Consider the following 53,211-nt stretch of genomic DNA (forward strand, 5'->3'; position numbering starts at 1 on the left):
AGGCAGATTCTTAACCACTGCACCACTAGGGAAATCCCAGGAGATAAATCTTGACAAATTGTTAAAATTAGTATAAGGAGAAGGAGAAAGCTTTTCTAGGCTAAGAAACAGCACTTGCAGTGAGCAACCCCAGAAGAAATGAAATTCAAGAAAGAGAGCAACAGAAGCATCAGAAGGAATACTTAGGTAGAAAAGGGCAACGACAGTCTTGTTGGAGCAGATTCAGGTTTCTACTGATAATTAATGGGACTTCTGTGGTATTAACTAATTCTTACTTTGTATTATGACTATATGCATGTCTCATTACCTACTATAAACCCTTGTCACTCAGCATGTGTTATAGTGACCAGAAGCATTGGCATCACCTGGGAGCTTGTTAGAAATGCTGAGTCTGAGGCCCCATCCTACAGAATCAGATTCTGCATTTTAACAAGATCCCCAAGGGAATGTGTATACACATTAAAGTGTAAGAACCACTGCATTGACAACTGGCAGAGAGCAAATCTAAGTTTGATTCTTCATGTTCTTGCATGCACCTTGTACAGAGTAAACTTTTAATAAACATTTGCAGAATGAAGGGTACATGAATACTGTTTACTACATTTATAACAGGATAATTGCACTTAGTCTTAAACACAGCCAGTAATGGGGAACCCCAAGTCACACAAGGCCACCCTTTCTGAATGAGCATCTCTATTTGTTGAAAAGTTTATATTAAGTTAAAAACCCGTCCACTTAAGTCCAACAAATCCACTGCTCCTCCTTTTGTTTTTGCTCTGCCCCTAATAAACTCCGTTGTCCTGTAGCTCTTAACCAAAGACAGTTTGCAGAAAAAAAGGTACATTTTTTTTACTGCAACCTTTTGCTCACCCCTCCAAAATCATTACTGTCTAGTTACCTCCTTCTTGGATAATCTTACGCCCCCTTATTCCCAGAATTCCTTTCAATCTTTCCACAGGACTCTGAAGCAAGGCCCTTGAAGGACTAATACAATAAACATTAACTTGTGTACTGTTCAGCTTTCTAGCCCCAGGGTGGTTTCTCCATGCCAAGTAATGTGTCCTTAGTATGTATTTCCTTACAAGCGTCAAATCAGCATAGGAGAAGCAAATCTGCTTTGGGGATTATTCATGATACTGTTCTGCTCTAATAACATTTATAAATCGGTCAGTAGTTAATAATAAAAGTCAACTTTGGGGCTTCCCTGGTGGCGCAGTGGTTGAGAGTCCGCCTGCCGATGCAGAGGACACGGGTTCATGCTCAGGTCCGGGAAGATCCCACATGCCGTGGAGCGGCTGGGCCCGTGAGCCATGGCCGCTGAGCCTGCGCGTCCGGAGCCTGTGCTCTGCAAAGGGAGAGGCCACAACAGTGAGAGGCCCACGTATAGCCAAAAAAAAAAAAAAAAAGTCAACTTTGCATATTGTGTATTTTAGACATAAGACAAAAGTAATTTGACACTGTAGGAAGGATTAATTGCTTCTCCCTAGTCCCATGTTTGTTTTTTCCTTATATTCAGGAAAGACTAGGTAAAGAAACATGATCTCTTAACCAACACCAGTATAATTTCTCTCTTCAGACTTATTGCTGTTGCCCCAGTGTCCTATCCTTCCTTCTAGAGGGAAGGAAAAGAAGAAGGTAATAGGCAAAATAATTGGTGGGGGTTCTCTTCATGTTACTGTATCTCAGATGTCATTGCCACTTGTCTCCTCAGATAAGCCATTCTGCCTGATAAACTGAGGAGAATAATGGAGAGCATGGGAGGCTTCACAACACAGTATACTTTTATGCATGTTGCTAAAGGTGTCCTACTTCCTCTGAGACGTGAGGATGGGGGAATGGGGGAAAAATATATCGATTTTACAGAACTGGATGACAGGTTAGATTCGGCATCTGGAGCTTTACTTTCCTGTCTCTGCTCCCCAGTTTGCATCCCGACTTGTGATCAGGAATGAGTGTGACACCTCATCTTGGTGATTTCCATTTCAAAAACAATCTGATCTTTTTTATAAAGTTAAACATACACCTAACATGCAGTTTAGTAATCCCACTCTTAGGTATTTATTCAAGTGAAATAAAGACAGGTTCACACAAAAACCTGTACATAAATATTTATTTGTACAAAACATATGTGTCTTCACTCATTTTCACCCCAAAAGGTAAACAACACAAGTGTCTTTTGCCTGGTAAATCTATAAACAAAATGTGGTATAGCCATAAATGGAATACTGCTCAGCAATGAAAAGGATTAAACTCTTGATACACACAACATGGATGAATATCAAATGCATTATGGGAGGTGAAAGAAGCCAGAGTCTATTTACATGACATTCTAGAAAAAGCAAGACTTAGAGTCAGAAAACAGATCAGTGCTTTCCAGGAGTTGAAGGTGGGAAGAGGCGTTGACTACAAAGGGGCCTTTAGGAAATTTGGGGGAGTTATAGAATACTTCTGTATCTTGATTGTAATGGTGTTATGCATCTGTCAAAATTTACAGAACTGTACACTAAAAAGTGTGATTTTATTGTATGAACATCATACCTCAATAAAAAATAAAAACAATTTAATACTATTTAAAATATCAGCTTTAGGAAGAGGAATGATACAAATTTATACACAAAAGAGACTACTCAACCATTGTGGAAAGTAATTATTTTAAAAAACAAATACCATTGATATTAATTTTTTCCAGCTTTATTGAGGTATAATGATAAAATTATATATATTTAAAGTATGCAGCATGATGACTTGATGTATGTGAACACTGTGAAATGATTCCCACAATCAAGGTAATTCACATCTATCACTTCACACCTCTGTGTTTGTGTGGGAAAATGCTTAAGATTTACTCTCTTAGCAAATTTCAGGTATATAGCACAGTATTATTAACTATAGTCATCATGCTGTGCTTATTCATCTTATAACTTAAAGTTTATACCCTTTGACCAACATCTTCCCATTTCCCCTAACTCCTGACCCCTGGCAACTATCATTCTACCCTCTCTTTCTCTGAGTTTAACTTTTTTTTTAGATTCTAGGTATAAGTGATACAATACAGTATTTGTCTTTATCTGACTTATTTCACTTAGCATAATGCCCTCAAGGCCCATCCATGATGTTGCACATGGCAGGATTTTCTTCTCATGGCTAAATAGTATTCCATTGTGTATGTATATGCTACATCTTCTTTATCCATTCATCTTTAGACAGATACTTAGGTTGTCTCCATATCTTGGCTACTGTGAATAATACTGCAGTGAACATGGGAGTGCAGATATATCTTCAAGATCCTGACTTCATTTCCTTTGGATATATGCCCATAAGTGGGATTACTGGATCATATGGTAGTTGTATTTTTTAATTTTTGAGGAATCTCCATACTGTTTTCTACAGTGGCTATACCAGTTTACATTCCCACAAGAGCATGCACGATTTCCCTTTTCTCCAAGTCCTTGCTGACTCTTATCTCTTGTCTTTTTGGTAATAACCATTCGAACAGATGAGGTGATGATATCTCATTGTAGTTCTGATTTACATTTCCCTGATGATTAGCAATGTTGAGTGCCTTTTCCTGTACCTGTTGGCCATTTGTATACCTTCTTTGGAGAAATACCTATTCAGGTCTGTGATATCATGGTTTATAATAGGAAACATGTATTTGGTCTTTGTCCCTCTTTCTGAAATCCCCAAACCCTTGGCATTTCCTAAGTGATGAGAGCATTAAAGGTGTTTCTTGTTAGATTAATGAAATGCCTTTTGGACTGAACCTAAGGATGGGAGCTGTTGTCAGGAAAACCAAACACGTGATTAGAGGGTTGGAACTTTCAGTCCCACACCCTGACCTCTGGGGAAGGGAGAGGAGCTGGAGGTTGAAACAATTGCCAATGGACAATGATTTAGTCAATCATGCCTGTGTACTGAAGCCTCCACAAACCCCCAAAAAGGACAGGAATTTGGAGAGCTTCCAGGTGGGTGAACACGTGGAGATTCATGGAGAGTGGCTCGCTTGGAGAGGGCATGGAAACTCTGAGCCCTTTCCCCATACTCTGCCCTCAAGGAGATGGATCATAACTGTCTACCCCTTAAGTATGGGCGGAGCATACTTCCAAAGAATACAATATAGAAAAGGGGAAAAAAGGATAACTTTACAGTGGAGAAACTTAATAAACACAACCTCAGCCAGCTTTAACATCATTAGTGGGAAGTCAGTAGCAGTACCTTTGATATAAGGTGATGAGAATAGCACTTTACCTCTGTGGTTTTCCTCCTGACAGCCCAAACCCCTAGACTTATCATGAGGAAAAAATATCAACCAATCACAAATTAGGGATAGTCTACAAAATACTTAACTAGTACTCCTCAAAACTGTCAAGATCATCAAAAACAAGAAAAGTGTAAGAAACTGTCACAGTCTAAAGCAGCCTAATGATAAGGAGTAATGTGATACCCTAAGTGGGAGCCTGTGATAGAAAAAACATTAGGTATAAAGTAAATAAATCAGAATAAAGTATGGAACTTAGTTCTTTTCAAATTGTCAAGTTCCTGAAAGAAACAAAACATTGAAGAACTGATGAAGATTAGAGGAGATTAATGATACATAACAACTAAATGCAATATAAGATCCTGGAACAAAAAAGCGAAATTAGTGGGAAAAGTGGTGAAAATTGAATAAGTGATTTAGTTAACAGTTTTATATCAATGTTAATTTTCTTGTTTTGATAATTGTTGTAATGTTATGTGAAGTCTTTAGGGAACCTGGGTAAAGCTTATACAAGAAGTCTTTGTATTTTTTTTTGCAACTTTTCTGAAAGAATTAACTCGGTTCAAAATAAAAAGTTTAAAAAATTACTAAAGTAATCCAAATAGTAAAACACATGAGGAAGCCCAGTGACATGATCTTGAGTCAGAAGACTTTTTTTTTTTTTTTTTTTTTTTTTTAATTTTTGGCTGCGCTGAGCAGCACGTAGGATCTTAGTTCCCCAACCAGGGATCAAACCCGCACCCCCTGCATTGGAAGCACAGATTCTTAATCTCTGGACTGCCAGGGAAGTCCCAGAAGTCTCTTCAAATGAGAGCATTTGCACCCAAAGAAATACTCTGAAGAGAGCTTTAAAATAAGTTTATTTAAAATCCTCAAGAAAGGGAAGATGCTAGTTTGAATACACCCCAGCTCCACACCACTCTCATCCCAACCCAATTTTCATAACTCAGCATCGGTTGGTTCTGGTAGATACTAGAGACCTCAGAATCTGTTCAAGTCCTGACAGAAAGAGCATTTACAGGTCTTCCTCGCCTTTTGGCTAAATCAGTGGTTCTCAAACTTTACCATGCATCAGGAGGGCTTACTAAAACACAGATGACTGGCGACTGGAACTTCTGATTCAGTAAGTCTGGGATGGGGTCTGAGAATTTCTGTCAAGTTCCAGATGATGCTGATGTTTCTGGATCAAGAACCAAATTCTGAGAAACACTAGGGCAGGCAACAGTCTGGAGACCAGTATTGGAGATCCCTAATAAAAGGCAGTGTAAGGAAAGAGTTAGCTGACTCTTGGAACCATAATAGTGCTTCCCATATCTCCAAAAATAAAGAATTAAAACCAACCAGAATATGGGGAACAAATCTCCTATACAGAAAAATTCCACATTTATGTATATATTGCCTTCTTGAGGAGGTGGAGCATAACTCCAGGCCTGAGATTGCTTATCCTTCGGAAGGCCACCTTGTGTCTTTGGCCGATGGCTGGTGTCTGGGAATTTGGATTTTGGGAGGGTTCTTACCACCCCAACTGATAAGAGTGGCTCGCTGTGCCTACACTGTGTTACTGTGTGGTTTATACTGAACACCTGCTCTCCTTCTGGGAGTCTGGAATTTTGATATGGGCTTGCAGAGGGTGCCTATGTGACTAGCCCTATTACAGACCTTGGGCACAGAGTGGAAAGATGTGAAAGTCTTCTGATTGCTTCTATTTTCTTAGAGAAAAAAGAAACAAGGTTTAGTGGTCATGAATTTAAGACGTCAAATGAGCACAGTGATATTTTTCTCTTGCCATATTTAAGTGTTTTAGTGCAGGCACATAACTAAAGGTAATGTTTAGCCAAGCAAGTATGGAGGAAAGGGCTAAGGAATTGAGAGTGCATGGTAGGATATGATTATAATGTTGGACCATGGCTTATAGACCAGGTAGGCTAGGAAGTAAAGATAGAGCAGGTTAATGGAGGGCATGAAGTGGAGTCAAAAAACTGTGGAGTTAGAGTACTGGAGTGAATGTGCTGAAAAGATAAGAGAAGGTTTTGGACAGTGGTATGCTTGAAATAGAGATTTTGGTGGTAATGACATAGGTAGATTATAAAATCACTGGAATGAGAAGGTCATTGAAGTGAGAGGCCAGGTGGTAAAGGTCTACCTCAACACTCATACTCATTCTCCCCTCCTCCTTAATAACAGAACCTTGATTTTACCTGGACACATTGCCTCTCTGTATGAAGACACATTTCCTAGCCTCCCTGGATATATGCTAGATATATGTGACTAAATACTTCCAATGAGATCTACGTGGAAATGTTATATGGAACTTCTAGTAATTTTCCTTAAAAGGGTCGTGGCCTTCTTCTATATTTCTTTTTCCTTCTGTGTAGAATGTCCATATAGTGGCTGGAGCTCCAGCAGCCATCTTGGACCATAAAGTAGAAGCCATATGCTGATAGTGGAGCAGAAAGAGATGCTGTGGAGCTGTTACACCATTTCAGGACTATCTTCCTCTATCTTTTCATATGAGAGGGAAATAAACTTGAACCTTGTTTAATCCATTGTTACTTTGGGTTTTTCTATTATATGCAGTTGAATCTAATCCTAACTAATACATTGGATTGGTGAAAGTATTACCTACATAGATGTGAACTACAGAATAATGCTGCACATCCATGTTCATGGCAGCATTATTCACAACAGCCAAAACATGGAAACAACCTAAGTGTCTATCAGTAGAGAAATAGAGAAAGAAAATTGTGGTGTATATACACAATGGTATATTATTCAGCAAAGAAATGAAGGAAATCCTGCCTTTGCAACAACATGGATGGACCTTGAAGGCATTATGCTAAGTGAAATATGTAAGAGAGAGAAAGAGAAGTATTGTATGATCTCACTTCTATGTGGAATCTAAAAAACAGAACAAAGCACCTGAACTCATAGTTGCACAGAACAGATTTGTGTTTGGCAGAGGCGGGGGGTGGGCAAAATGGGTGAAGGGGGTCAAAAGGTAAATACTTCCAGTTATAAGATAAACAAGTCCTGGGGATATAATGTACAGCATGGTGACTACAGTTAACAATACTGTACTGTATATTTGAAAGTTGCTAAGAGAGTAGATCTTTAAAGTTCTCATCATAAGAAAAAAATTTGTTAACTATTTGTGGCCATAGACGTAAACTAGATTTACTGTGGTGATCATTTCATAATATATATAGAAATAATTATATGATACACTTGAAACTAATATAATGTTATATGTCAATTATATATCAATAAAAAAATTGAGGTTAAAAAAACTGCTGCAAAAATTAACTACAGGAGTAGTTATATAGAGAGAGAGGGGGAAAGCTTGGTGCTAAAATCTTCACTGAATGAAGAGGAGTAAACGGGAGGTCCGTAAATAATTTCAAACAGGAGAGGTAGTGGGTGCTTTATAAAGAAGCTGGGGAATTTGAGAAAGCAGGGAGAAACAGCAGTGAGGACCAAGGCAGCAAGGAGGATCAAGGAAGACACGCACCCCACCTTCGTTCCCACGCTAAAATATTGCCTTTTAAAATCCTGTGTTTGATTGAGGAAATAAGATATGGATAGGACATGTCACTTGTGTTTCAAACCAAACAGAATATTAGAGATGACATACTGACTCAGATCAATGATCTATCCCAGAATATTTTCTGGAAGAACATGCTTGCCCCACAGACATTTCAAAGCACCCCATAATCTCCTCAGTAACTTTTTAATAAAATAGTGAAGTATTATTCACTATTTTATTTACTCCTTTAAAAATTCATCCATATTTTATCTCCCATGCTGAACTTAATTAATCATTTAATTAGTTATTGATTTACTGAGGTCTTACTGTGTTTCAGCTACTATATTAGGCACTAGGAACATACGGATTAATTACAAAGTATCTTCCTCAAAGGAATTTACTAGTTCAAGGAGGAACTAGGTGACAGAAACAATTGACATTATATAGTGTGACAAATGATAGTCACCACATATAATTGAGCAATATACCAGGTGTGGTGTCAAGCATAAAGATAGGTCACCTATTTCATCCGGGAGGTTTCTAGAACAGATAACAGATTACATGAATCTTGAAGGTGAAATAGGTTGGGCAAGGGGAAACATAAGAATGTATGTAGAAACATGGAAAAATACAGCACTTTGGGAAATTCCAAGTAGGCAGCTCGGAGGATGTTTGTATAGTATTATACATTATATTACTACTGACAAAAGTAACAATGCACAGATCCAGTACTGAATAAAAGTATCTCATTCATGAATGTACTTGTTATTAATATACCATACATTTTGCTAGTGGAGATTATTGGCTTAATGTGCTCAGCTATAAGAACTTACCTAAGTATTTTAGGAAAATGTGTCTTTTGACCTCGTATTACCATTTTCTCCTCTCTACAACTGTAGTCTATACTTATTCAACAAAGGAACAAAATTGCTATAGTAAGTAATAGTATGCTTTATTAGAAGAACTTAATTTGTAGAGTAATCAAGGGAAAAGATAGTAATTTAAATGAATGGTACTATCCAATATTCTTCCTCCTCTGAGAAAATTCCACTAGACTATGCCTCTGGGTCAAATCCTAAACCAAAAGAATACATTTCTTTTTTTTAAATAATAATTTTAAAATTTTAGAATAGCTTTAGATTTAAGAAAAACTTGGGAAGTTAGTACAGAGTTCCTGTATATCCCACACACAATTTATTTTATTGGTAACATCTTACATTACAATGCTACATTTGTCACAACCAATAAACCAATCAGTACATTGTTATTAACCAGAATCCATACTTTATTAATATTTCTTCCATTTTTACTCAATGTCTTTCTATGTTCCAAGATCCCATCCAAGATACATTACATTTAGACATCAGGTCTCCTTAGGCTCCTCTATACTATGACAATTTCTCAGACATTCCTTTTTCTTTGATGAGCTTCACAGTTTTGAGATGGTCAGGTATTTTGTAAGATATTCCTGATCTTGGGTTTGTCTGATGTTTTCCTCATGGTTAGACTGGGTTATGGTTTTAGGGAGGAAGACCACAGAGGCAAAGTACCCTTCTCATCACATCATATCAAGAGTACATACTATCCACATGACTTTACTGTTGATGTTAATCTTGATCACCCAGCTGAGGTAGTGTTTTTCAGATTTCTTCACTGTAAAGTTATTTTTCTCCCTTTACCGCTCTTTGGAAGGAAGTCACTCTATGCAGCCTACACTTAAGGAATGGGGAGTTATGCTCCAACTCCTGGAGGGCAGAGTATTTATATAAATTGTTTGAAATTCTTCCATATGGGAGTTTTCTGTATTCTACCCCACTTATTATTCAATCACTTATTTATACCATTATGGACTGATGTATATTTTTTATACTTTATATTATAAACCAATACTAGGTTATTTATATTGTTCAAATTGTTCCAGCTTTGGCCATTGGGACCACTTTCAGTTGGTTCCTGTGTCCCTGTGACATTCCCCCATCGATTTGCTTTTTGAGCACTTCCTTACTTTCTGGCACTACAAGAAAGCATTTTTCTGTATAATATAATTGGGAAAGTGATACGACCTTTTAATATAATTACAAAAGCAAGATGTGGTAAATTGATGAATATTAATACACATTCACCAGTAGCTAGGGCTTTGTATCTTGAGTTGTTTTGAGTTCACTTTCCTATTCACATCTTACTTTTAGCTTGGTTTAGAATTTTAACCAATGATTTTTTGGGGGGAGGGTAACCTTTCATATTATAAGGAAACTAAGAGAGTCAATGAGCTTAGAATTACATGCTTTTTATTTAAAGAGGAAACTGGGGTACTTATTGCTGATAACTAGGAATTACATTATCAAAGGACTTCAATTCAACAAACTTACATGCTGAAAGAGGCAAATTTATATGTTGAAAGAACAAAATGGAAAAGAAGCAGCTTTCAATTTAATTTTGAAGAAGAATAGTCTGCAGATTAAAAGATACTAGGTCCATTTTAATAGAGGATTAATCCCCAGTATCACATAGATTCTGGAAGAAAAAAGACCTTCCAATTCTCGAAAAGCATTCCACAGGCAAAATTAGGCGAAATAGCAGGGAACTGTACAAATAGTTATATGATTAGGAGGAAGTTGTAGTCTCACGTTTCTGGTTCTCTTATTTATTGTACATTGGGAAAGATAATGATTTCTAACATTGTTTTTCCAGTTGTTCAAATTTATTTTTTGGTTAAGCAATAGGTAGCAATCCCAAATGTATTACACGACAGCTTATTTATTAACACACTTGGCTGGTACCTCCAGTTCTTTTCTTCATGAAGTTAAGTGTGTCAGACATCTAACACTTAGTTAACTACTCTGACAGACAAGAACAGAGCAAAACTTCTGCAGATGAGAAAACAGAATCAACAGCAGCACTTGGACATAAACTGGAGTCCTTGGTTTCATTTCATTTGCTTTGTTTTTCATAACTACAATGTGTGACATAAGAACTGTTATAAGCAGAATACCCCTATATTTAGTTATTAATCCTAATTTAGTACATAACTGACCTATTCGAATACTTACTACTTAGACTCTCTGTGTGAGAGGGTGTGGAGGGGAGATAGTAGGAGTTGGGGGGAGAAAAATCCAATCACTTGTGTAGGCCACACCACAGCAGTTGATGGTTACTTATCATAGTTCCTAAGTTAAAGTCTTGTATCCTAATATGGGAACTAAGAGATCAAAAAAGACTGGACAGCTCATTTTAAATCCCAATTTTTCCAGCCAAGTTGAACCTGCTGGTAGCTGCTAGATTGTTAAAATGATCCATGAGCCTAGAAAGTTGGAGGTAGTTTCTTCATTGAGAAAATAGACATGTTGCTTAGAGGAAAAGAGTGAAAATGACCATGTATCAGACACACTAGTGAATGGCTAGTGAAACAAAATGTTTGAAACAAAGTGTTTAAGTATCTATATATCTTATCTTAGATATATACAACTGTTATAAGACCATTATTTTTCTTATCTCTGAGGAAAAATACATTTAGTTACAATATTGAAAACAAATAAAAGATTAAAAGTCTAGTAGAAAACCAAATCCTGTCAGAAGCACAGTTACATGGAATCTCCCATTTCTTATGTAGATATTGGCTTATGCTCCCCACCATAATATTTGATAAATGACAGCAAACATTTATTAAGCACCTACCACAAGGATGGAGTCAAGATGGCAGACTAGGAGGACGCGGAATTCGCGTCTCCGCATAACTAGGGCATACACTGCTGGGGGACCACAGGCAACTAAGGGGAATGGGAGGAACCCCCAGTGATGGGGTAGGATGTGGGGCTTGGGGTGGGGAGTGAGGGAGGAGGAGAAGTGGAGGTGGGACAGGACTGGTGCCCCTGAGGGGCGGCTGTGGGAAAGGAAGGGATCCCATGCCCGAAGGGGTAATTGGGGGACCATTGGGAGGGCAGAGGATCAAAAGGGAGCATGCCCAGGTTCCCCCTGCCCTCTTGGGCCCCTGGGAGCCTGCTGAAGTCCCGGACCTGATCCTCTGCCCACTGAGGCCCCCTCCAGCCACGTGGGTACTGAGGGGGTGGGAGGGATGTAAGGGGGAGCAAAAATAAAGGCTGGACATACAGGACTGGCAACCCTGAGGGGTGGCTGGGGGATGGGAGGAGTTCCTACACCCAGTGGGACCGACCCACATTTAGGGGGATGGCAGTTGGGGGGACACCCTAGAGGGTGGCACAGAGGAATGGAAGGGAATGTGGCCAGCGCTTTCCCTGTCCACTTAGGCACCAGGGAGCCTGTTGGGCTCCCAGGCCTAATCCTCTTACTTCACAGCCTCCTTCCTGCGGTGCAGAGCCCAAGCCCGGCCCCTACACCTCACCCAGGGCTCTACCTCTATACTCGGAGACCCCCTCTGAGAGCCCCTCCAACCGCACTGGGCCTAAACCCCACCCACACACCCTCACCCAGGACCTTACCTCCAAACTCCGGAACTCCACACTCTAGAGGCCCCCCTTTGGATGTGCTGCCTCTCCCCTTCTATGCAGACCCTAAGCAGAGTCCATGCCCCACGTTTGAATGGAGCCCACCTAGGCTCCGCCCCCAAGGCCTTTTCCGGCTGCATGGGTCCTGAGCCTAGGCCATGCCCCACTCCCAAATGTCACCCATCTCTCGCCTAGGTTCCCCCCCCCAGCCATGCTAAAGCCCACCACTGCCTAATTTCCACCCACGCCTAAACTCTGTGCCCCATAGCCAAGGCGTTTTTTTTTTTCTTTTCTCTTTTTCCTCTTTTAGATTGAGGTTCTGTTTTACCTTGATTCATTCTTGTTGATTCATGAATTTTTTATTTTTTCTAACCTTTTATTTAGTTTAATTTTATTCTTTATACTTTGTTATTGTTCTGCTCCTTTCAGATTGTTCTCCCCCCTTTTTTTCCCTTTCTTTTTTCTGTTATGGTTTTGTTTTATCTTGTTGCAGTTGTTTCAATTATATTTTTATTTTTCCTAATATATTTTTTATCTTTCTAATTTTATTATTTTTTTATTCTTTGTTCTTGTACTGCTCTTTTTTTTTCTTTTTTTTTTTTTTGCTATGCCACATGGCTTGCAGGATCTTGGTTCCCAGGCGGGAAGTCAGGCCTGACCTCCTGTGGTGGGAGTTCTGAGTCCAAACCACTGGCCTAAGAGAGAACCTCAAACCCTAGAGAATATTAATTGGAGTGAGGCCTCCCGGAAGTCCTCATCTCGGCACCAAGACCCGGCTCTATCCACCTGCCTGCAAACTCCAGTGCTGGATGCCTCAGGCCAAACAACCAGTAACACAGGAATACAGCCCACCCATCAAATTTTTAAAAATGACAAAAAAATGTGTTACAGATGAAGGAGCAAGGTGAAAACTTACAAGACCAAATAAATGATGAAATAGGCAACCTACCTGAAAAAGAATTCAGAGTAATGATAGTAAAGATGATCCAGAATCTCGGAAACAGAATGGAGAAAATACAAGAAACATTTTAACAAGTATCTAGAAGAACTAAACAGCAAACAAACAGTGATGAACAACAGAGTAACAAATTAAAAATCCTCTAGAAGGAATCAGTAGCTGAATAACTGAGGCAGAAGAATGGATAAGTGAGCTGGAAGATAAAATAGTGGAAATAACTGCCAGGGAGCAGAATACAGAAAAAAGAATGAAAAGAATTGAGGACAGTCTCAGAGACCTCTGGGACAACATTAAATGCACCAACATTCAAATTATATTCAAACATTCAAATTATAGAAGAAGAGAAAAAGAAAGGGTCTGAGAAAATATTTGAAGAGATCATAGTCAAAAACGTACCTAACATGGGAAAGGAAATAGTCAAGTCCAGGAAACGCAGAGAGTCCCATACAGGATAAACCCAAAGAGAAACATGCTGAAACACACATTAATCAAACTATGAAAAATTAAATAAAAATAAAAATTTTAAAAGCAGCAAGGGAAAAGCAACAAATAACATACAAGGGAATCCCCATAAGGTTAACAGTTGATCTTTCAGAAGAAACTCTGCAAGCCACAAGGGAGTGGCAGGACATATTTAGAGTGATGAAAGGGGAACACCAACAACCAAGATTACCTGGCAAGGATCTCATTCAGATTTGATGGAGAAATCAAAAACTTTACAGACAAGCAAAAGCTAAGGGAATTCAGCACCACCAAACCAGCTTTACTACAAAATGCTAAAGGAACTTCTTTAAGTGGGAAACACTAGAGAAGAAAAAGACCCACAAAAACAAACCCAAATCAATTAAGAAAACGGTAATAGGAACATACATATTGATAATAACCTTGAATGTAAATGGATTAAATGCTCCAACCAAAAGACACAGACTGGCTGAATGGATACAAAAACAAGACCCTTATATATGCTGTCTACAGGAAACCCACTTCAGACCTAGGGACACATATAGACTGAAAGTGAGGGGATGGAAGAAGATATTCCATGCCAATGGAAATCACAAGAAAGCTGGATTAGCAATACTCATATCAGATAAAATAGTCTTTAAAATAAAGACTGTTACAAGAGATAAGAAAGGACACTACATAATGATCAAGGGATCAATCCAAGAAGAAAACGTAATAACTATAAATATTTATGCACCGAACATAGGAACACTTCAGTACATAAGGCAAATGCTAACAGCCATAAAAGGAGAAATCAACAGTAACACAATGGTAGTGGGGGACTTTAACACCCCACTTACACCAATAGATCATCCAGAGAGTAAATAAATAAGGAAACACAAGCTTTAAAAGACACAATAGACCAGATAGACCTAATTGATATTTTTAGGACATTCCACCTGAAAGTGGAAAAACACACTTTCTTCTGACGTGCACATGGAACACTCCAGAATAGATCACATCCTGGGTCACAAATCAAGCCTTGGAAAATTTAAGAAAACTGAAATGGTATCAAGCATCTTTTCCAACAACAACGCTATGAGATTAGAAATCAATTACAGGAAAAAAACAGTAAAAGACACAAACACATGGAGGCTAAACAGTGCGCTGCTAAATAACCAAGAGATCACTGAAGAAATCAAAGAAGAAATTAAAAAAATACCTAGGAACAAATGACAACAAAAACACAATGATCCAAAAACCTATGGAACGTAGCTAAAGCAGTTGTAAGAGCGAAGTTCATAGCAATTCAAGCTCACCTCAGAAACAAGAAAAATCTCAAACAATCTAACCTTACACCTAAAGCAACTAGAAAAGGAACAAAGAAAACCCAAAGGTAGTAGAAGGAAAGAAATCATAATCAGAGCAGAAATAAATGAAATAGAAACAAAATAGCAAAGATCAATAAAACTAAAAGCTGGCTCCTTGAGCAGATAAACAGAATGATAAACCTTTAGCCAGACTCACCAAGAAAAGAAGAGAGAGGACTGAAATCAATAAAATTAGAAATGAAAAGAGATTACAAGAGACACTACAGAGATCCAAAAGATTCAAAAGATTATAACGGACTACTACAAGCAACTCTATACCAATAAAATGGACAACCTGGAAGAAATGGACAAATTCCTGGAAAAGTACAACTTTACAAGATTGAACCAGGAAGAATTAGAAAACATAAATAGACCAATCACAGGTAATGAAATTGAAATTAATTTAAAATCTTCCAACAAACAAAAGTCTAGGACCAGATGGCTTCACAGGCAAATTCTATCAAACATTTAGAGAAGAGTTAACACCTATCCTTCTCAAACTCTTCCAAAAAATTGTGAAGGGAGGAACACTCCCAAACTTGTTCTACGAGGGCCACCATCACTCTGTTATCAAAACCAAACAAAGATACTACAAAAAAAAGAAAATTACAGACCAGTATCACTGATGAACATAGACACAAAAATCCTCAAGAAAATACTAGGAAACAGAATCCAACAACACACTAAAAGAATCATACACCAAGATCAAGTGAGATTTATCCCAGGGATGCAAGGATTCTTCAATATACATAAAACAACCAATGTGATACACCATATTAACAAATTAAAGAATAAAAATCATATGATCATCTCAATAGATGCAGAAAAAGCTTTTGGCAGAATTCAACACCCATTTATGATAAAAACTACAGAAAGTGGGCATAGAGGGAACCTACCTCAACATAATAAAAGCCATATATGACAAACCCACAGCAAACATCATTCTCAATGGTGAAAAACTGAAAGCATTTCCTCTAAGATCAGGAACAAGAGAAGGCTGTCCACTCTTGCCACTATTATTCAACACAGTATTGGAAGTCTTAGCTGTAGCAATCAGAGAAGAAAAAGAAATAAAAGGGATACAAATTGGAAAACACCTAAAACTGACTTTCCTAATGATATGGTACTGTACATAGAAAATCCTAAAGATGCCACCAGAAAACTACCAGAACTAGTCAATGAATTTGGTAAGGTTGCAGGATACAAAATTAATGCACAGAATCTCTTGCACTCCTATACAGTAACAACGAAAGATCAGAAAGAGAAATTAAGCAAACAATCCCATTTACCATCACAACAACAATAAAAAATACCTAGGAGTAAACCTACCTAAAGAGACAAAAGACCTGTACTCAGAAAACTATAAAACACTGATGAAAGAAGTCAAAGATAACATAAACAATTGGGCAGGTATACCTTGGTCCTGGATTGGAAGAATCAATACTGTGAAAATGACTATACTACCCAAAGCAATCTACAGATTCAATGCAATTCCTATTAAATTACCAGTGGCATTTTTCACAGAACTAGAACAAGAAATTTTACAATTTGTATGGAAACACAAAAGATGCCAAATAGCCAACGCAATCTTGAGAAAGAAAAATGGTGCTGGAGGAATCAGGTTCCCTGACTTCAGACTATACTCCAAGGCTACAGTAATCAAGACAGTATGGTACTGGCACAGAAACAGAAATATAGATCAATGGAACAGGATAGAAAACCCAGAGATAAACCCACGCAAATAGGGTCACCTTATCTTTGACAAAGGAGGCAAGAATATACAGTGGAGAAAAGACATCCTTGTCAATAAGTGGTGCTGGGAAAACTGGACAGCTACATGTGAAAGAATGAAATTAGAACACACCCTAACTACAGACACAAAAATAACCTCAAAATGGATTAAAGACCTAAATGTAAGGCCACACACTATAAAACTTTTAGAGGAAAACATAGGCAGAACACTCTATGACATAAATCACAGCAAGATCCTTTTTGACCCACCTCCTAGAATAAGGGAATTAAAAACAGGAATAAACAACTGAGACGTAATGAAATGTAAAAGCTTTTGCACAGCAAAGGAAACCATAAACCAGACCAAAAGACAGTCCTCAGAATGGGAGAAAATATTTGCAAATGAAGCAACTGAAAAAGGATTAATATCCAAAATATATGATCAGCTCATGCAGCTCAGTAACACAAAAACAAACAACCCAATCCAAAAATGGGCAGAAGACCTAAATAGATATTTCTCCAAAGAAGACATACAGATGGCCAAGAGCCACATGAAGAGATGCTCAACATCACTAATTATTAGAGACATGCAAATCAAAACTACAATGAGGTATTACCTCACACTCATTAGAATGGGCATCATCAGAAAATCTACAAACAATAAATGCTGGAGAGGGTGTGGAGAAAAGGGAGCCCTCTTGCAATGTTGGTGGGAATGTAAATTGATACAACCACTATGGAGAACAGTACAGAGCTTCCTTAAAAAACTAAAAATAGAACTACCATATGACCCAGGAATCCCACTACTGGTCATATACCCTGAGAAAACCATAATTCAAATAGAGTCACGTAGCACAATGTTCATTGCAGCACTGTTTACAATAGCCAGGATATGGAAGCAAACTAAGTGTCCATCAACAGATGAATGGATAAAGAAGATGTGGCACATATATACAATTTAATATTACTCAGCCATAAAAAGGAATGAAATTGAGTTATTTGTGCTGAGGTGCATGGACCTAGAATCTGTCATACAGAATGAAGTAAGCTAGAAAGAGAAAAACAAATACCATATGCTAATGCATATATATGGGATTTAAAGAAGTGGTACTGATGAACCTAGTGGCACAGCAGGAATAAAGATGCAGACATAGAGAACTGGCTTGAGGACACAGTGGGGAAGGGGAAGCTGGGATGAAGTGAGAGAGTAGCATTGACGTATATACACTACCAAATGTAAAATGGATGGCTAGTGGGAAGCTGCTGCACAGCATAGGGAGATCAGCTCAGAGCTTTGTGAAGACCTAGAGGGATGGGATAGGGAGGGTGGGAGGGAGGCTCAAGAGGGAGGGGATATGGGGATATATGTATACATATAGCTGACTCACTTTGTTGTACAGCAGAAATGAACACAATATTGTAAAGCCTTTATACTCCAATAAAGATGTGAAAAAAAGAAAAGAAAGCACCTACCACATTTCAGGAACTCTGCTAAGGACAAAACAAAGATGACTAACAGAGTACCTGAGCTCACAGTCCAGGAATTACTGGAAGGAAAAAGTGATGGGTCAAAAGAGTAAGGTAGGTAAGTCAGTACAAATGAAAAGGTGGGATTTCACTGTAGGGAAAAGAGGAAAAAGGTTTAATGATTTAGAAAGAGAAATAAAAGATTTCTGGGCAATGTGAAGCTGAGAGTTGTTCAATCTTGTCAGGTTCTGAAGGCAGATCCAGCATTCAAAGAAAATTGGGACAATGACAATGGAACAGCTAAAAATAGGTCATAATTATAGCAAAGCAAGCCACAGCCAGCATAAACCTGGCCACTGTTATTGTTGAAGTTGTGGAATTGTTGTTTTCAATTACTCTTGTCATTAGCGGCTTCCTGATACGATCTTCTGTGGTGAGGATAGCTTTTCGAGCTCCATCCCACTTTCCAGGGCCCTGTAGCCGATACTGGATTGGAGTACAGGGTCCCCAAAATAACTGTAATGCCAATTTGGGGTCAGTGAAGGCCAGGGACAGCAGATTGGGCCTGACGCCCACCAGATCAGCAAGCTCATCCATGGTATCTATATAGTCTCCCTGAATGGTATGGCGTTGGCTGTCCACATACCTGAAGCAGAGGAGATAGAAGCCATGCCTATTAACAATTCAGTCAATCCATCAATTAATCAATGCTTTCTATCTGCTCTTGGCTCAATATTGGGCTAGGAGCTGTAGAAAATAGAGAAGAAAGACACTGTCTCTATCCTTAAGGGCCTTATAGTCCACTGGACTAGATAAGATAGATACACATGAAACAGAGAAGAATATAAGACTTTTGGTAAATCATGTGGTATTAGACTCCTAAATAGAAATGTAGAAGAGGGTAGTTAAAATCGAGGTATGATAAGTTCTTGAAGGATGTGGAAGAAATAGATAAGCTGAGAACAAAGAGGAAAGTATTACAAGTCAATATATGTAATGTAGATTATATATTGTAGGAGTTTGGCAGTGAAAGGAAGGCGGAAAATAGGAAAGCACCTAGAAAGGGTATCAGGGTTAAATAAAAAATGTCTTTCTCCTCCTTGCAGAAGGGAGAGTTATGCTGGTATAATCAGTTGAAGAAAACCACGTCTTTGGGCATGGGATGATTGTGCCTCTGACTTCTCCATAAAAATCTAGGAACATCATCAACATCAACTTTGTTCAAATGAAAATCACTAGTGAATAAGCTCAAGTTCTGAAATTCAGATGGCTAAATGTGTCTACCCAAGCACTAAAATACGGACTGGTGGTACCACCTTCCCAGATCCTATAGATTACTCATAGTAAGAGTCACTGTGACCTAAGTATGCTGTTATATGATAGCCAGCAAAGTGGCCTCTGCAGATTTGTAAATCTACCTACAGATTTGTAATTTAACCGTATCTACCTCTCATTTATTCATCGCTTCCCTTCCTTCCTCTGGCAGCTCTAATATCCCTTCATGTAATCCTTGCCAAAATAATGTACCAGGTTTTTTCTCCATGTGCTTTTTCCTGCTTGACTTTTCTTTTAGGCCCTAAACATAGAATATTCTTAAGCTTTTCTCTCCTTTCCCATCCATATTCAAACCACTTGGTGGTATTTCTCTATTCTATTGTCACAAACTGTTATTTCCTTTTCCTTCAAAATATAATCTAAATCCTTAAACAGACATGAGGACAATAAATATAGTACAACATTGCTCTTATTAAGAAGTAAGTAGGGCCTCCCTGGTGGCGCAGTGGTTGGGAGTCCGCCTGCCGATGCAGGGGATGCGGGTTCGTGCCCCGGTCTGGGAGGATCCCATGTGCCGCGGAGCGGCTGGGCCCGTGAGCCGTGGCCGCTGGGCCTGCGCGTCCGGAGCCTGTGCTCCGCGACGGGAGAGGCCACGACAGTGAGAGGCCCGCATACCGCAAAAAGAAAAAAAAAAAAAAGAAGTAAGTGGCGGGACTTCCCTGGTGGTGCAGTGGTTAAGAATCCGCCTGCCAATGCAGGGGTCACAGGTTCGATCCCTGGTCCAGAAAGGTCCCACATGCTGTGAAGCAACTAAGGCTGTGTGCCGCAACTACTGAGCCTGTGTACCACAACTACTAAACCCCACACACCCTAGAGCCCATGCACCACAACTACTGAAGCCCACATGCTCTAGGGCCCACGTGCTGCAACTACTGAAGCCCGTGTGCCTAGAGCCCATGCTCTGCAACAAGAGAAGCCACCACAATGAGAAGCCCATGCACCACAAAGAAGAGTAGCCCCCTGCTCTCCAGAACTAGAGAAAGCCCACGCATGGGAATGAAGACCCAATGCAGCCAAAAGAAAAGAAAAATAAGTGGGAAAAATTAACCACCTATCTTCCTGGGAGAACTCTTACCTTTTGCCCATATCCTCTTGAACCTTAGCTATTTCTTTTATCATTTCATTTTGTGAGGGTAATGTCTTTATCCCTAAAGAGAAAAATCAAAATTTTAAGTGTAAAATTACCTCAGTATGAACACTAATCCTATTAACAATTACCATGCTATGGAAAATTCAAAGGAATACAGGCTAGTTGTCTGTAGCAAGGAGGTTACACCTTCACTTGACCACCTTACGCTACCACCACCAAAATATAATCATGTTAACCTCAGTAGCTTACTGTTTTCTGCTTTGTCTTTGGAAGATATTTCTCCTAATCTGCTTTCTAACCAAAAGCTGCCTCCTCCCTTACATAGTCTTTCAATTGGGAAATGAAATTGGACATGAGGAAATGATAAATGGCCTTAAAAATATACGGAAAATGAGGTGCAAAGTAAAAGGAGGGGGGAGGATTGGAAACATCTGTACTTGTACTCTTAATAACAAAGAGGCTTTATACCACAGGGAGAAAGAAGTAAAAGTAAACTCTCAGTCCTATTTTATGCCTAAAGTTCCATGGAAGATAAGCCTTACTTTCTAAATTTTTTATCTGGTGAGAGTGAGGGGGATGGTCAAAGGCAACTCATAATACCCAATCTTAACAAATAAATTTAAGCACTAATGCCCAGTTTCAGTAGCAGGAATTTAACACCAAGGACATGGCTAGACAAAGGTAGAATGGTATTTAAGTCAACATAGACAACTCTCAATTTAAGTGATTACCTTTATGCCCGGATTTACAATCACTATGCCATGTAGAAAACTTTAGCCACACCCAACTCTAAAGTGTTACTCCACAAAATTCTGGAACATGTAATTTTAGAATGGGAGTATATCTTACCTAATACAATCCTTCTCTCTACAAGTACTCTCAAGTGGTTATCTCATTCCTCCTTAAATATCTCTGGTGATGGGGATCTCATCACCTGAGGAGATGTAAATTGTTTGGCTACTCTACTTCCTGGAACATTATTCTTTTCATTGACCCCAGAACATGCCTGCATGCAACTGGCACCAGTGGACTTAGCTCTGCCTTCTGGGGCCAAGGAGTCTAGTATTAACAAATGACAGCCTTTGAACCATTTGAGAACAACTGTCATAACTTCTTTAAGTCTTCCCATTATCAGCCTTAAAGCCTTAACAGTTCCCCATATAACAGGTTTCACGTTCTCTGCCCCACTAGTTGCCTTTCTCTGGGCACACTCTAGTAACTATCCTGGTGTGTACCTCTTAAAACATGAGACCCAAATTCGACACTCAAGAAATAGCCTTCTGTGTTTTGCCATGTGTTCTTTTCATTTTAGCCTTGGGAATTATTATGTATGTTCGTAAGTCAATGAGGAATCACTGAAATGCTTCATTTGAAGTTAATCACAGGTCTTAAGATGCTCATGAAACACAGTTTGAGAGTTGATTTCCAAAGTATTTCTCATAGTACAACCATAATTTTTACTTCTCTTAACTAGAAACATTATGGAGGAGGAGGTGATTTCTTGCCTGTGATTCAGCCAATTCATTAAAAAAAAAAACAAAAAAAACACAACCAAACAAAAAATCACTATAAATTAGATAGGTAAATAGATAGCAATATATAAAGATGTGTACTGTATCCAGTGGTGCAGTTCTTAATTCATTGATACTGTTGCAGTGTTTCCTCGTTCAGGCACATGTCATTTTTACCATATGTATCTCCCTCCTTCCTATCTTGCTCCTTCTCTTATATTACCAGTTTGCATCAATGGCCATAGCCCCTGAGCAGATTCTTTTCTCTCTTTCATCTCCAACCTACATTCCATCCAAATCCTTTCAAATTCACCAATGAAATTTCATTCAAATATTTCTCGTATTCCTTTACCTTAGTTTAAAGCCCTCATTATGTCTTTCTTGGACATTTGTCACAGGCTCAAAATTGACCTATTTCCCATTTCATTTTCCTCTAATACATCTTCTGAATTACAAATCTGATTTGACTCTCTCAGTTAATCCTTCAATTGTTCTCTATTGCCTACATTGAATGTAAACTTCTTGCATGGCACCTAAGGATTTTTCTTGGTTTTGCCTCTATAAATATCTCCAGCTTCATTTTCTTTAATTCCTATAATACTTTATTCTCCAGAATTCTGAACTCCTTGTAGTTCTCAGGACTTGGTTTATTTTGTCATTTTCTGTAACTTTGCATAAATATTACTAATTGTTCTCTTCTCTGTTATGGTCAAGATGGCCTTGTCCTTTTAGTAAACTCTTATTTTTTACAGTGTATTTGCAGTTGTAGGGAGAATTGGGTACTTATTCCTTTCTGCTCCCATAGCCAGCTCCTCTACATTGTTATTGGACACTTGTTTAGGATATAGTAAATATCTGCTGAATGAATGAACACATTAAATGTCTGTTTACTTGTCTGTCTTCTTTGCTTGACTCTGAGTTCCGTAGAGATAGGAATTTTCTGTTTGGTCATATTTGCATCTCCAGCACCTAGCAGAGGGTCTGGCATATACTAAGAGGCCAGTAAATGTTAGCTGAAGAATGTTGTTGAAGAAGAGTGTGGAACTGAAGTTCAGAGATTTCCTAAGGGTTCCAAGACAAGGTTCAAAAGGGGCGAGCTTGGGCTTCCCTGGTGGCGCAGTGGTTGAGGGTCCGCCTGCCGATGCAGGGGACACGGGTTCGTGCCCTGGTCCGGGAAGATCCCACATGCTGCGGAGCGGCTGGGCCCGTGAGTCATGGCTGCTGAGCCTGCACGTCCGGAGCCTGTGTTCCGCCACGGGAGAGGCCACAACAGTGAGAGGCCCGCGTACCAAAAAAAAAAAAAAAAAAAAATGGGCAAGCCTGAATTATAACTCTGTGGAACTAAGTCTTTCAGTCGGCTCTTGGGCCTATGGCAGATTGTATTTATGTAATCCTGACTAGTCCCTGCATGTTTAATGTAAAGATAATGTTACAAGAGAAAGGAGGTGTGGCTGCCATTCTGCTCTTTCAGTCCAGTCCAGTGCAGCCTTTTACCATGACTGGAAATTGAGAAGGTAGTTCATAAGCTGAGATCCTCTGATAAGAACTTTCTACTGTAGAGTTTAGAAAACCTCCAAAACTAAACTCGCAGTCATTGAATAGAGATGTATTAGCTACCTCCCATGTGCTAGGCACTGGTCTATACTTGGAAGACAAAGGCAAATAAACATGATTCTTTTATTTAAAGAGCTTTCAATATACTACAAAGAGAGGGAGGAAATAAACGGGCTTTTTCCACACAAATAACGAGTAAAGGGAGGCATACCAGGCAGAGAGAACAACAGAAGCAAAGGCATAAGGTACAAGAGTACCTGCTGTGTTTGCTGCATAGTGGGTAAGTCATTCAGTGCATCTAGAAGTTTGTAGGATGGATGGTAATGACTAGTGAAAGGTGGGCCTGAGAAAGCAGCTTGTATCCAATTTGTGGAGGAACTTGAATGCCATCCTATGACATAATGCCTCCTTGTAATCCAGAGAATTGGTATCATTTCATACGGTTTTCAAGGGAAGAAAGTTACTAAGTGAAAGTGGAACACTTGCAAGGGCTTTTGAGAGGGCTACAAGCGAGACAAAAGAAAAGTAGATTTCTGTCAAGGCAAGCAAGTGGGTTCTGTGTTCTAGAAGAGGGTGGAATATTTTCTTGACAAGAGAATAGTAATTCTAGAGAACAAAGGAAGTAGGGAAATGCGGCTTGGTGAGGAAAGAACAGGCCAGGGAAGAGGACAGGCTGAGTTGGGCTGGTGTGATAGAGTGGTCTTAAAATTGGCACAGTGAAGGTAGAATTCTGGGATGAGAAAGGCAAGGATTTGGTAGGCAGACAGTAGAACAAAAAACTCAGTGTTCGTTTTGGAAATTTGATAAAGTTATAGGGATTCTCTGATGATTCCTTCCTTCCAAGTGTTAAGAAGAAAGCTAGAGGGATTAGCACTGACTAAGATTTGCTAGCATAGGAAACTGAGCTTTTTGTGCATTTCCCCTAAAATCCCCTAATCCCACAGTCATAATGCAGAATCTTCCAAATACTCAGTTGCCCTAATCCTCTCAATGGTTCACTTGGTCCTGGAAAAGAGTCTCGTTTTTATTCAAAGTGTACTAAGATGCTGTGGCCTATTTTAAAGCAATTTTTTCCTCTTACTTTATTGACCCAATTAAAAGATCCACTTTATATGACTGGAATTAAGCCAAATTCACCGGTTACTTGCATTGGATTGCTGGTCCAGTGCTCAAGGAATACATGATCTACTGGATAGAATTAAAAGGAATTAAGAAATGAAAGAACTTTGGGAGTTCCCTGGCAGTCCAGTGGTTAAGATTCCATGCTTCCACTGCAGGGGCTTGGGTTCGATCCCTGGTTGGGAAACTATGATTCCCACGTGCCACACAGCACAGCCAAAAAATTAAAAATAGAAAAAAAAAAAAAAGAAAGAAAGAAATGAAAGAACTTTGGGGAAATTTGGAAAAATTTTCTTTCTATCAACTCTAACATCATTGCTTCTTTTTTCTATGCTACCATGAGGATCCTCACTAGGGAAGAAGAATCTGAAATTTCAATAAAAACATTTTTTAAAAATATTTATTTATTTGGCTGCACCGGGTCTTAGTTGTGCCACACAAGATCCTCTTTGTGGCATGCATGATCTTTAGTTGAGGCACATGGGATCTAGTTCCCTGACCAGAGATCAAACCCAGGCCCCCTGCATTGGGGATGTGGAGTCTTAGCCACTAGACCACCAGGGAAGTCCCTCAACAAGAACTTTGAATAGTTTTAATTAAACATTAGTAATGGTAGCAAATTTTACTATAGTAACCATAGAATCAAAGAACTACTTTGTTAGAGGGAACCTTAAAAGTCATCTGATTTCTCCCTGTTCTGAGGCTTGAATCTACTTCATATTGGCCTGGTCAAAGTTTATTTTTAATGTTAAGCTGATATTGTGCAAACTCTCAGAATTTCACTCCTTGCTTCTGGTTCAACCCTTTGGAGTGATACTAAGCAAATATATAAAACCTTCTGCCATGGGGCATCTCTTCAGGTATCTGAAGGGAACTTCCATATCTCCCCTAAATCTTATCCTCTCCAGGCCAAACTTCTCCAGCTCCTTTAGTTGTACTTCAAATGGCACATTTTCAACTCCCTTAACCATTCTTGTCTCTCTCCTTTTAATGTACTCCAGTTTCACTTTTTTTTTTTTTTTTTCCCTGCGGTACGCCGTGGCCCCTCCCGCCGCGGAGCACAGGCTCCGGACGCGCAGGCTCAGCAGCCATGGCTCACGGGCCCAGCCGCTTCACGGCACGTGGGATCCTCCCAGAGGGGGCACGAACCCGCATCCCCTGCATCGGCAGGCGGACTCGCAACCACTGTGCCACCAGGGAAGCCCCAGTTTCACTTTTAAAATGTCTTTGGGTGTGGTCTTACCAGTTCATGGAAGAACAGTTATAAATTCCAGGACATTATAGTTTTTTAATGATGCCAGATATAGTTAAAGTCTTTTGGAAGCCACATCATTCTGCTGATTCATATTGAGCCTGCTATCCCAAACCCCAAAATTTTTTCTCATGTTTTCCTAGCCAAAACTTTCTGAAAGAGGGAACATAAAGGGGGGAAGTAAGAATTTGAGTGGCTGAATCTTCTTCATTCTGGACTAGTCTTTAACCAGATCTTAATTTTTGTCTAAAATGAAATCACAGCACTTCTATATGTGACTTTCTCTAACTATAATGAAAGAAGATTAAATTCTTTTGCTTCACAAATATGTATCAGTTGTCTGAAATCTAGATGAGTGGATTTTAATCTGGAGTGCATATTGGAATCACTTGGGGAACATTTTCTCAACAATCTTATATAAGCCCCACTCGAGACTTATTAAATAAACACTACCAGGCAAAGCATGCCTATTTTTGGAAAACTTCCTAGTAGATTCTGCTATATGTCCATGGTTATAAATCACTACTTTATATTTCCTCAAAAATTAATTTTTGAGCACTAATTTTGTGCCAGGCACTGTTACAATCATACATACTGTCTCAGCTATTTATAAGCAAGAACATAAACATAATTAAACAAACCACTAAGTAATTAGGTAGTCATCTTGCATGGTCACTTACCTTTAAATACTTGAGTGACCCAGCGTCCTTGGAGCTCTGAAATGGGCATAATGGCACCCAAGGGCTGGATCAAGCCTATGATTGCAAGAGTTGGCTTTTCTAGGTTAGGAGGGAAGACCTTTTTATACAGGGATATCTTGTTTTTGACTACTTTGACAGAATCTTCAAGGAAAGGAAAGGCAAAGCTATAGCCTGTAGCAAAGATAACAGCATCAATGTCATCTTCCCTGGAGCCATCCTCAAATATGGCCGCTGTCTCTGTGAATTCCTTCACGTTTGATTTCACCTTCACCAAGCCAGAAATTATACAATTTGGCAGAAAGTCATTTATCGTTGGATGCTGACTCAGAGCTCTGTGAATGATGATAATGAAGGAGAAATCAAGAGAGATCATGAGAGGGAAATATCATTACCATGTAAGTAAAATTGTATTTTGATTGAGGTGGTTAATCAATATGCCAATAGTCTCCTTTATTCATGAAATTTGGGAAAGGTCTAATGTATACCAGCTTGAAAAAGGTAAGGATCTCAGAGTAAATGTTGGACCCCGGGTGGCATTGAAAGAGAAGCTGTTGGAGAAGTGAGGGAAGCATTATTTTATTTGATGAGTACGTGCATGGTTTCTCAAGGACTAATAATGCTCTCAGTGATATGATAAGTCCACAGTCTAGTAGCTTCTATCCATATATCAAGAAATCTGCAGAACTGGACTATCAGCATTCTGTTGAGTCTCTTTTCCTCTTCAAAAGCCCAAGAGCTAGGTTTGGACCATCATTTTCCAAAAGGTATAATAAATTATATGTGTATAGTGACTTACAGTTATAAACTGTTTTTATATACATTAACGTATTTGAGTCTCACGCAAACCCAACGAAGGAAACAGGACAGTTGTCATTATCCAGGTCTTATAGACGAGGAAACTGAGGCCTAAAGAAGTTAAGTGGCTCGCCCAAGGTCACACAACCTAGGAGTTTAGGATTTATATCAAATGGTTTTTTATGAACTCCCTTGAGATACTCTAGGCATGGTAAGTAGTGTTTCCTCGAAATAGCATAGGATAAGGTGCAGAATCTTGGACCTTTCTAAAAGCAGTGTGAATCCTTGGATCCTGTGTTAACAGGCTCTGAGAATCCTCAGCCCATCATGTTCAGACAGAGCTGGCCTCTTCTTAGGAACAAGATATGTTTAAACAGTATTACTGGTTTGCTGAATTTGGTAATTCTTTGACACAAACCTTTAGGTACAGATTCTGTTCCCATTCCAACCTCATCATTTCATCTTTCTCTCCAAACTTACTCCTTTTTACTAACAGTACCACCATCCGCATTGTTGCCCAAGCTACAAAACTGTGAGTCTTAACATCTGGTCACCAAGGCCACGCTTTCTCCTCTTAATACCCCCAGAAGAGTTTTACTTATGCTGTTTCACCTGGGCCATTACAGCTGTCTCTAGGGCCTCCTGCTCCATCCCCTTTCAATCTATCTTCTACATCATTTTTGGAGTGATTGTTCCAAAATGTATTTATTATTATGTCACTCACCTGCTTAAAATCTTTCAGTGGCTCTGGGCTGTCTTCATTCTAAACGTTTTATTTAGCAGAGCATACAAACATTTTCATATATCTGCCCAGTGAACCAGGAGATATACTCAGTCATTCTTCCATCTTTGCCTGTAGTCCAGCCAAACCAAACTATGTGCAGGTCTCAGAGCATAACGTATATTTTGCTATCCCAAGACCTTGTATTTATAATTAGAATGCTACTTCCTTACCCTGTTTGTTTGACTATCTCTTATTATTCCATAAAGCCTCAATTTATTTTGTGATCACCAAAGTTATGGATGCTAGTTTCCATAATTGGGTGAAATAAATGGCTGAAAGTTTGGGGAACACACTCTCAAAATATCACCCTACTGGTTAGTTTCAAAGGAAAAAATAATCTTTACAAAAGAGAAACGTGGTAGACCACCTAATCCAAGTTGTCAAATTTTACATCATTAGTATGCAATAAACTGCTATCATATGGCTCCTGATGTGATCCACCAAGAAGGCACAACATAACCTATGAATATTCACACCAAAATTGTTTAACCTAAATATAATAGAGGAATAACAACTATGAACCTCCAAATTTAGAGACTTTCTGCAAAACAAATTGCTTGAATTCTTAAAAAAATCAAAAATCGGGGCCTCCCTGGTGGCGCAGTGGTTGAGAGTCCGCCTGCCGATGCAGGGGATACGGGTTCGTGCCCCGGTCTGGGAGGATCCCATATGCCGCGGAGCGGCTGGGCCCGTGAGCCATGGCCGCTGGGCCTGCGCGTCCGGAGCCTGTGCTCCGCAACGGGAGAGGCCACAACAGTGAGAGGCCCGCATACCGCAAAAAGAAAAAAAAAAAAAAAAAAAAAAAAAAAAAAAAAAAAAAATCAAAAATCCATGTCAAGAAAATGGAAATTTATTTCAGATTAAGAGAGATTAAAGAGATATGACAACTAAATACAATGGTGTAATACCTGACAGGACCCTGGATTTAAAACTATAAAAGCTACAGGAAATTCCCTGGCATTCCAGTTGTTAGGACTCCAAGCTTTAAGCAATGCAGTGTGGCCAAAATAATAAATAAGTAAGCTACAAATATTATTGAAACAACTTGGAAAATTTGAATATGCATTATATTAGATACTGGTATTTCATCAATGTTAAATTTACTAAGTGTGATAATTATGTTTATGTAGAGGAATGCCCTTTTCCTTAGGCAATACATGCTAAAGAATTTTAGGTAAAATGTTGTATTGCCTGCAGCTTACTCTCAAATGTTTCAGAAAAATTTATGAATATATGTATGTATATATGGATGCTATATATGTATAGATCTAGCTATCTCCAGAGAGAGGGAGAGGGAAAAAGCAAATATAGTAAACTGTTAATAATAGGTGAATCTAAGTGAAGGATATATGGGTGCTCATTGTACGTACTATTTTATAGCAAGTATATCTAAACATTAAAAAAATTAAAAGCTGTAGGGGAAAACAGCATTTAAAATCAGCTTCTAGAAATGCTGTCACAGTCTACCTTCTAGGCTGTGTGAGAACTCCTATCCTTCATACTCTCATGGGACTCCATGCATTTCTTTATCATATTCTATTGTCTGTCTTCTTGTTAGAGTATTAAAGGAAATATCAATTTCTTGAGTCTGTCATTTATTACTTGTGTGATCTTGGGCAAATTAGTTTCTCTAAGTGTCAGTTTTTATATCTGCAAAATGGAGATGAATATAGTACCAACCTATAGGGCTGTTGTGAGGATTAAATGAGATAATGCATGTAACTCATTTAGCACTGTGCTTGTCTTATATTAAGTCCTCAAAAAGGTACAGTGTTATTATTAGCATTACTATTACTATTAGGTCTTTAGTCTCAGTATTCTCATGCCCGTATAATGCTTGGCTCATACCAGATGCTCAGTTGTTTGTTGGATGAATGAATGAATGATACATTGCCTGCTACTACCATTTTGTTGTTGCTACTGGGCATCATGTAAAAAGAACTGGTACCTCGGGGAATGATAAAATGGTTAATGCCAAGGAGAATTATAGCCTGAAAATTACAGACCAATAGATCTTGGACATCTGTGGGGGAAAGGTAGAAATCTAATCTCAGATTCTGTGGATTTGCTTAAAGTACAGATAGAGGTAGCTATACTATTAGCCTATGTGAACAGTCCTTATTCTTTGCCTTGGCTGTTACTGCCCACCTCCCAGCCTGGGAACATACCTGTGTTTAGGCTTCAGGCCAAATATTTCATGATCAAACCTTTGGTTCATCTTTTTTTCCAAAAATATATTTGTTAATGATTGACCACAAATCTTCTTCATAAAATATTTAAATCGAGAAGAGAATAACACATCAAAAGGATATCCATAGTCTCCGACACGATTAAAGATCCAAGCTCCTCTTCTGGTGCTGAGGAAAACCTGAGGCATGGGGAAAAAAATGTTTGTTTTTGCCATTCCCTGACTCATTTCTGTGAAGGAATGGGAACCCATTTTCTTCAAGCTGAACTTCAAACTCATTAGTCTGGCTTTTTATTCCCTGGCAATATATATATTTTTAAATTTCCTGCCATTTTCTTCTCAAACACTAAGCTTACAATTAAACTGTTGTAGTCACTGACCAAGACTATGTCTTGCTCTCAACCACCAGTGCATTTCTGTTTAATGTCATTATGCCTCCTTATCCCCTTCATTCTCTCAAGCCTATTCATTTTTAAGATCCAGATCAAGTCTCCCTCCTCCATGAAGACACTAGTGACCTTTCTGGCTGATAATTTTCTCTCCATCTTCTGAACTTCTCTAGCACTTGTCACCTGTCCAACTCATTTCAAATCATGGAACAGTAAAGCTGAAAGCAACTGGACATCATTTGATCTGAAATCTTCTGTCTTTTTTTTTTTTTGCCTTTGACATTGTTTGCAGTATTATAAAAAACTTATCATTTATATTGATATTTAATATTATATATTCTTATCTTTTATCTTTCCAAATGTGTTTTCTCCAAGGTGGGAGGTGGAGCATATACACCCTTTAGTCCCCAGCCTATCATCAGCATCACTTCCTTTTATTGAGAATTGTAACCTGTCAGTCACTGTACTAAGTCCTTTATCTATATTTTTATTTGATCAATACAACAACCTCTTGAGGTAGGTATTGTTATGTCCATTTTATGGATGAGAAGCATGGAGAGGCTGAATAACTTGCCTGAGATCATATAGCTACTAAATGGTAGAGCTGAATTTCCAAACCTAAGTCTAACTGACTCCGAAGCCTGTGCTTAAGTAATGTTTCATCATTTATTTAAGGGAAAAACTGAAGATTGCAAGTAGCACAACATGGAACTGGTCCGTCTTTCTGTGTTATCTGCTGGCTAAAGTCCACGTAATAAAAGTTTGGTATTCAACTACCTGGCAAAAGCATCGCTTTCTCTATATTATAAAACTTGCTGGAGATAGTTTCCAGGGTTGTAAGCTATATAAGTACATTGTTTTATGGTCTTTTGTTTAAGCCCTCATGTTAAAAGGGATAATCATGTACTTCATACATATATTCTCACTGATGGTGACCTTAACTGCTATCATAAATAAGCACTTTTACGTGTCACCGTTGAAAGAGCCTGTGTGTAGTCTCAGAAATCAAATGGTTTTGTGTGCAGTGTGTATAACTTTTTAAATATAGGTTATGAGTAATGTAAATGATCAGAGCTTCAGTTAAGAAGTTCTCTATGTATAAAATAGTGGAAATAATATAGGTCACAAAGCTTTCTCAGACACAACCACCTTACCTCCACCTGCTCTTGCTGCCTTGTTCTTTGGCAATTTACAATTCCTCAGTGCTTGTAAGGCTCAGCTCCTCTACAACTGACCATTTAACAAGCCAGTGGTATTAAAGAAAGCTCATGCCTTCGGTCCCCACCACATACCTTGTACATTCTTTTATCATAGCACCCACACACATTTTTACACTTTATTGTTTATATACCTATTTCCTAATAAATGCTTGTTGAATTAATTCATGGAGTAATATATAAAATCAGTTTTGTGGTGATAGATGGGGATAGACCTGAGAAGAAGTATTATTGAATGGAGTTTGTGGGTAAAGTTCATTTCACAAAGTTGTGGCATTAAACTTCTATTTGGGGTGGTATAGGGAGGGTGGGAGGGAGGGAGACACAAGAGGGAGGAGATATGGGGATATATGTATATGTATAGCTGATTCACTTTTTTATACAGCAGAAACTAACACACCATTGTAAAGCAATTATACTCCAATAAAGATGTTAAAAAAAATAAATGCCAACCCTAAAAAATAATAATAATTTTAAAACAATTTGTGGAGAAGCACAGCTTAATTAGTTAGTGAAGAACAACCAGGCATGTACTTATTGCCAACAAAGTTACAATTCAATAAAGATGTGAATAACAAAATATATCAATGATGTCTTTTTCTAGGAATTTATAATTAAGAGACTTTTTTCCCAGTTCAAAAGCTATGATACAAAAAACAGAACAAACAAACCAAAAAACCTCAAGGACATAGAAATTGCTTTAGTGTGAATGTTATTCTGTGTTACCTAATGGTATGCAAAGGCTGGGGAGAGCTGCTTGCATGTGCTACAATGTGGATGCTTTTCATACTGATACCCATGTTGTCTCTAGAAGAATTAGACTTCTTTTTTCCGTTCGGGGAGTGCTGAAGAGTGAAGAGGAAAATTCCTCCAACATCCTATGAGTGAAAAGCTTTCAGTGACTGAGTACAGTTTCCTTCAGATAAGAGCATTATCACTTCTGCTGGCCAACAGGTGATCCACACTCTGAATGCTGCATTCTAACAAGCTCTCCCAGCAATCACTTGGTCTTCTTCAGAGCCAGAAGCACAATCTGAAGAGACAGCTGAGTGAGATTATGAGCACACTTTGTGGTCATGACTAAATTCCTTAGTGTGAGGCCAAATGAATGATGGGAATCTAACTTGTAACCTTGGCTCCATCACATCATCAATCAAAATGTTGCCAACTGAGGCAGTGAAACCAAGCCCTGCATTTGCCGTTGGCACTGATGGGCTGTGTGCAGGTATCCATACACTCTGCTGGGTCCACCTGCAGCTTCCTTGGTGAAACAAAGTAAATAATGTACTAATTCAAACCTGCTTGGCTGTATGGCTAATTTCCACAGCCAGATCGCTTCCAGAATTCCCAATGCCAATTATAATGACTCTCTTTCCAGTGAAACTCTCTGAATTCTTATAATCTCGACTATGGAAGTATTGTCCTTTGAACTTCTCAATTCCTACAAGAGAAGGGAAAATAATTATTGGGTGATGGTTTATCTGATATCATTTGTTAAATCATTCTTTTTTTTGCAGTGTGTAGAGTTTATGCATATATTCTCCATATGTTCTGCTTTTACTCAGGTGCACTGTTGCCTTTCTGAATATTTTGCCTGTTTTCTTTTCCCATAGCCTCAGAGTGGAACCTTGTGATTTCCTTATCATAAGTAGTCTGGTTAACTCAGGATCTGTTAATATTTTGGACCTGTGGACTCACTAATCCAAACTGCTTCAGAAAACCTCCATTCTCTTTTGTCTTTTCATCCTGTTTATTTTTTTAATTGAAGTGTAGTTGACTTATAATATTATATCAGTTTCAGATGTACAACATAGTAACTTGATATTTATATAGATTATGCAACATACAAAGTTATTACAGTATTTTGACTATATTCCTTGTGCTGTATATTACCACCCTGTGACTGATTTATTTTATAACTGATAGCTTGTATATCTTAATCCTCTTCACCTATTTTGCCCATCCCCCACCCCCTCTTTTCCTCATCTGTAAATACCTACTTCCATTCCAATTGGAGTATATATGTTCTTATATACTCTAAAGTATACATAGAGTGCTTTTTTCCCCAAAAAATGAAAATCCAGGTCAAAGACCGTAATTAAGCTCTTTCTTTAAGCTTTATTTTCTTCCTTAGAAACTCAATATTTCTGTTTGTTTCCTTGATTGCTAAAAAAGCCCTCATTCAGGTTGAAGAAGATGTGGTAAATATATACAATGGAATATTACTCAGTGATAAAAAAGAACAAAATAGGGCTTCCCTGGTGGCGCAGTGGTTGAGAGTCCACCTGCCGTTGCAGGGGACCCGGGTTCATGCCCCGGTCCGGGAAGATTCCACATGCCGGGGAGAGGCTAGGCCCTTGAGCCATGGCCGCTGAGCCTGTGCGTCTGGAGCCTGTTCTCCGCAATGGGAGAGGCCACAACAGTGAGAGGCCCGCGTACCGCAAAAAAAAAAAAAAAAAGAACAAAATAATGTCATTTGCAGCAATATGGATGTACCTAGAGATTGTCATACTGAGTGAAGTAAGTCAGAGAAAGAAAAATATATGATATCGCTTATGTGTGGAATCTAAAAAAAAAAATGGTACAAATGAACAAAACAGAAATAGACTCACAGAGGTAGAAAACAAACTTATGGTTACCAGGGGAGAAAGGTGTGGGGGACACCTAAACTGGTAGACTGGGATTAACATATACACACACTACTATATATAAAATAGATAACTAATAAGTACCTAGTGTATAGCACAGGGAACTCTTCTTAGTACTCTGTAATGAGCTATATGAGAAAAGAATCTAAAAAAGAGTGGATATATGTATATGTATAACTAATTCACTTTGTTGTACAGCAGAAACTAGCACAACGTTTTAAATCAACTATTCTCCAATAAAAAGTTAATAAGAAAAAAGACCTCATTCAATCTGATGCGGATCAACTTTTTATCCTTAAAAAAACTAAAATTATTGTAAAACTAAATATAGAGCCTTCTAATTTTCCTCTAGTCCCTGAAATTACTGTTATCTGTATGTCCTAAATAACATTAATACAAGTTGCCCCAACATCTTTGAGGAGAATATGCAGAATTAGGATAAGCCTTATTTCATCCCAAGGTAGGAATCACTCAGACCACAATCCTCCCTTTCTTTAGGGATCAGGTCACAGGCATAGTCCAAGTGTCTTCATTCCTGGTAGGCTACTTACCAGGGAAGGTTTCCAAGGGTAAGTGTGCACTGGTGTGATGGCCAGTGCAAACCATAACTCCATCGAAGACATTCACCTCCTTTTTCCCTTCAGATACCGTGACCACCTCCCATTGGCCTGAAGTGGAGAAATCAGGCTGCTTCTTCACACTGCACACGGTTGTCTGAAAAGAAAAGGGGTAGTCACAGGGGACTATAACCACAGCCTAAATAGTGGATATCTTCCCTGACAGGACTCTCCTTGCAGAGGGTTACACAAACGGCTGGTACCACATAACAGTCCTCAGGCAGGGATATTTGATTTTCATACTCCACAAATTAGAACTTTTTTGTTTGGGGCTGTGGTCAGAGTGAGAAAACTTCCATGAGGCAAGCTAAATAAAACAGAGTTGGCAGACTAATGTTGCACTCTACTCTGCTTCTAGAAAAGTGCAAATTACTAGTTCTCTTGTACCATACCCTAAGGCCATGTGATACTTGAATAAAGTTTGGGCTTCTCGTGCTTCTGACACACTCCATGCACTAAATGCCTATTCCTCCCCCATACCCCCAGACATCCTGGGACTCTCTGATGCCTTCTTACCTCAAGTCGTGTTCTCACTGGCCTTAAACTTGTGACTGAGCTAGAGGGCTCCCTTTCCTAGTAGAAAAATATCTCAGTGGCTCATATTTTATGTAAATGAACCTCTCTTTGACTCCCATAAATGCCCATTTTACAAGTAACTATAAAGAAAGGTGTGAGATGGGATAGTCAGTGGTACAATTTTTAGCTTTAAAAAATAATAATAAATATAGGTTACTCTACCCAGGTTAAGGAAACATTAAAAATGTGTTCTTGTGCTTCTAGGGTTTATGACCATAATGTCTTGGTTGACTAATAGAGATACCCCTCTTGTATACCTGAGACATCCTATACCACTTATAGTTCCTCTCTATCATGTTCTTACTTTTACACAGGCTGGTGCTTCTGCCTGGATCATCCTTCTACTCTTTCTTCATTTGGAGAAACTCACCCTTCAACATTTAGCTTGGTATTATCTCCTCTAAGAAAACTACCCTGGTGCCTGATGTCTCATGCCCTGATGGGCTGTTTCCCTCCTCTGAGCTGCAATGTATAGATTTCAGTGGCATTTATCACTCTGTAACTCTTTATTTTTATAATTATGTTTACAATGAAATTTCTCTTCATTATTCTATCTCCTTAACAAGACTGTGAAATCACTGGGTTTTTTTTGTTTTTGTGTCTTCACTGCTTAGTATGGTAACAAACCTGTTCAATAAGTGTTTAAAGAAGTGAAGAGAAGCACCACTAGGCTGTAAATGACAGACTTTAGAAGTCGTCACTGGATATTGCCATTTTAATTTTGTTGTTAAAGAGAAAGAGTCATGATTTAGTAGAATGATCAGAAGGTAGAAGATTTCGGCTTTTTGCCAGCTGTTAGAAATATCAATTATTATATGGTCGTGGTTTGGAATGATAGAAATAACATGGAAGAATTTATAGCAGGAAGGAATTACTGACGTGATCTAGTACAATCATCTTGTTTTACAAATAAACTTAAGACACATCAACGTTGGGGAACCTACTTGTCTGAAGTCACAAGTTGATTAGTGGTAGAGCAAAGACTAGAATTCAAGTTTTTGTTTCCCAATTCAATGTTCCTCCCTCTACACCAGAGTTAACTTATTTGCTTCCTCATAACGTTTCAATATCTACGTCACTGGGTTGTTGTGATCACATAAATATTGCACTGGAAAATACTTCAGAAAGTACAAAAGGGCTAAGCAGCAAGTTGTGGAACCAGAAGGTTTTAAAGTTCCCATACCTGTCAGTTCCCCTCATTGTTTTATTGTAATCAAATGATATAGAATGAAGGCAATGAAATGAATATGGCTTCTTGGATCTGCAGTCAAAATATATAGAAGAGGGACCTTTCCATGAATATTTTCAGACACAGAGAAGACATAGAGTAGAATCTGTCTGGATAGGATAGATACATGACCATATCAAACCAATCTATACATAAGCACTGGTAAATGAGAACAGTTATTCATTTACTTGAAACTCTGAACACAGAGATACCCACGAAATTCCCTACCTTAAATCGAATGTACTTTAGAAGGTCAAATTCATTGGCATACATCCTGAAATACTCCAGGACCTGGGAGTTGTGCATGAAGTTAGGATAGTGATCTGGGATGGGATAGTCACTGAAGCACATCATCTCCTTAGAAGTGTTGATGATCACTGACTTGTAAATACTGGCCCTTCCTTCTTCAGGTTCTTCCTGCAGTAAATAAAAAGCATTCATAGCAACTTGAGAATTAAGGTCATGGTTTGTAAACAGCCAACAAACATTTGAAAAAGTTTTCTGAAAGAAATGACCATTAAAAAAAGTCCCCTCCCCACAACCCTTTACATCTCCCAGTATTTGTGCCCTCGTGCAGTCTCTTCCCCTTAAATCTAAGTTGTCTTTATGACTTGCTTTTGACCAACAGCATGCAGCTGGAATGATACTGAATGGCTTCCAAGACTAAGTGATAGGTAGTCTTGCAGCTTCTGTCTGGGTCTCTTAGAAAGCTTGCTCTGGTGGAAGTCAGCAGCCATGTAAGAAGTCCAGCTACCCTGAGACCACCATCCTGTGAGGAAGCCCAAGCTATCCACATGAAGAGCATGTTTGGGATAGAGAGATGTGCAGCCAGCCCCAAGAAGTTCTAGTTATCCCAGCTGACATTCTAAATATGTGAGCAGAGAGGTCATAGCACACATCCAGTCCCAGCTGTCACCTGATTGCCATGACATAAGACTCCAAATGAGAACTGCCCATTTGAGTAATAGTCTTTTAAATAGTATATATATTTCAAAGCCTAGGGAAGTTTCAAGAGTTTCATACACTTGCCACCTTGTTCTCCAGGAAACACTGTACAAACTTACATTCTGTCCACTATGTGTTCCCATTTTACCTCGTTTTTACTAAATTAAAAGACAATTACTCAGTGTTAGCAAAAATGAGGTGAAATGAGATCTTAGTACAATGTTTTCTGGACAGCAATGTGGCAAGAATATGAAACCCTTGCAACCTAGCCTTTTAAAGAAAGATTCAGCATTGTAGACAAAGATTTATGTTAAAGGATGTTAATGATAGCATTATTTATAACATAAAAATGAAATAAGCTATATGCCTGCAATATTGTGATTTATAGGAAATATATATTTGGTCATCCAGATGGTCAAAATATATTTCTCATATATATTTGGTCTTTCTCCACAGTTCCTAGCTCAGAGCTCCTAAAACTCTCCTAATTTCCTAAGTGTTGAGAGTGATACAAAGTGCCCTTTGTTATGTTAATACGCTGACTTTTAGAAAGCAACTAAGGATGGGGGCTAGTTACCAATGGAGCAAACCCTGTGATTAGAGGGTTGTAACTTTCAGTTGCCTATTCCCTGATCTCTGGGAGGGGACAGGGGCTGGAAGTTGAAGCAATAGCCAATGCCCAATGATTTAATCAATCATGCTTATGTCATGAAGCCTCTATAATAACCTAAAAGCATGGGGTTCAGGGAGCTTTCAGGTTGGTGAACCAAAGAGATTAGGGGAGAGCGGTGTGCCTGGAGAGGGTATGGAAGCTCAGTGTCCTTTTCCCTATGTACCTCTTTCATTTGCCTGTTCCTAAATTATATTCTTTTATAACAAACTGGTAACCTAGTGAGTAAATGGGTTTCCTGTGTTCTGTGAGCAAATTAATCAAACCCAAGGGGTGGGTGTGGGGGTGGTCGTGGGAATTTCTGATTTATAGTCAGTTGGTCAGAAGTATAGGTAACAAACAACCAGGACTCGAGACTGGCATCTGAAGTCCAAATCCAAGGAGGGGGTCGTTGGAACCTCCAATCTGTAGCTGGTTGGTCAGAAGCCCAGGTAATAACCAGGGCTTATGACTGGTGTCTGAAGTGGGGTTGAGGGACTGAGCCCTCAATCTGTGGAATCTGACGCTGTCTCTGGTTAGATAGGCATCAGAATTTAGTTGAATTCTTGGACATCCTGCTAGTGTTTGAGAATTGTTTGCTGGTGTCTGGGGACCACCTGCCACACACACACACACACACACACACACACACACACATTGGAATTGGTCTCAGAACCATTTAATGCCCAACAAAATTCACTGTAATTTTGAGAACAACTGCTCCAGATCCTTGCTACCTAAAGTAGGATCTGTGGACTAGCAGCAGGGGCATCACTTGGAAGATTGTTAGAAATGCAGAATCTTAGGCCCCATCCCAGATCTACTGAATCGGAATCTGCCTTTTAACAAAATCCTTAAGTGTTTCAGATGCATCTGAAAGCTGAGAAGCATTGCTCTAGCTGATATCAAACCCCGGTTCAATGTTCTTCCCCCATCAAGGTTAACTTCTTTGCTTTCTCAAAAACTTCTAATAACTACCTCATGGGGGTGTTGTAGTGATCACATAAAATAAAGCAGTATCTACCCAGATTGTTATATTAGCCTGTCACTGAGATATCACAAACCATGACTTTTCAACTCTATTATATTTTTTAAAAATTGTTTTGATTATGGAAAATTACCTTACCAATTTGGACCCCCTCTTCTCTTTTTATTCCAGAAATAGATATTTGGATGCTGGCTATTATTGAACATTAAATGGCCACAAAGGAGAGTGTTCACTGGCTTTGCCCACATTAGAGGTGATTTTCCTCCCATTTTTAGAGAAGAATTTTTCAATTTCAGAATCCTGAATTGATCATTCCCATTTCTCTGCCCCATCCTTCAAGATCGCATTCCCTTTGGCTGCTAATGGTGTTTTTACAAGTCTCTTCCAATCTGTTTTCCTTATTTCAACCAAAGTGTTCTTTCTAGGGTACGGTTGTATCTCTGTCATAATTAAAATTTTGGATACTGCCCCATTTTCTCTAGTGTATATTTTTCAGCTTAGGATTCAAAGACCTCCATAATGTCTTATAGTCTATTCCTTATCTCCCCAACTAGATTGTAAGCCCCTTTACTTGTATTCATGATCTTTCCTACAGCATATAAAATTATAAATAGCACTTAGTAGATATTTAATAGATGTATGTTGAATTATATTGAGAAAGGTACATAGAGAAAAAGGAAGTAAATTTACATAATGCATAAAAAACTAATGAAATACATAAAAGTTCATTTAAAAACAGTTGAATAAGATATTTTAATCTTATTCACAAAAATTTGTTGTAAGGAAAATTGCAAAATAATATAAAATCAAATGCATAGAGATATTCATTTTATAGTATTTAAAATAACTATTAATTAGAAACCACTTAAAATGCACCCCTCCCCCAATAGGAGAATGTTTTAGTAAATTATGGTATCTCAATATGATTCAGAATTTACCTTCCACACCACTCCTTAGGTATCCTGCTAAATTCAAAGCAGATCCTGTCACCCCACTGCTTAATGGGCTCTACTGATTCCATTTGGAAAAGCAAATTTCTTATTTTGAAACTCAGCATATTTCACAATCTATCCCAATCTACCTTTTTATCTTCATTTAGTGCTCTCCTCAGTTAACTTCAAGCTTCTGAGTCATTAAATTGTTGTTGAAACATTCCAGACTCTTTCATAACTTTAAACTTTTGTAACACTACAGTACAACTTCTTCATTTGGAAAATTCCTATCTATCATTCAAGAGTTACATCAAATGTCACTTCTTTGAAGAAGTATTTCTTGTCCTCTCCACTGAGTTAAATGCCCCATTCAACCTCCAAGCTGCCAAAACTCTCTGCTCATATTGCCATCAAGGCAACTTAGAACACACGATATTCTGCATTTGTTTCTATGACTGTGAGGTACCCAAAAGTAGGATTTGTGTCTTATTTTTCATAGCTCTATCATCAAAACAGTACCTCATATATAGTGGATGCTTAATAAATGCTTTGAAATGAATTAATAAGTGAATTATAGAGATTGAATTTGGAGATACTTAAAACTATGATTTTGAAATCTGTGTAGAAACATTGAAAATGGACTATGATATAACTTTAAGTGGAAAAAGTAATATGAAAAAATTCAGGTCACATTCTAATCACCAAGTATATAATATTATGTATGCCTAGGGCAACTGTATACCTATGTCTACCCATATTTATATAATTACACATTGTATAATCTCTCCCCTGTTATACGAGTATATTTTATTTATTTTAAATCAATAAAACTTGAAAGTAGGAAAAACAAATTGATTTATTAAGGAGGTAGGATTTTTTCTTTTATTTTTGAAGAAATGTTGTTTATACTACACCTTCATGTTAAAAACCTTCAGCAAGCTAGGAATAGAGGGAAATATCTTCAATTTGATAAAGAACATCTACAAAATACCTGCAGCTAACAGTGTACTTAATAGAGAGAAAATGGACAATTTCCCCATAATATTGAGAACAAGTTAAGGACAGCCTCTCTTACCACTTCTATTCAACACTGTACTAGAAATCCTAACTAATGTAATAAGATAAGAAATGGAAATAAAAGTAAACAGCCTGAGAAGGAATAAATAAAATGATTTTTATTCACAGATGATATGACTGTCTAGGTAGAAAATCCCAAAAAATTAAAAAAAAATTCCTGAAACTAATAAGCAATTATAGCAGTGTTGTAGGATACAAGGTTAATATACAAAAGTCACTTACTTTCCTATATACCAGAAATGAAAAATTGGACTTTGAAATACAGTACCATTTATAATAACACCCCCCAAATTAAGTGCTTAGGAAAAATCTAACAAAATATGTATGAGACTTATATGCAGATACCATAAAACAGAGAAGAAGAAAATCAAAGGTATAAATAAATGGAAAGATATGCTGTGCTCATAGACTGGAAGATTCAGTATCATTAAGATGTCAGTTTTCCCAACTTGATTTGTAGATTCAACACAATCCCAATCAACATCCCAGCTAGCTATTTTGTAGATATTGACAAACTGATTCTAAAATTTATGTGGAAAGAAAAGAGGCTTAGAATAGCCAACTTTGACCTTAAGTGTAGACTGTGCATAGTGACTTTCTTGCAAAGAGTGTAGTATGACAAGGAAGAAAAAAAAAAGAGCAACTTTACAGTGGCAAACCCTGATAAACACCATCTCAAGCAAGGTTGGCAAGGTTAACATCAATCAATTGTGATAAGTTTGATAGTATGTACCATTGATATGATGTGATAAGAATAGCACTTTACCTCTAAGGTCTTCCTCCCCAAAATTCTTAACTCCAGTCTAACCATGATGAAAACATTAGGCAAATCCCAGTTGAGGGACATTCTATAAAATACCTAACCAGTAATCCTCAAAACTGTCAGGGTCATCAAAAACAAGGAAAGTCTGAGAAATTGTCACAGCCAAGAGGGGCCTAAGGAGACATGACAACTACATGTAATGTGGTGTTCTGGATGGGAACACCTGGAACAGGAAAAAGCCACTAGGAAAAAAACCTAAGTAAATCTGAATAAAACATGGACCTCAATTAATAATAATGTATCAATATTGGTTCATTAATTAGGACAAATGTATCATACTAATGTAAGATGTTAGTAATATCTGGCATGGGGTATATGGGAACTCTGCACTATCTTCCTATTAATTCTGTAAATCTAACACAGTTCTAAAATTCAAAGTTTATTTAAACATGTTGTTTGTACATAGCACGTTTTTTCAAAAAAATTAAATTAATGAGTGGTAGGGTCCTTTTGGAATGAAGATGTTTGAGGGGGCAGGGGTAGACACATTCCTAACTATCAAATTTGACTTCATTCATTCATTCAGTAGATATTTCTAAAGTTCTTCTGTAATAAAAACACTATATTAATGCTAAAAAATCCAAGTCTGTCCCTGTTTCCCAAGGGTTGAAAGTTTAGTACAAGGAGTAGAGCCATGCTTTCCACAGCAGGTGTGTTGGGGTCACTGAGCTAAATGAATCACAGATCTTACCCCTGTGACAATAATCATATATTTGTATTCTTTTTCAAGTAATTAAGACAACAAAGTGTTATTGTGTGTCAACAAAAACCTTCAAGCCCTTCTAAACACCTGATTGGATCCTATGTAGGGTTCATCACTGTCAACTCACTGCTTTACAAAAGAGAGTGAGGGCAGAGCAGTACTGGGTCAGTGAGTGTTAAAAGAAGCTTCTGCTCCTGCATTTTAGTATTTCCTACCATCGGCGAATAATCTGCCCTCTAGAGATGTATCTTGATTCTATTTCCTGCCTAAGCACATGACTCGCATTGAGTAGGAAGTCCATATGAGAAAAGATAGAACCAGGGACGTAGTGTAGTGTAATTGGAACTGAATGGATTGGAGGCAATAGTAAGGGCAGAAGAAAGGAGAAAAATGACTCCCCTTCAGTGGGAGGAGTGAGAACAGTGTGGATCTTCTGTTCCTTTGACAGACTCTCAGAATCCCATGGGACAGAAGCTGTCTTAGGACTGTTCTCAGAGTTGTCTTCACACTGGACTCATCTGTGGAACTCTAAAATACTAATGCCTGGCCCTTACTCCCAGAGACCCTGTTTTAATTGCTCCTTCTCTAATGTGTAGACAAGGTTGAGATCTGCTGGTAAGAGGTCGTGTGGTGGCCCCGGAAAGCTCAGGGCACCAGAGTTTATCCCATCTACCTCAGAAGTCTTTTCTCCATACATCCTTAGCTAAACTGCAGAATGCCTGAGGGCAGTGGCAGGAGGTTATATAACTCCGTATCTCCACACACTCTAATAAAATCTGAGCTTCAGAAATGTTTGTTCAATGAACTGTTATCGATTTTGTTTTAAAAATGCAATGTCATCCTCATTAATCACCTGGGAAAGCTGGGGTAAAAGCTGAAGGGCAAAGGTTTCCATGTTGGCTGCACATTAGAAATAACTAGTGGAGAGCTTTATTGGCACCCAGGCCAATAAAACCAGAAACTGGATGGACTGATATCATTATTTGTTAAAGTTCGTTAAAGTTCCCCAGGAGATTGTTCAGTGTTGCAGCCAGATCTGACAGCCACTGCTCTACAGTTACCCTCTTTTAAGTATTTTTGTATCCATTCAGTTGTCTTTTTTTTGAGGGGGTGGAGTTGATATATTTAAGAATTAAAAACACCTATTCATCTAAGGGTGTTTATTACTTAATTTTATATTTTAAATTAAAATGTATTAAATATGCCTCATTTGACATTATATTGTATCCATATGGTACCTTTGTATCACATATACACTTTAAAACCTCTCTACGTGAACTGTAGTTATCAGATCAGCAGCATCAGCATCACCTGGGGCTTCACGTGAAATATAGAATCTTGGCACCACCCCAGATTAATGTATCGGAATGTACACTTCAGGAAAAGCTCCTGTGATTTATGTGCACATTACAGTTGGAGAAGCACTGCTTTGGTATACTTTAAGGATTTTTAAAATTCAGATTGACTAAAGAATATTAAAAATTATTTTCCAGCATTACATACTTCTTAAAACCTCAGCATTTCATAAGGGATTTATCATTTTAAGCTATTTTGTTCATAAAGTAATACTGCAGTATGAAAATTAAAGTGATACGTCTCACATTACTACCGACTTTTCACCATCAGTCTGGTCTAACATTAATGAGGAGATCAAGAAGAAAGAAATTTATACTGAGTCCCTGAGAACTGTTACAAGAAAGAGAAAATGGAAGCCCTGAGTTGCCAGTGGCTTACTGGACACCCGGTAGCAATGGTGGAATTCCAAATTGCTTGAGATGATCCTATATATGAAACCCCCAATGAATTACAGAAAATTTAGTGGGGGTAGGATGGGGGAGAGGAAGACTCCAAATAACAAGCAAGGGGGTCACAGAAAAGCAGATCTCAGAGGCAATTCTTGAGGAAACCAGCATCAGCATGTAAAACATGTTTAATCTGCAATTAATGGATGCTTATAATACCTCAGGCTCCACAACTGTGTAACTGTGGAATATGTGAGAATGAAGGTCTCTATTTCCACAAGCATTCTAAGCAGCCACCCAAGATATTTTGCTTCTCTAGGATTCATTTATAAAATGTAAATATATTTGGTTCCTAATATATGCCAGGCATCACCTGTGGCTCTAGAGATATAGTGGTGTTTGTGTGTGTGTGTGTATAATATATGTAAAATATATGTATGTTATATATAATATAATAGACACAGATGTGGTCTGTCTTAACAGAAGTCAGACTATTATAATGAAATATAGCTTATTTATTTTCAAGGAAGCAGTTTATAAGGTGTTGAAATTTTGCCAAGAGTATAATCAGAAAAAACTCCAAATTGGGTATTTAAGAGAGAAGTTTAAACCACTTTGGAAATAAAACCTGATAATCAGGTAGGATGGTGGACCCTTCACTAATTTCATGCCTGGTCAGTAGTTGCCAGACCTGGCTAGGATGCTTACCAGACACCACATGTGTGGGCCACACTCTAGGCCTACTGAATAATAATTGATGTTTAGCAATTATTGTGCCATTGTTATTAGTGATGACATAATTATTCATTCACTTAATCCCCACAATAACTCTATGAAGTGGGTGCCAGTATTATCTCCTTCTTAAAGATGACAACACAGAGGTACAGATGGGTTTAATGGTTTTCCCCAAGGTCATAGTAGGATTTGAACCCAGATGTGCTCTTAACGTCTACACCATGTTGTGGCTGGATTTCAAAAGTAAAATTTCCTATTGATTACAAAAGATTTATTAACAGTCTTTTCAGCCCATGCCCAAGACTGATTATGACCGAGGCATGGGTGGTGTGCTAAGGAGTATCCACCCTAGATCGGAATAAGGACGATTGTCAAATAGAGTTAGTCCCCAAGACAGAGCCAAGATGTAAAACAACTGTACTGCTGTTCTACTAAGGAATGCTATGAATGAATGAAACCACTTTTAAGTAGCTGGACAACACCGTGTTGGTTTTGTGAAATATGAAGCAAATCTGGACACCTTAATACACTTAAAATACTGGCTTAAAAAGTGAGTTGAAAAGCAAACCCAATGGATGTTGCTTTGGAGATCAGTCAAGGAGGGTGATATTCTTTGACATATAATAAGCTTAACTATCATTTAAGTAAGAAGATACCTTAACTGTTAGTAACAAGTTGCAGGGCTGGGTGTGCATATTAAAGCAACTCAACTTTAAAACTGAGTCTGTGCAAGGACAAGAAAAGCCAGTTGCAGGTGCCCTCTGCCCTTCCCTGAAGATGGGACTACTGCTTTGATTTCTCAAGTGAAGGAAAAGTGCAAAGCAAGGAAGGCGGCCAGATTTTATATCCTATTCAAGCACTAGAATCATTAGAGAATTGTTTAAAGTAAAGAAGGAAGGAAGCAACGATGGAAGGAAGGTAAGAAAGAAAAGAAAAAAAAACAGTAAGGTTAGAAGAGACTGAAAAGGGGGATTCCTGGAAGGAGTTGTAAGCAGTATTCTAGATCACTTACCGATGAACGCAGGCCAAGAGCAACCACTTTACATGTCTGCCATTCTGCTACACCCCCCACCAAGATTGTTACCCTTTTCTGGATAGCAGCAAAACTCATTACAGACAGTGCCCAACTTGTGATTTTTTTGACTTTACAATGGTTCAAAAGCAATACACATTCAATAGAAACCACACTTTGAATTTTGAATTTTGATCTTTTCCCGAGTTAGCGATATTTTGTAACATAGTCTGATGATGCTGGGCCGTGGCAGCTTCCAGTCAGCTGGAAGGATCAGGAGGGTAAACAACTGATAGACTTACAGCCATTCTGCACCCAAACAACCATTCTGTTTTTCATGTTCAATACAGCATTCAATAAATTACATGAGCTATTCGACACTTTATTATAAAATAGACTTTGTGTGAGATGATTTTGCCTGACTGTAGGCTAACGTAAGTGTTTTGAGCACGTTTAAGGTAGGCTAGGCTCAGCTATGGTGTTAGGTAGGTTAGGTGTATTAAGTACATTTGTAACAGGATATTTTCAATTTACGATGGGCTTATCAAGATGTAACCTCATTGTAAATCAAGGAAGATCTGAAAATGAAAATGATCTCTGTGCCATTTTCACAGACATCAGTAAAGGAAAAAACGAGTGATACCTGCGTCCCATTTTGCTGCCAGCGTAGGGAAAGAGGAACCTGCATAGAACCTGAGGTAATGGCTGCTGAGAGGAGGTCAGCAGGTTGAAGTCTGGCAGGTTTAATCACTGTGAAGCCCATCATACTTCCTGACACGAGGTAAAATATCTTATGCACCTAGTTACGGCGAGAGTTCCAAGTATTAAGGAACCAGGAGATTTACCTGAAACCTCCACAGCCCTCCGATGTCATCAGTCCCTTCAAAGCAGACAGGCTCCAAGCCTTCTTCCAGGCAGCACTTGATAGACGTGAGCCCACTCGCTCCTCCCCCAATCACAGCAATTCTTTTCTTGGTCATGGTCTCCAGAGATCTTCACCGGGCTGGGTCAGTGTAACCTGTCCTAAAGAAAGGATGACAAAAGACAGAAAGCACACATCAGTTAACACCTTTCAAAGAAGAGCTTGAACGTGGCATTTAGATAAATTCTGCAGCAGCAGGTGCCTTTGGGGAACCCAGATTCCATTGTCCTCGTGGACCACCGGGAACTACTACACCTTGGATGGGTGAGCCCTGTGCCTGGAAGACCCAGAGCTGAGACCCAGAGCTGAGAGCTCTGCTGCGGTACCCGACCTCGCTGCCTTTGCCCCAACTGGCAGATCCTTCAGCTGCGATCTGGAGGGCACTGCACTTTCAGCTCTTTGCAAAGAAATGTAAAGCAACAAAGTACAAACAGCAGCAATAGCCAATGTGGAGGGGCTGTTCAGCTCCACCTCCTTTCAGGCAACACACCGCCCACTCAGCAGCACCCATTACCCCCACAGAAGGGATAAAATGTGGGCCAAACCTGCTCTGGGCAGAAAAAATTAACCCTATGACCTCTCTGTTTTTCACCTGCAGTTGCCCACACTCTCAGCTACTCTCAGGGGAGACCCTAGGGGTCGGAATCTCCATCACGCGCCCTTCTCATTCACTTTTAACTTTCTGGTGTTGTCTTATAGTGACAAACTCCTACTGGTGAAGGGAAACTGTCACCAACAACCCCGAAGCAAGTCTTGCTCCAGAAGCTTACGCGGAGAACATCTATCTTTCAGGAGAACTGTCAGAACACATCCCAGCCCCTCATCCACCTCTCCAAGCCAACCCCCAACCCCACAAATCGGATCTTTCATTCTGTGCTACAGGAAGAAATTTACTTTAAAATATCCATGCACTGAGCTGGGTGCTGGGGTACAGTGGGGAGTGAGGAGATTAAGTTTCCTACTTAGAGGAGCTTATAGTTTTGTAGAGAAGACTGATACACAAACAGATAATTTCAAAAAAATAAAAATACTGTAAAAAAAGCGCTTTCCTCACACAGCTACCTGTGTGATTACAAACACAAAATATCCACTTTTAAAATGTAACAAATTTTTCAAATTATTCAGAAAAGACCAATGTAATGGATATAGGATTTCATACACTGGGTCAGAATCAGGGCTCATTCAACCCAGGAGTCTATTTTGACAGGTGTAAGGGGTTCTGGGAGAGCTGGGTTGTGAGAGATGCCATGCATCTTTGTGCACCTTATACTACTCCCTGAGTCAACCTTGCTGAAGATAATTTGATGCCAATAATTCCAGCACTGGGTTTTGACTTACTGACCTGGTTTTGACTTAGTGACCTCACCCCGAATGTATCCCTCCCAGACCAGTGGGTTATATCTCAAGGGTTTACCTTATATGATGCAAAAGATACAATGGGAATGGATCATATCTTTTGGGAATGCACACATGTAATCCTCTCGGCAACCCCATGAAGAAAATACTATCAAGTACTTTCAAGTACTATCAAGTAAGAAAAAGTACTTGTAGTTTCAAGTAAGTACTATCAAGTTCTTACTTACTTGCAAGTAAGTGAAAAGGCAGGTAGGTACACCTGGCAGTCTGGCTTCAGGCCTGGGCTTCAATCACTATATATACTCTCCTTTATGAGAATTTTCTTACGTCTTATTTAGCCACAAGTCTTTGTCCATTTCTCGTCTCTCTGTTGCATCCCTTTTCTTTGCCTAACTCCTGCCTTTACAGTGTACACTTTAGTTGAACTGCTTTAGCTGTTGCATTATTTCAACTACTTTAAAATATGTTTAAAAATAGATCTTTGGTTTTGGAAATCATTTGGCTCCATCAGGAAGACTCCTGCTCAAAATATGGTCTGAATTATATGAACACACACACACATAAACACAGGCACACAGTAGGGAACACAGGACATCAACATAGCCTAATGGGAGAGTAAAGGGAAAGAAGCTTAAGGATGGAGTTATATATATTTCTCAGTAATTAAAAAAAGTGTTTTTGTTTTTTGATGCGGTTCTGTCTTTTTGATATGGTTCTTATTTATCAAAGTGTCATTAATCTCTCAATAGTTGTATTTGTCTTTTAAAAAAAATCTACTATTTAGTTTTGTTCTGGATTCTCTTCTCACTTTGCTCCAGAAATCCCTTATTTAACTAGTGTCCTCACCATCAAATACCATGAAATAGAATGTCTTTTGTCACCAAATATGTTTTCTGCTGTCTAAGGCTACTTTCTCCTAGAAAGAAAAAGCAGGGGTTTGTTTTGTTTTGTTTTGTTTTTTCCAGTTACCTAAATGCATCTCTCTTGAGATTTCAAAAATATTAACCTCTTGTCTTATCCCTCCCCAAGATTTACAGCAGTGGAAGGGCCACTGAATACTAAAGAACAAGAAGTTGTCATATAATCATCCTGTTTCTATTACACCATGGTTTATTGGGTGTTGGAGAAGTAAGTGACTTCCTTTGAGTTAATGAGTTGCTGGACCACAAAAAGCCAATCTGAGTCTGAGGGAGATGATTGCAAGTCACCCAGAGATCCCAGAATTTGAGCTGGATGTAGCACCTGGATGGAATTTGGAGTTGTCTCCCTTGGGGAGGGGATGAGCGTATCAGGAGAAGGATGAACACAGAATTCTTGTGGCTAGAGGGGTGTCAGACACTGCTAACTCTTCATTAAAATCTGTTTTCCTCCTATTACAGCATTATAGGACTGTAGCTGGGATGGGGCTGCCCAAATAGCAACAGTATTTCCCAGTTTCCCTTGTAGCTGCACGTGGACATATGACTAAGTTCTCACTGAGCTCTGTCTAATCCATTTAAAAGGCAATGGTTTTCCCTGGACTTCTGCCCACTCTTCTTTCCTGTAGCCTAGAATAATGGTAACCAGAGAGACCTTTGGGAACTATGTATTGAAGTAAGTCCACCATCAGATTGGGGCCCTAAATGACTGGATATTCTAATCTGGTTTTATTAATCTTGGAGTGTTACATGAGAGATAAGTAAATTGCTGTTTTATTTGTGCTATTGAGTTTTGTTTTGTTTGTTTTTTTTTTGCTGTACGCGGGCCTCTGACTGCTGTGGCCTCTCCCGTTGCGTAACACAGGCTGCAGACGTGCAGGCTCAAGGGCCCAGCCCCTCAGCGGCACATGGGGTCTGCTATCGAGTTTTAAATTTTGCTTTTTACAGCTGTTTAGACAACCCTAATTAATATTAGTATCAATATTCTTTGGATCTGTAACTTTTTTTTTTTTTTTTTGCGGTACGTGGGCCTCTCACTGTTGCGGCCTCTCCCGTTGCGGAGCAGAGGCTCCGGACGCACAAGCTCAGCGGCCATGGCTCACGGGCCCAGCCGCTCCGCGGCATGTGGGATCTTCCCAGACCGGGGCACGAACCCGTGACTCCTGCATCGGCAGGCGGACTCTCAACCACTGCGCCACCAGGGAAGTCCTGGACCTGTAACTTTTTAAAGACTGATATCTTTCATAAAAGTTTTCAGTTATAGGGCTTCCCTGGTGGTACAGGGGTTAAGAATCCACCTGCCAGTGCAGGGGACACAGGTTCGAGCCCTGGTCCGGGAAGATCCCACATGCTGCGGAGCAACTAAGCCCATACGCCGCAAGTACCAAGCCTGCACTCTAGAGCCTGCAATCCACAACTACTGAGACCACGTGCCACAACTACTGAAGCCCACGCACCTAGAGCCCGTGCTGCACAACAAGAGAAGCCACCACAATAAGAAGCCCGCGCACCGCAACGAAGAGTAGCCCCCACTTGCTGCACCTAGTGAAAGCCCACGTGCAGCAACAAAGACCCAATGCAGCCCAAAATAAATAAATTAATAAAAAAGATTGTCAGTTATAAACGTGAACTTATACAATAATAATAATAATACCTTTAAAAATAAAATTCTAGGGCCTCCCTGGTGGCGCAGTGGTTGAGAGTCCGCCTGCCGATGCAGGGGATACGGGTTCGTGCCCCGGTCTGGGAGGATCCCATATGCCGCGGAGCGGCTGGGCCCGTGAGCCATGGCAGCTGGGCCTGCGCGTCCGGAGCCTGTGCTCCGCAACGGGAGAGGCCACAACAGTGAGAGGCCCGCATACCGCAAAAAGAAAAATAAAATAAAATAAAATAAAATTCTGAAAAGTGTTTTAATGCAACCATTTTACATATTGGAATTTTAACTTATAAATGAATTACTTGGATAATTTTGAATGTATTAGAGATGCCTAGTTATAGGAAAACTGATGAATTCTTTTATGAACTGAATATTCATCTCTCCCTACTGAATCAGTTTCAGAACAATACAAGAATTACTTTTAAAACTTAATATTGTAAAATGTAATTTTAATGCTCTACTACTTTAATTGTGTTTTGTAATTAATTACTTTTAAACTTGGCAAATATGTTTTATGTTGTTTTTAAATTATTTGTAAAATGTTTTAAACCTTGACTCAAATTTTCTCTGTTTAGGCTAACTGCAAATTTGCAAGTGAGTATATACAGGCTCAACTTTGACTAAAGTTTTTCTACAGACAAAAGGCAGGCAGAGGACATGGGGGGTGGGGGGAGGACCATAGGGTTCTGCTCCATTTCAGCTGTGCTTCCTATGCATCCAGTGCTGCATGCCATTCTCTAACATACAAACACAAGTAATGGAAGAGCCTGCCCTTCATGATTTTCAAAGATGATTGGAAATACAGAATATAAACCCATTAAAAAGATTTAGAGATACTTAAAAATACCATAAAAAACAAGAGGAAAATCTCCAATGAAGAAATGACTGGGTTCTAAAAAGTTAATCAATTTTAACAATTTTAATCAATTGTTGAAAATCAGAATACATTTTCCCATAGAAACAATGTCATTTTTCATGGTTAAGGCACTGGAAATATTGTAAAAACCAACTGAAGCTCAAAAGAAAATCAGTTAGGGCTTCCCTGGTGGCGCAGTGGTTGAGAGTCCGCCTGCCGATGCAGGGGACACGGGTTCGTGCCCCGGTCCGGGAGGATCCCACATGCCGCGGAGCGGCTGGGCCCGTGAGCCATGGTCGCTGAGCCTGCGCGTCCGGAGCCTGTGCTCCGCAACGGGAGAGGCCACAACAGGGAGGGGCCTGTGTACCGCAAAAAAAAAAAAAAAAAAGAAAATCAGTTAAAATTCTGGATCAGTAGGAATGGAAGTTTTGTGGTAATGACTCATTCACATTGAGCAGAACAGCACTCATATCTGATGAGTCTCTGGGGACTCTTGTCCTCCCATTCACTCCTCAAGCACAGGGTCCTTCTTGTGGCGTGCACATCAGAGACAGTTGAGACTTGTCCTAGGGTGGGGACAGTGGAGATCACGAGAAGGAGATGATTCTGGTATGGTTCAGAGGTAGAATGACTGTAATGATGGATGTGGAGTAGAGGTGTCATACAGAGAGTTTTCTTGTGC

The 53,211-nt window shown here is 39.0% G+C and overlaps 1 protein-coding gene across 2 annotated transcripts; it reads right to left on the reverse strand.

Annotated features, from left to right (window-relative positions):
• Positions 1–18,363: 18,363 nt before the first annotated feature.
• Positions 18,364–48,139, reverse strand: LOC309799954 (flavin-containing monooxygenase 5). 2 transcript variants are annotated; one of them, XM_082613711.1, is made up of 9 exons: positions 48,075–48,139; positions 47,667–47,844; positions 37,444–37,632; positions 35,346–35,508; positions 33,445–33,587; positions 30,521–30,720; positions 26,753–27,105; positions 20,622–20,694; positions 18,364–18,857 (listed from the first exon to the last, which is right to left on the reverse strand). In XM_082613711.1, exons 2-9 carry the CDS (start codon positions 47,799–47,801, stop codon positions 18,512–18,514), a joined length of 1,602 nt encoding a protein of 533 aa, XP_082469837.1. In that variant the 5' UTR covers positions 47,802–47,844; positions 48,075–48,139; the 3' UTR covers positions 18,364–18,511. The 2 variants fall into 2 exon arrangements, with proteins under 2 accessions (XP_082469837.1, XP_082469836.1); XM_082613710.1 differs by having other exon boundaries at positions 47,999–48,116.
• Positions 48,140–53,211: the final 5,072 nt, after the last annotated feature.

This window comes from Mesoplodon mirus, assembly GCF_964341445.2.
Source record: "Mesoplodon mirus genome assembly, chromosome: 3".
Lineage (NCBI taxonomy): Eukaryota > Metazoa > Chordata > Mammalia > Artiodactyla > Ziphiidae > Mesoplodon > Mesoplodon mirus.

Coding starts and splice junctions, on each gene's coding strand:
- LOC309799954 (XM_082613711.1), bottom strand. CDS start 47,801: ATGACCAAGAAAAGAATTGCTGTGATTGGGGGAGGAGCGAGTGGGCTC. Junction 20,695..26,752: donor GGTCACTCAAGTATTTAAAG/GTAAGTGACCAT, acceptor TTTTCTCTTTAG/GGATAAAGACATTACCCTCA. Junction 18,858..20,621: donor CAAGAGGATATGGGCAAAAG/GTAAGAGTTCTC, acceptor CCTCTGCTTCAG/GTATGTGGACAGCCAACGCC.